Genomic DNA, 61981 nt, shown 5'->3' with positions numbered 1-61981 from the left:
TTCCTACAGTTTTAAAAAATAATTTGGTGTTGTTGCTCCAAACAAGGCCTCACCATTTATTTTTACACAGACTTTCATAATGAGACACTAAAAAACATTCTTTAATGAGATGAAATGGATCTTCATCTCAGGGCATGCGTGATGTAGACTGACCAATCAGGCTAACATGTAGCTGCAAAAACTGTGCATCTTTGGAACTGATTTTAAAGAAGAAACATAAATAAATGACTAAAAACACGAGTTGACATATTGCAAGATATTTCTAGCACTTGTAGCTGTGCTCTTATCAGAACAACGCAGAAACTGACTGTGGTGACACAGTGACTGTATGACAAACAATGAAAACCACGAGGACAGGAAGATGAAATTGTCTGGTTAGCTAATAATGCACTGGTTGCTTATGTTGGTGTGCAGCTTAAACAAAGTTGTTGTTTTTTTAAATGTATGTATTGTGCCCTACATAAAGAAGGCACAGCTTATAAGACTGCTTTGTGATTTTTTGATTGCTTTAATGCAGAATTACATTCTTTCAGGTCATCATACTGAGTCCCAAAATGGGTTTTTATTTTACAAAGGGAAATTCGTTCTTTCATTATTTCCCTTTGGCAGCTGAAATCCCAAAGTTGCTACACATTTGCAGAAATATTACAAGACCTTATTGTTTCTCTTTTTGATAGGTGGAGTGTGTATAAGTGCGTGTATGATACTTTTACTTCTTATCATTTTAAGCCAAAAAAGAGATCCTTGTTGGTTTGACTTTCAGGGTAAGTAGATTTTACACATTATCATATTATATGTGACAATGATATTCATCCTGTGGATAAATATAAATGCCTGAATATATCACTATGTATAAAATATGTAAAGCTAGGAATTTGTCGACCTGTTGACTGAGTTGTGTTTGCAACGTCAGATGATGAGTGTCATGGCAGCACTGTGTGTGAACATGTTGAGAACCAACATGTTACTGAGTATCTTCATTCTTTCAGGTGAGTTGTTTTTATTTCAGAGACATTACTCCAACATTTGAACATCTGCATGCATGCTAATATTTTCCACATTATTTTAATCTAGACACTAAATTCCTAAATTCACAGGCGCTCTGGCTGCTTGTCCTGAGGATTCAGCTTTACTCGTCACTACACCAGAGCAGATGGAAGCACTGAGTGGATCTTGTCTCCAAATCCCATGTAACTTTAGAGCTAAACCAGAAAAGGCTTTTAATGGGAGAAGAGCAGTTGCTGGAGTGTGGATTAAAAGTGACAGTAGACTTTTAATAGATCCAAACAATGTGATCTACAACAGTAGTGGAGCAGTTAGCATCTATCCAATGAGAATTACTGGGAACCTGAGTCAGAGAGACTGCACCACTCTGTTTTCTGATTTATCCACCAAGTACACAGACACATACTTCTTCAGAGTAGAGAGTGAACCATTCAAGGCGACAGCTTACTGTGATCATCTTCAAATTACAGTTAGAGGTAAGAGAGTTTATAATAAATAACAAATTATATTATTTATATTGTTATAGAAAACTTTAAATCATCATCATAAATCACAGGGCTGAAAGTTAGAGTAGAGAGAGGGAAAATGCTGTGCTGGAGTCATAACCAAGAAAAGAACTAGATATAAATGTGGAAATTCAGAACATATGTCTATTTATTTAGATGACACCACCTCGACTTCACAAAGAGTGTTTGTGTTTGTTGTACCCTGTCCCAATGTGCGTGATTGGCTGGAAAGAAATATGATCCACATTTTACAGCCCTAAAATGAGCCCAGAAATGTTATAATCATCAAATCTCAGTTGTATAAAAGAGGTTGCAGTTTAAAAGTAATAACTGTGGTGGTGTGACTGTATTCCAGCGTCAACAACTGATAGCAGAAATGTACTCGTGTGTTTCAGCACAGAACTTTCTCCAGAGCATGTGAGGTGCAATAATGAAGCTCGATTATATATTTAAGAGTAGATTTAATATGAAATGCAAAACTCTGTCATCTGGGACCAATCGGATTACTTTAGTGTGCCTAAATTGTTTTCACAGGGACTGAGCACAAGTACTTATTTGCTTCAATTCTAGGCGTATAAGATGTATCAATGCAGATGGCGTTCCTCATTGATAGGTTTGTATTTTCAAAAAATCCACAGGAAAATGAAGGTGGTTTGAGTACTTGAGTAAAACGTAGTTTTTGTCAGCACAATAACATCATCACTGCTGAAGATCCAATCACAAAGATTTACAGGGTGAGTTGAAAGAGTGGCGTGAACTGAACCACCATCACTGAGTAGCTTTAAAGTATTTTTCCTCAAATTTATCAGAATTGGTTTATTTTTCCACTGAGCACAATGCTATTTTTTGAGACATTATTGTTCCCAAGTATGTATTATTATTAAATAATGTAATGAGATTACACCTCTATGCCAATGAGTCCTCAAAGCGCAAAGCTTAAAAACTACACACTTGTAAGTACACAACTGTATTTGAATGGTTATCAGCCTTGTGTACTAAAATCCAAATAATACCTGTATTAATTTGATGTGTCTGTTGTGAAACCACAGATTCTCCTTGGAGGCCCAATATTACAATCTCAGGTGATCTGAAGGAGAAGGAGTCTGTCACTATAACCTGCTCAGCTCTCACTCCCTGTCCACACTCCCCTCCTCAACTCACCTGGAATCTCCAACAAGACTCTCCCAACAAAATAGAGGAAAACACAGATGGAAGCTTTACAACTAAAATCCAGCAGAACATCACTCTGTCAGACACACATGATGGAAAGAAGATCAGCTGCTCTGCCAGATATCCTGTGAACCAAGGAAAAGACACCAAGACAGCAGAGACAGAAGAAACTCTCAATGTTTCATGTAGGACTTGAAGGCCTTATCTTTTAGAGAAAACCTTAATAAAGAGCCTCTTCTCTCTTTGTGCACCTTTATTCACTCCAAAATCTCTTCCAGACCCTCCCAGGCTGATCAGTCCCACTGGTCCTGTATCAGTGGGCAGCATGGTGACTCTAACCTGTTCCTGCCAGGCAAACCCTCCTGTTGACAGCTATGTCTGGTTCATGACCAGTGGTGATAAACTGGAGATGATCAAAGCTGACACAAAGGTTTACAGCTTTGAGGTGACCAAACTCGATCGAGACAAATTGTTTTACTGCAGCTGCGGGAATCATCTGGACATCCAGATATCAGCAGGCAGTCAGCTGCTGTTTGAAGGTAAACACAGGAATTGCATTTGTGAGGAGTCATTTTCCATCAAGGAGTTGACTGTGCTGTCGCATTGCAGGTGATGAACAGACTGTGGGAATCATAATACTTGTCAGCACACTGGTCATCTTTGAGTGGTGAGGCATTTCAAATGTATTTACATGAGTTACAGCATTAATTATAATGTAACCAAAATCAAATGAGAAGCTTTCCTCCTTTCTAACTTGTTTCCACCTTTTTCTTTCAGCTGGTTTAGATCGAGACGTCCCAACAAACCAGAGGCAGAAAGATAAGCAGAGCTTATAGTCTAACAACTAAAGTGTCTGCAAGTCTCATGAGGAAGTATAACCTAAGGAAGTAAAAACTTAAAACATCCCTGCATTTACTGCCACGGTTAGCAAGAAACAAAAGCTTGTACAAGTTTCTAAAATTCTCTGTTGTTTTAATGGTAGTACAGAAGAAAGGTGTAAATACTAGTGTCCTCACCAAATGTAGAGCACACAGCATACCGAGCAGCCACATGATAGAAAGGCAGTTGTTGCTGGTTTTGAAAAGTGCCACAGTGCAGCATTTAAAAGCTAAAGAAATATATATTACCCAATACTGGGTGGCAGAATCCTAATTCCCAAAAAAAAGCATATCACTGATGTGTAAATGCACTTGTTTTTTCTACCATCATGATCAGTTTGATTCATCCACAAAACCACAGAATACACTTTAAGAGTTTCATGTAACACTTGAAACTCTTAAAGACAAATTCATATAATAAACAAAAGCACTGATGAAAACAACTGATCTAGCCAATTATATATATTTAGAAAAAGATTCATTACTATAGCTTTAACAATAGCAACAGAGAAACATTATCACCTTCATAGTACCAATGATGAATTAAGTAAATTCCGGACATTAGCAAACTTATGGATAAAGACTGTGACCTGGATGATTTTGGTTGTCATGTGTTTGTTCTGCTTTGTGTTTGTCCATGTCATCTTTCAAAAATAAAAACAATCTTTATTGATTTCATAATTTTCGACTGATTGCTGAAACCTTTTTTTCCTCTTTAAAGGTCCACTTTGTGAGTGAACTGGATGCATGTGTTTCACAACATGTAGTTTTAAAGAGAGGAAACTGGAGTAGGGATGGGTATTGTTTAGGTTTTATCGGATACCGGTGCCAAACCGGTACTTTTGAAACGGTGCAGGTGCTTAAACAGTGCTCAAACTGGTGCTTAAAGAATAGAAAACACAAACTTTGTCCTAAAACCTAGTTGCTAGTTGCTAGTTCATCTTACGTGCATTAATTTAATAACGTGGTTAGCCTACTCAACGTAAATTACGCACGAACAACATTAAGCCACTCACTCAGAGAAGAACGGCTGCTGCTGCCATCATCATCCTCATCATTTCTGCTACACTGGCAGGGCTAGGGGCCAGGACTCTCCTCTTCGGGTTTTTGGGGGATGTTGCTCCAGGTAAGATAACAGGCAACCCACCAGCACTCGGTTTGCGCAGTGGCGTGTCTAGAAAATTTTTGTTGGGGGGGCCAGGTAGGGGCACAGATTTGGAAAAGGGTGGCAGATATAATTGGCAGATGATGTTAAAAAAAATTTCTACCAACTGTTAGTATTTTTACTGACATATAATGCATATATGTTTTGGGCAAAAACATTTTTGAATATTAAAATATGAACATTTCTAACATACAATTGGCAAATTAGCCAATGCCAATGCAAAACTTTATCTGTCTGTTAAAAAAAGAAGATAATCTTCTCACAAACTGGTGTTTGATTTTGAAACAGGAAAAAAGTGGGGAAACAAATGAAAAGACTAACATTTGAATGAAACCTGAAAGCAAGTAAATACTTTCTATGCTGCTTTATGATAAACTTTGGTAATATTGATGTATAAAGAACAACACTCGCTGATGATGAAATACAGTCAGCTGGCATGGTAACACTGCCAGTATTAACCTGCAGGGCTGGACTGGGACAAAAAAAATCGGCCCGGGCATTTTGACTAGAGACCGGCCCACCAGGTATTAAAGCCATAAAGCCTTTGAATGAAAACAAACGCTGTTGTGACAGTGATGCACACTGTCTTGTTGGTATATGTATGATTTCTATGCATTTTAAGTCAGATAAAAACTTTGTTCGCAAGATTCAGATAATTATTTAATAAAAGCTAAATATTTTAAATGAGAATAAGAAAGAAAAGTATTTCTTTGTGCCCCCCTTTCCCTGTTAATGCCCCCCTGGCCCCCTGGCGAAACTTTGCTAGATCCGCCCCTGCACAGTTACCAGCTGTCAGCTACTTAAAAAAAGGATCCTGGTGTTATTTGTCTCTCAGAAACAGTTCATAACTTCCCTTCAACTCATTCATGTCACCTAAAAGGTAAACCTGTTTCTCCATCACCTGTTCAGCTCTGATGATTCAGTAAGGACATCTCCTGGTTTCATCTTCATGTTTCCCTCTCACCACATATCCAAACCGACATCATGACCAGCAGCTTTTACAGCTGTGGCTCCAGCAAACATCAGATGATACTAGAAATTAATATCAAATAAATTCTAAAAACAGCTTATCAAGCTTAAACCTGCTGCTGTTGTTTAGCGCGCCATCCGCTGGTTTCCTCTTTCTGGCGCAAAGTGGGCGATAAACAAACAAGAGAGAAAAGCCAATCAGCTGATCATTGATCAGTTTCATGATTGAAGTAGCAACAGGAGAGGGAGGGGGGAGAGAATGAGAGAAGAAGAGGCAGCTGTGCAGCGTAACGACAGAGTAAATCCAGCTTTGTGTCTTTTTCCATTCTAGCTAAAGTACGGGACAAACTGCGTCCCTTCTCAGCTCAACACGAAACACGTAATATTTTCTCTGAATGAGGGACCATTACATTTTTTAAGGAGCCGTTGGCAACTCTACTAACTAACCTTATGAATAAAATAAAGTTCACTATCAGTAACATCATAGCACCCACCCAGCTATAAATAAACTCCGTCATGCTAGCTAGTACACAGTACGTGTTATTGTAACTGACGGTAAAAAGTCAGCACAACGAAAATAAACTCCACCTAAACCTGGTTTATATCTGACCCAGATAGACTGCAGGACATAAGTTCTTACCTGTAGTTCAGTTCACCTGACACTCGGACCGGCGGCCACCTCGGGTCTCTCCTCCTCCTGCCTCCCCTTTCTCTCATCCACCTGCTGGCCTTTGTGGAAGCTCCGCCATAGCCACCACCAAACAACTGAGTTATTTTTACACATCTGCCAGCATCTGGCCAATCCACCACCTCTCATTGTTCATGCCGTTACAAAAAAAAAAAAAAAAAAGTCATCAGCCCACTGGGCAAATGCTTGGGATGTAGTGATGTGCGATGCCACTGATTTCCTTTCCGATCTGATACCAAGTAAAATTCAGGGTGTTATCGACGATACTGATCCGATACCGATACTTTGTACAATAACGTATTTTATTTATTGTATCTTTTATTGTAGCTTCATCATGACTACAGGACATGAGATTACTTATTCTTATCACTTAATAATGCAGAATTCATCATATAGAAATAAAATGTTGCCTGCCTGCAGCACTAAAGGACTCCATGAGAGACGTCTATCTCCCCCTAGCAGCACCTGTCCCTGTCCACTCCTCCTCTTCAGTTCCCCCTTAACATACGCTCGTTATATTCTGTGATATGATTTACTCTGAAGTGTTTGACGAGGTTAGTGTTGTTGCCACAACACCTCACTTTTTAACCACATGTATCGCAAACCACATCTCGGCTGTTTGTGGAGGTAAAATACTTCCGCACATGACTCCATTTACGCTCAGCCATTGTTGTGAGTGCGCACGCCATAGTGCTGCGACACATTTATACAGCTGTATTTTGCACATGACTATGGAAGGCGGAAGAGGAAGTAGTTCCTTCCACTGTAGACAATCCGAATGATATAGTTTCTTTCCACTGTGTTCCTGTTAATGATAAACTACAAATTTACCCTAAATTACTCAAATGTCGATATTTTAATGTGAGAATCGATTCTAGAACATAAATAACTGGTATTGGAGGAGTCGATATTTCAATATCGATCCGCACATCACTACCGGTATGCCTGATGGCCAGTCCAGCTATGTTAACCTGCAACCAAATCTGCAGCTCCATACAGCAATGTTACGACTTGGATTGTATCTTATAACTTATAACTCTTATGCTCAGGAAAAAAAATAAAGTACCGAAATGTGCGCTGCTTTTCGGTCTGGTTACTGTCTGGTTACTGTCTGGTTACTACCGTTTATGTCAGAACTGGTGCCATAATGGCACCGGATACCGGTACCCATCCCTAAACTGGAGGTTGAGATTAAAGCTTTCAGTTATAACCAGTTTTAATCATTTGTGCCCATACATCTTCAGAATACTTGTGTGTATAATTACTGTTGATATTGCAAGGATCCGAGATGGGTGGGGTTTGCTTTTCCTGTTTTCTTTAGGTGGGTGAGTGGGTGTGGCCGCAGTTCTCGGGGTGTTCAGCTTGTGGTGTTTGGCATCGTCAAGCTGGTGATGAACAGCGGTGTGCCAGCTGTGCTTCAGCTCTGTGGTAATGGGCTCATTCTGGGAATCTCCAGCTATAATCTTCGTCTTCTCCTCATCCCTCTGCAGAGCTACTCCTACTAAGATCGCTCGTCTGTTTACTCCGTTCGCCCCCTGGAGAACAGCGTTAGGCACGGATTCCTCACTTCGGACCTTCACGCTGGTGCTTCACCTGCTTACCTGGATTTCTCCTCATCACCTTCCTGCACCTTTCCCAAACGTCCAGCTGCCTGCTCCCATTAATCTAACGTTACTGTGTGTGCGCTTATCACCGGTCTTTGTCCTCTTCCTTTCTCCTCAGGTCCTTCCCGTTCCACTTGCTCACCAAGTGTTTCCATTTTTCTTCTTTAATTCACCATAAATCAACTTTTTCACGTGTTTGTACGACTGAGTTGGTTTGCCCCTTTGAATCCACTCTTAGTGAAACATGACAGATATAATTTCATTCATGTTATTAAATATATAATATAAAAGCAAAACCTTAGAAAAACTCAAGTTAGTAAAGAAGCTCTTTGATGGTTTGTAAGTACTTTGAGACTTTAACGATGTTGTAATCTTTGACTTTCTTTATCAGAGGATATTAACAGGAAGGACAGATAAGTGACTATTTTTCTGCTTCGGTCAGAGCATCATGTGATGCCATGCCCGTAGCAGCTTTGCAACCAAGCAGGCTGGCCTTAGGACACTTTCTTAAAGAGTGTGTTCTCCTTCTGAACTTCCTTCTTTTTAACAGCAGTCAGGCTACATGGTTCACTGTAACTGGGCTAAAACCCCCTCATTTCGTTGTGAAATCACTCGTTCACTTGGTAAGGAAACATTTCACTGTTACTCTCTAAAACTAATAATTATTTATTCTTTTACTTAAATGAAAGACGCATTAAGTAATTTTAAATGTAATATGTATTAAATTTTACTTAGTTTTGTTGTTGTTATAAATGAACTGTGTGATTATAGATTCAGAGAGATCACTGCTAAGAAAAAAAAATGTCGTTAAATAGGGGAAGTTCTCTGTGAAACAACTTTGTCGGGGCTGTTTTAAAACTTCATGTGTGGAATGATTAGATAAACAGATGTCTTTGTGTTTGTCTGTTAAAATGCAGGGAAGGAGTTTGTGAACATGGTGACAGTCGGCATGTTATCGGTTCTCCTCTTTGTTTCAGGTGAGCCGTTTGTTCACTTATATTGAAATCATTTAAAATTTGAATTTTATTTGGAAGAAAAAGTGACCCTACAGCTACTTTTTCCAACTGTTATTGTCCTAACTTGAAATTTAAATTCTTTAATTGGTAATTTCTCTTTGGTTTGTTTACAAAACAAGAATTTAAATGATTACAGAAGAAGAAGTGGCTGAAGCTACAGCTTGTAACACCTACAGCTTAAGAAAAAATAAAGAAAGTATATTAAATCAACTACACTTTTAATGTCTAATTTAAAAACTGAATCATGACAAAAGAAAAATAAATAATCAGTAACCCTTTATGTCTAATTCAGCTCTAGATGAGCTCTGTTAAAACCTGTGATTGTGTAATAAACACACAGATACAAAAATCAATGTAATTGAATCATTTAATCAAAGATTGTGTTTTAAGTCTTGGTGGGACTACAGTACAGTATTAATGTGTGAATAACTTAATCCATAAAATGTATTTACAGGTGCTTTGGCAGACTGTACAAAACAAGCAGACCTCTCCATAACGGCACCAGAGAAACTGGAAGCACTGAGTGGATCTTGTTTGCAAATCCCATGTAGCTTCAGACGCAAAGACGAACAGACATTTATCAGCACAAGAAAAACCTTTGGAGTGTGGATTAAAAATGATTCTAGATTTGGCGAAAATCCAAACAATGTGATCTACAACAGTAGTGGAGCAGTTAGCACCTATCCAATAAGTATTACTGGGAACCTGAGTCAGAGAGACTGCACCACTCTGTTTACTAATTTAAACACCACATACACAGACACATACTTCTTCAGAGTAGAGAGAGAAAGATTCAAGGCGACAGCTTCTTGTGATTCTCTTCAAATAACAGTCAGAGGTAAAGAAATGTGAGTTTATACTTTGTAACATGTTATTTTTAATTAATTTTAATTAAATTAACTGCTGAGGAAATGTTAGATGAAAGACATAATGATCATCATAACTAACATCCTGACACTAAAAGGATGTATGTATTTCTTTCTTTTAATTTCTGTGCTGCTTTGTTCAGGACTTGATTACATTTCTGAACTTCTATGGGACTTCAGGAAGATAGCATCACGTGATTAGTTTGAAAGATTTTGTCCTCTTCATTTTTAATATGTGTTTGATGTGAAACCACAGATTCTCCTTGGAGGCCCAGTATTGCAATCCCAGGTGATCTGAAGGAGAAGGAGTCTGTCACTATAACCTGCTCAGCTCTCACTCCCTGTCCACACTCCCCTCCTCAACTCACCTGGAATCTCCAACAAGACTCTCACAACAAAATAGAGGAAAACACAGATGGAAGCTTTACAACTAAAATCCAGCAGAACATCACTCTGTCAGACACACATGATGGAAAGAAGATCAGCTGCTCTGCCAGATATCCTGTGAACCAAGGAAAAGACACCAAGACAGCAGAGACAGAAGAGACTCTCAGTGTTTCATGTAAGACAATCAGAGTTTGTTGTTGGATCCTGTCAACATATCATGATTGATGGGATCCCCATTATTTATTATTCTGTTTATAATGAATAATGGGGATATGTGTTAATCTTTTTCTCCAGATGCTCCTAAAGACACCTCAGCATCCATCAGTCCATCAGGTTTGGTGTCAGCAGGCGACTGGGTGAACCTGACCTGCTCCAGCAGAGCCAAACCTCCAGTCAGCAACTTCACCTGGTTCAAGAAGAGCAGAGATGGAGCTGTGAAAGTATCTGAAGGAGAGATTTACAGCTTCAATGTAACAGATGGAGGAGTTTATTACTGTGTGGCCACTAATGATCTGGGTAATCAGACATCAGCAGAGACTCATCTTAATATTTCAGGTAAATGTAGAATGATAGATGAAAAGGCTCAATTCTAAACATTTTGTTTAACTTTAGTCATAACAGATTGATCAAAATAATCAGGAATGGGATAAATCTTTTCAGAAAAATGTAGGTAGTCAGCTGTTCATCACGGTTGAACATCTTCACAAAGTACAAGTGCAAACAGCAGGGGAAAGTAAAATAAGGAGGCTGGACATATATGAATGAACACTGAGTATACCGAGCAGAAAGACTCAACATGTGTTTCTTTAGGAACTGATACGTGGTGGGCTGCTGTTGGAGGGATCCTTGGGATCATCACACTTATTTGTTTGGTTTTCATCATTTGGTAAGTGTCTGTTTCTTAACCTATTTTAATAATTTTTTTAGCATTGTGAGTAGCTTGTTCATCACTTTGTTTATATATATATAATTATTTCTTTTTTTCCCTTTTACTTCTACAGTTAAGCTAAAAGTTGTCTTGTTCCTTTTAGGCGGCTGAAGTCAGTCAAACATGGAGCTTCCGATCAGACACAGGTGGGAAAACTGAACTTTATTGTGGTTTTAACATGACTGCACAATAGTGACTGCAGTCTTTTCAATTCAGTTTAATTTTTTTTATACAACGCCAAGCCAGCTTCATGAAGAGCTTTATAGTGTAAGGTAAAGACCCTACAATAACAGACAAAAAACCCCAACAATCATATGAGGCCCTATGAGCAAGCACTTGGTGACAGCAGGAAGGAAAAACTCCCTTTAAACCAGAAGAAACTTCCAGCAGAACCAGGCTCAGGGAGGGGCCACCATCTGCTGCACCTGGTTGGGTTGAGGGGAGGAAGACACGACAAAGACACCCTGTGGAAGAGAGACAGAGATTAAACATAATTAAATGGAGAGTGGCATATAAACGCACAGTGAGTGAAAAAGCAACATAATGGGAATCATCCAGCAGACTATACCAACTGCAGTGTAATAAGGGAGGATTCAGGGTCACTGATCCAGTCCTAACTATAGGCTTTATTAAAAAGAAAATCTTATCTTAAAAATCTTAGAAAAGTAGAGAGGGTGTGTGTCTCCTGCATCCAAACTGGAAGCTGGTTCCACAGAAGAGTGGCCTGAAAGCTGAATACTCTGCCTCCCAGTAAGTAAACCAGCAGTCTGAGGACAAAGTGCTCTAATGCGGTGAGACGGATTCCTCACTCACATGAAATGCGATTAAACGTCCTGTTTTGTTGTGTTTTACTTGCTTTCAAAGCATCAAGTTGCTACTCTGAAGGTATCAAATTATCACTGATTGAGTCAAACAGAGTTTTCTCCCAGTTCTTCATTACATCTCAAGTTTGGTGTGTTTGATTTCAGAGTCTGTCTCTCCAAGAAGCAGCCAGAACAGCAGAAAATGAAGACATCCATTATGGACAGATTGACTTCTCCAAGCAGAGACCCGGACCTTCTTTAGACCGATTGCAGGAGAGCACACAGCAGCAGGATTTGGTGTATTCACAGGTCAAAGTGTGCAAGACTCAAAGCAGAGACAGGCCATCACAGACAGCTGATGGCCCAGAGTGTATCTATGCTCAAGTGCAGAAGAAATGAGTGTGAAAGTGTCTGTTGGTGAAAAATGCTCTCTTCTAATTCATTACAAAGAACCCGTTCAGGATGTTCATATATATATATATATATATATATATTTGTAGAATAGCGCTTCCATACAATATTTCTTTTAAAAAGGTACTTTGAAGTGAAGTTTGATTAGCTGTTTATCTCCAGTAAAATATTTATTATTATATTTTATCATTTCGTGTATTTTTGTGTATTTATCATAAGTTTATCATATATATTTTATTTTTAATGTTCCTAAAATGAAGATGATGCACAGTTATCAAATTTTCTCTTTAATGGCTTGGCATTCAAGTGAAATATACTTTTGTATTTATTGAGCCAAAATATTGTGTTCTTGGAGGAGAAGCAAAACTGCAAAATGTTGCATGAAATTAGCTTCTTACATTTATTAACCTTCCCAAATTAATTTATCATGTTTTACTCTGAAGTTTTACTTATAACCCACAGTAAATATCACACTAACACCCTCACAATTCCTAATACACTGTTTATTTAAAAAATGGGGATGTGCAATGTTTACTTTATTAGGTACACATTGCTAGTATTGGGTTGGCCTCCCTTTTGCCAGTCTTAATTCTTTGTGGCAGAGATTTAACACGGTGTTGGAAACATTTTTCTTAATTTTGCAACATTTTGTATCACAGCTGCTGTGGAAGGCATTTGAGTAAAACTCATTCTATTATTAAAAAAACACAATCTGATATTATCTGAATATTTTGACATGGTTGCTTAGTCTGCTGAATATCCATTACACCACCAACAACCTGACCTGTTATTAGCAAGGATCACTCCATTCTTCCATGATGATCTTCATGTTGTGCTATCAGAGATGCTCTTCTGTGAGTGGTTATTTGCATAACTTTCAGCTTTCTGTAAGCTTGAAGTAGTTGACCAATTCTCCTCTAATGTCTGGCATCATCAACATGTTTTTTCCCCCATCACTCACTGGATGTTTTCCAGTGAGAACCTTACAGATGGCTGTGTGGGGAAATCCCAGTAGATCAGAAGTTTTGAAATACTTGGAGCAGACATTCAAAGTCACTTAAATCCCCTTTCTATCTATTTCTGATGTCTCCATGCATGAATGCTGCTACACAACTGGATGATTAGATATTTATGTTAACAAGTGAATGTAAACGGCAATAGAAGGGTTTGTTTGTTAGTGAAAATGAAACACGGTCAGTGAGCTGATGCAAATGTTTTGATGTATGGCTTAACTAGCCAGTACACCTGCAATATCATGATATTTCTGTATGTGACATCCGTACCCTAAACCTAATTTCAGGTACTGGATGTTAACATGCTGCCATTAGGCATACTCAACTAAGGTACTGTAATTGTAATGTTACAGTTTCATAAACAGAGGTGCGTTTTGTGCCTTCATTTAAACTTTCACAATTTTCATGATTGTTACAGTTTCTCTATTGACCTGGTCTTTTATACTCTGCTTTGACCTCTGGTGTGCCTTAACACCACACAGGCGGAAAACAGTTGGTAAGCAGGTTAACAGGTCTGTGTGCTTCATTCTTGTAGACGATTTGTCAGAATCAGAATCAGAATCAGAATCAGAATGGGTTTATTGCCAGATGTTGAGGTTTACAACATTAGGAAATTGCTGCGGTGCTTCAGTGCAAACAATAAGAATTAAAGTGCTATGTAGAAAGAAAGATATGTGCATGAGATATACATGAGATATATACATGAGAATAAGAATTATGAGTGCTACGTAGAAACATATATACATGAGTGCAGGTGGTGATCAGTGCCAGACATGAAATGATGCAGTGACACAGCGTAGGGTCATGTGTTAGTGGCGGGGACAATCATGTGGTTATTGTTCATGTGACCAACAGCAGAGGGGAAGAAACTGTTCTTATGGCGAGAGGTTCTGGTGCGAATGGACCGGAGCCTCCTGCCTGAGGGGAGCAGGTCAAACAGACTGTGTCCAGGGTGAGAAGGGTCAGCTGAGATCCGGGTTGCACGCCGCAATGTCCTGGAGGTGTACAGGTCCTGCAGAGATGGGAGTCTGCAGCCAATCACCTTCTCAGCAGAGCGCACAACACGCTGCAGTCTCTGTTTGTCCCTGATATTGGCTCCAGCGTACCACACGGTGATGGAGGAGGTGAGGATGGACTCGATGATTGCAGTGTAGAACTGCATCATCGTCCGTGTTGGCAGGTTGAATTTCTTCAGCTGCCTCAGGAAGTACATCCTCTGCTGGGCTTTCTTGATGACGGAGGTGATGGTGGGCTCCCACTTCAGGTCCTGGGTGATGGTGGTACCCAGGAAGCGGAATGAGTCCACAGAGGTGATGGGGGTGTCAGTCAGGATGATGGGGGGGAGTGGGGCTGTGTGCTTCCTGAAGTCCACAATAATCTCCACTGTCTTCTGGGCATTCAGCACCAGGTTGTTGTGGCTGCACCAGGACACCAGACGTTCAACCTCCCTCCTGTAGGCAGACTCATCCCCGTCAGAGATGAGTCCAATGACGGTGGTGTCATCTGCGAACTTGATTAGCTTGACAGACTGGTGGGTGGAGGTGCAGCAGTTGGTGTACAGGGAGAAGAGCAGAGGAGAAAGAACACAGCCCTGAGGGGAGCCGGTGCTGATGGTCCGGGAGTCCGAGACATTCTTCCCCAGCCTCACGTGCTGCTTCCTGTCCGTCAGGAAGTCAGTGATCCACCGGCAGATGGGATCAGGCACATTCATCTGGGAAAGCTTGCCTCGGAGATAGTAATCACATAGTAATCAAGAAGATGTGACAGATAATGATAAAAGTGAAGAGAGGAAATGAGAAAAAGTGAAAGATGATGAAAGGACAGACTGTTAGAAATGTGTTAGATGACGACAACAAGAGCAGCAAGGCACATATATCCTTAAAGGTGCAAGTGTTTAAGTATAAAGTAGTAGAAGACTGCTGTCCTGCATAAATGTTTAAGAGACTTTGTGAATCACAGTGCCGCTATCTGTCACGTGGTGTGACTACATCATATTATTCCTTTACCTTGTTGCCTTGGAAACACTTTGCCTGCCAGTACTGAAATTTAGTTTAAGTTGAATAACTGATACCTGGTCAGACGTAGAGTGACTATATTATATTTTCTGGACTGTCAAATACAAGAAACTAAACCAATAAACTGAACATGACACACACCAGACAGGAGACTATCAAAGTAAAACAAACGCATAAAAACAAACACACAGAGGGGGACACAGAGGACAGAGACACAAGGGGAACCTAATGGACAAGGAACCAAACAGAGAACAGAAGAACCTCAAAACAGACAAAACTAAAGACTACTAATGAGCCTAAGACATAAACCATAATACAAAAATGACACCAAAACACACAAAACTCAAAACACTGGGTCAAATGACCCAGATAAATGACAATTCCTTCATGACATTATGAACTGTATAAATTACACAATGCTAATATTGATATTTTCAATGTTTTCTGATGTTTTACAGAAAGAGGATTATTACTTATGAGAAGGTTCAATAAAGTCAAGATAAGTTACAACTTTTGTTTGGAAAAGTTCATAATGTAAGTCACCTGTCTGTCACCGGTAGGGAGAGGACTCAGGCGCAGACTGGAATTCAAAGTTCAATACGACAGTTAATTTACACAACACCAAGCGCACAATATATACATGTGGGGGGAAAGATCCAGGGGTCCAGGGAGGGAAGGGAAAGGTCCTCTCACATACTTGTGCTCCACCACATAAATCCACACACCAACAATCCAAAGCAGGAAAGTGGGCAGCAGGTTCAGGGAGACTATTCACTAGTGATGGGCAGATGAAGCTTCATGAAGCACTGAAGCTTTTCATCCAATTGGTTCACCCCAGCAAAAAGCGTCTTGAAGCTTCATTTGCTCTAGTAGGACACCTACTGGACGTAAAAATATTAGTTGGCATGAATTTGAAGAGTGTAGCATTTTGCACACAGCCTGTAAATGTCAACAACAAAAGGAGTGTGTAAAACATCTATATTGTAGGGATGGCAGTATACTGTGTATATTTATACTGGCAGTATGGAAAATGATTATTTGGAAATGCTTAAAATGGAAATGATCATTTACTGTGAGGTGAGGTGTGGTTGGGGTGTGGACAGTGGTTGTGCTTTTGTAACGTTGAGGTATGGACGTTAAGGCTAATAACGTTGAGGCTTTGAGCCTCAGTCCTGCCTGTTCACATTTTATTCTGTAAAAACTAAATTTGCACTGCTTTTATGACCTTTTTAGTGGGGAGAACATAGCTAGGATTTAATGATTTAACAAATCTTTTAAATCCTTTGTCCTCCACAATGCTAAATGGCTGGGAGTCCTCAATCACCATGCTAACCAGGTCTTCATCTTTTTGAGATTGCTCTGCTGAGGAAAGACAACAAAAACAAAGCACAAATATAAATATCACACACGTAACTTATTGCATTGTATGATATTGTTATATCATTTAGTAACATTACTGCATGCTATATTATCATGGCATTTGATGGCTCACCTGGTCTTGCTCCACAATCGGTGTTCCTCTTATTCTCATGCAAAGCTCTGTAGTGCCTAAGCATGGATGCGGTGTTGTTGTTATATCCCAGCTGCCTGGCACATAGTAAACACTTCACCTTGTACAAAAGTAAAGACAGCTTAACATAAATTGTATTGCACCATCAGTATTATGAAAATACATCTTCTGTAGAAATTTACATACCTTGTTGAGAGATATAAGATCAAAATGTTCCCACACAGGGGGGAGGACATCCTCCTCTTCTTAGCTGGCTCCATTCTCTTCTCACTCTCCTCAACCTCCAAACTCTCTCCAAACTCTCACTAACCGCAACTCTCCATCAAACACCTACATTTTGTCTGAGGGGTTTATATCGCTGTCATAGCTCGCGGCAAAGTTCGAACCACTTCATGAACCAGTCACGTGGTACAGCCGGGCAGCGAGGCTTCGGACATCATCATTTTCAGCTCCTCCCATAAATGAAGCAAGCCTCGATACGCGCATCGCGGAAACGCCCCCTCCATTACTCGACACAAGCTTTGAAGCCTCGATACAGAACGTCACATCACTACTATTCACAAAGAGAGATAAATCTCAAAAGGCAAACTCACTCATGAAATACAGAAACTAACACTAACGAGTCTCAAACAATCATCCAACGATGAGAAGATCCGAGCCCCAGCCATAAATAGCCATGGAGTAATCAACTGAGGAATTAGAGCCAGGTTCGTGGGCCAAAGGCAGGAGCCTGCAGTGAGCCCCGCCCGGGCAGAGAGACAGCATGTGGAGACATGAGATTTGAAATATGAGTGGATTTCAAACTGTGTAGACTGATGCACATAACAAACATTTTTATTAAATGTGGCGATTGAACATTTCTTACTGGCTACCCTAATTACTACAGATTACTGCTAATGACTTAATTATTTACTTAAAAAAAAAATCAGATGATGATTGAGCAGTATGGCTCAAGAAATGAAGGAGTTGAAAAGAGACCCCTTATGTGTATGTCCCAGTGGCTTGAGGCCCCAGTGGTGTTAAATGTGGTCTCTGTCCATGTGTTCAGCTGCTGTTGGGGTGAACAACTGGTTTTCTGCCTGTATAAAGCTGTGTGTCATCTGCAGGAGGAAAAGACAGCGCAGGTGGTTTTGATATTGTTGCAAATGAGTAATCACCAATTTAGTATTGATGATTCAGTATTGATCAGTATCTGAGGTTTTTTAGAGGAAAAAAGTCACACTGATGATGAAGAAGAATCAGAACTTACAAAGCCAAATATGACACTTGGCATTACAGCCAGCAATATCTCACTTCCTCTTTCAGCGGGTTATAAGCAGGAAGGCCAAACATAGTGCATCTCGTGGTTTAGTCAGTGAGTTTCTCAGTGCTTGCTTCTTTCTGATATGATGATGACTAGTTTACAGGGTTTATTGTAATTCTGCTTCATTTCACTCTAAAACTGTGAGACTAAACTGGGACTTGTTTTGGTAAAAAAAGAAACATTTGATGCTTTTGTAACCTGGACGTGTGTCCCTCTATCTATAAAGAGATGATCTATACTGCTCGCCCAAGTGCAATGTCTACAATATCCGAATCTAGGTTTGGGAAGGAGATTGGCAGTAGCAACTTTGTAAGAGCAATAAGACTTCCAACCCACATAACACGCACAACCACAGGTTTGTGAAACAAAGTTTGCTTTATATATATTTTCTTTGGATCAGTTCCCTTTGCTCATCCTCAATGTAGGGATACCTTCAAATGCAGTAACCATCTCAAATGCATCACAAAAATAATTGAAACAATCAAAATAGATGTAAGACAAGAAAGAACACACAATATTTCAACATCCCAAAGAAAAGGAAAAAGAAAAGAAAATAACATGTGAGTGTCCAGTTCCTTATGGTGTCAGTTTATTCAGTCACCCACTGTCTTGGGTTGAGAACTGAAAACGAGTTGAATCTCAGGCGGGGAAAAAGTAGCAAAAGAAAATGATAAGGTATCTCTCAGGTGGGCTTCCTTTTGTTTTTTCCCTACCGCCCTCCTGGTACGGCAGGCATCAACGTGTCGGCGTCCTGACACACAGAAGGCCTCCCCAGCAGCAACGGTGTCCAACTTTGTCTACAATAAAGTTACAGCGGGATACAAATAACATCAGGCTGATCCTGCCACGAGTTGTTCCCCGGTTCAAATCACAGACAAACATTATCCCACAGCTGTTTATGTTTTTAAACTCATTTTCCACAGAGAGACATTTTTTGAAAAATGTATTGACAGCAATCTTGAATATTATTACACAGGAAAAAAACAACTGAACGTAAAATAATTACACCTTGACGCCTCTGCCTTTCTAAATAGAGGGACAGTAACTGCGTGTGCATGTAAGCTTGTAAAACCTGAAGATAGAGACAAAATACTGTTAATCTGACTCTCTGCCATTCTGCAATTCCTCTCATGTAAGCAATAACGTGGCGCACAGCTGACGTGAAAAAAAGCACATAGGCTACCTTTAACTTTGCATGACGAACTCTGTATTCCTCGTCCACACGTAGACGCAACATTTCCGTGATTCGAAACGCCGTTTACGTGTGGACGAAACAGCTGCGTTTTCAAAAATACCGGTGTAGGTGCGCGGAAGTAGCATAAAAGAGTTAGTAGTTTATTTTATTACTACCTGCAGATTACTTGTATTTGCTTAATTGTTTACTAAATGTTTGAGGTGTGAAATAAACCACAATTGAGCAAAATATGGGTGTGTGTGGTTGGAGGATGTGTTAGTGCGTGCGTGCGTGTGTGAGTGCGCGAGCAAGGGGGAGGGGGCGAAGAACACTTTTCTGTAAAACAAAGGGGGGCCCAGCAAAAAAAGTTTGGGAACCACTGCCCTACACCACACCTTCACGCGCACCGAGCTGCAGATGATGCCTTCAGGGCAAGCCCGGAAATTAAGCTATCAGCCAAGAACTACGATGCATTCAAATAACCCTGTACTTCTGATTGCTATAAATCTTACCAGGGTTACACTTTTATTTAATGAAACGAAAGCTTTTATTTTGTGATTCTTATTTTAGTGCACTGACAGTTTTACTCACAAAAACAAACCCTGTTGTATTATTACTGTTTTTATATTTCATGCGGCAAATGCTGTTAACAATGGTTCCTTATGAAAAAACGACAGCTTCTACTGCACAGAGTCTGGATTATGAATATGTTTTAAAGAATAATGAAAAATCTCTTCAAAATCCATAATTCAAATTATTAAATATGTTATGTGTGTTTGTAAATCAGGGTTTCAACAAGTTCCTGTGTGTGAACACGGTGACAGTCGACATGTTGCTGATTGTCCCCTGTGTTCCAGGTGAGTTGTTTGTTCAGTCATTCACAGACATGGAGTCATTTTGCGTTCTGAACTTTAACAAAGAAAATCTTAAAGGTCAGTGAAGATAGAATCAACAGCTAATAATGACACTGTATTTAAGCCGCTTTGGTAGACTAAAAGAAGCATCACTGTCCATAACTGCACGATTTGTTTAAAAATGTGCAGTTGTGTGATTGGATTAATCATTATGTTGTATTTACAGGTGCGTTGGCTGGTTGTACTGTTAAAGCAACACTCTCCATAACTGCACCAAAGACTCTGGAAGCACTGAGTGGATCTTGTTTGCAAATAGCTTCAGACGCAAAGAAGGACAGAAATTTATCAGCATAAGAAAAATCTTTGGAGTGTGGATTAAAAATAGATTAGGCATTTATCCACACAATGTGATCTTCAACAGTAGTGGAGCAGTTAGCATCTATCCAATGAGTATTACTGGGAACCTGAGTCAGAGAGACTGCACCACTCTGTTTTCTAATTTAACCACCACATACACAGACACATACTTCTTCAGAGTAGAGAGTGAACCATTCAAGGCAACAGCTTCTTGTGATCCTCTTCAAATAACAGTCAGAGGTGAATGATTAAGTTTTAATGTTTAATAACAAAATGACAATAACCCACATTCAAATAGTTGTTCTCTGTTCTTTGCATACAATATCTCTTGAAGCTAAAAATAGCAATGTAGGATCAGTGATTGTCCTTACAGATTATTCATGTGTTACATAAAAGTCTTTCCAAAAGAGTCAGGGTGTAAAATGTAAGTAAATGAATGGATGCAGTTTTCACTATTTTCAAAAACAGGTTTGGTCAGTTAAAGCCGGTTTTAATCTCTGTCTCACTTCATGTTAAATAAGTTCGCAGAAATGGACTTTTCTGTTTCCAGCTCTACTGAGGTTTGATAGAACTGTCTATGTTCACTGCAGTTTGACCTGAAGGCATGAAGATCATTTTACAGATTTTTAAAGTGTGCTTAGATATTCCCCTACTTCTCCCATTCCCTTCTCCATTCCATTCACACGTTTACTGCTGACAGGCCTCACTCTTTTTAGGTCCATAAATGTTTATTATTAAACTTGTTATTTGTTAGATATGAAAAGATAACAAAACAAATTGTGGCAGGTGTGGTCTGCAGTGCCACTGCAGGGGAGGCAGATGCATCTGCAATCACGCCTCGCCGGCTTTAAAATCTGTACTGTGTCCTGAGAGTGGTTTTTGGTGATGTGTGTAGCTGGCAGCTGTAGAGCTGCAGCCAACTGTGTACAGCACCCGTGTGTGCAAATAAAGTAAACGCTAAAAAGCATAAACATGTGGACGAGTCTACTGTGTGATTGTTAGACAAATATCTTAATGAGGTAATCTGAAATCAAAATCAAGTAAAAAAAATGTTAACAATGAAATTCATTCCAAGTAAATTACAAATGATTATATAAAATATTTCAAAATTGATACCGAAGCGCTGCAACAGCAAACATGTGACAGCAGAGTGGTTCGTAATAACAAGTGTAGTGTGCAGTACATTGCAGTATACTGGATTAGTGTGTGTTAAGTGCAGAGTTTAAATAAATAAAAGACTAAATGATTCTACATTAGACAGATGTAGTGCATTATATACTGTATTTATTTGTATGTATTTGCAACATCTTTGAAACCACAGATTCTCCTTGGAGGCCCAATATTACAATCCAAGGTGATCTGAAGGAGGAGTCTGTCACTATAACCTGCTCAGCTCTCACTCCCTGTCCACACTCCCCCCCTCAACTCACCTGGAATCTCCAACAAGACTCTCACAACAAAATAGAGGAAAACACAGATGGAAGCTTTACAACTAAAATCCAGCAGAACATCACTCTGTCAGACACACATGATGGAAAGAAGATCAGCTGCTCTGCCAGATATCCTGTGAACCAAGGAAAAGACACCAAGACAGCAGAGACAGAAGAGACTCTCAGTGTTTCATGTAAGAAGATCAGAGTTTGTTGTTGGATCCTGTCAACATATCATCATTTATAGGAAGTCAGCTATTTATAATGAATAATAGGGATTTGTGTTAATATTCTTCTCCAGATGCTCCTAAAGACACCTCAGCATCCATCAGTCCATCAGGTTTGGTGTCAGCAGGCAGCTGGGTGAACCTGACCTGCTCCAGCAGAGCCAAACCTCCAGTCAGCAACTTCACCTGGTTCAAGAAGAGCAGAGATGGAGCTGTGAAAGTATTTGAAGGAGAGATTTACAGCTTCAATGTAACAGATGGAGGAGTTTATTACTGTGTGGCCACTAATGATCTGGGTAATCAGACATCAGCAGAGATTAATCTAACAGGTAAACACAGACAGCAGCACAAGAATCAACTATGTTAATAAAATGTATGCAGAATTATGATTAACAGGTTTGGATTTAACAAAGAAAGTTTGGTGAGAATAAACATATTCACAGAAATAAGAGCATTGCAAACAGGTTGTAAGAGCTTAATGGTGTCCTTCTAAAATTCCAGTGCAAACAGAGAAAGTAGAAATAAAGTGCTAATAATACATTATTGCACATGATCTTCTGCATATTTATTTTTTTGAAATCAGGAATTGATCTGACAGTGAAACCAACTTTGGTTAATGGTAAGTAGATTCAAACAGATACAGCACTCTGAACCTCATAAGTTACTTTAGATGAGCCTCAACACAGTGACAAACATGATATTTAATAAAAAAAAATAAATTCACTTGTAACATTTTTATATCTGTAGTAACAGAACAGCCTTCATCATGGTGGGCTTCTGTAGGTGGGATCAGTGGGCTCATCATACTCCTCTGTATGGTTTTTGTGTTTTGGTAAGACTCTCACATTAATGTGAAAATATTTAATTTCTTCTCAGTTTTCTTAATTTCGTGTGTTCCCCAGATGTGTCCTCTCTGCCTTGCTTGTGTAGATATTTTCAGATTCTTCAGCCTCTGTTCTTTGTCACATCTTCGTCGACTATTTTTTTACATGTTGCGTGCTTTGTGCTCAAGTTCCCTTGTCTAGTTTCTAGTTTTAGTTCCTGGTCCGAGCCATGCTGCATTATAGTTTTGTACTTTGTTCTCAGGTATATGAATTCCAGCAATAAAGGTGTCGTTCAGTTCACTTTATTCTCTGAAGTCCTGCATTTGGGTCCGTGTTCGTGCTTCCACACAGCTGCCACATGACAAGATGTTATGTTAATTCATTCTTCCTGAGTGTCTGAAAAGTTATCGTTTTTCCCCTGTGAGTGTCTAAGTTATGTAGTTAATTCCACACTTGTCAAATCAACATAACTAAACTTGTAGAAAATGTTTCAGGCAGATTCCTTTGGAGTTTTTTGTTATTATTACTTCTGAAAATTTAAGAGAGCGTCTATATTTTTTATAGGCAACAAAAATCAGCACGTTGACCTTCACATCAGACATGGGTAGGAAAACTAACTTTTTGTTGTGAACATGATTGTAGTTACTGCACTTGAAAAAAGAAAAAGGCTTGATGTGGCTGTTTTCAAAAGCATATTTGTTTCTTAGTGTCGTTTCATTATATCATCAGCAATTTTTCAAGAAACGTTTCTTCATTACATCTCAAGTTTGGTGTATTTGATTTCACAGAGTCTGTCTCTACAAGAAGCAGCCAGAACAGCAGAAAATAAAGACGTCCATTATGGAGAGATTGACTTCTCCAAGCAGAGACCTTCTTTAGACACAGTGCAGGAGAGCACACAGCAGCAGGATTTGGTGTATTCACAGGTCAAAGTGTGCAAGACTCCAAACAGCTTAACACAGACATGTGATGGGGCAGAGTGTGTCTACGCTCAAGTGCAGAAGAAATGAGTGAAACCAAAACATGACAAAGAAAATGGAGAAAATGGAGGACTGTTTTCCCTTTTTCTGAATATGTCAAATATGTGTTTTTAGCAGACACATAAATGATCTTTTGTAATGACATATCAATGTTCAACAGGAGAAATGTGACGTTCATGGGCATTGTTAACTGTATTATTGTAACTGTTCTAAAGATGGTCTCATTTTACTCAAACTTTTATTTAGTTATTTTTCTTTTACTGCACTGTGGAGATCTTATTTACCAGTGTTTAGATTTTGAGTTTTACGGTTTTAGTTTCATTCAGAAAAACCTGAACACCGTTGTGTTACCATAGTTTTTATACGTCAGGCGTTTTGAAAATTCACAGATGTTAATCACTTGCGTTAAAATAAATACAACTGTGCTCTCAAAGGCCAAGTTTTTATTGTGAATCTGTAATAAATGAATAGACCCAGATTAATGCCAGGTCAACTGTAAATGTGAAAAGACTGGATATTAAGTATGGAAGGTGCCAAATATATTAAATAAATGCAACAAACTGTCAAGAATGGATGAAAATGAAAAAAAGAGGAAATATTACTTCATCAATTATTATTTTAAAATTATTATTTCCAATTGAAATTCATTAATAATGACCCATTAAATTATTGTTTTAGTTATTTCCAGTCAAACCGATATGAAGTGGTCATGGTGTGGACTTTGGGCAGTAGGGTGTCCCAGAATGTTTTTCAAATCAAAAGTGTTAATGGTGGAGCAAGGGCCCCAATCTTTGAAATACTCAGTTTTTGTGTCACTAAATATGCTAATATATTTCTTTTGCTTAGAGTGTAGTGGTGTACGCTTAAAATATCTGATCAATTTGTGACAATAGAGCCTATTTTCAATAGTGCTTTGATATTTTTGGAGATGTCTGTTACTCCTGGTCTAACACCTCATCAGCTGTTATCTGACCTGGTTGTCAGAGCTCATGATAACGCCGACAACACCTGGTTCCCAGCCCACTGCCTTTTTCTCAATATGCACGCTTGTGTATCCTGCTCTCTTCAGTGTTGGGGAGTAACGGAATACATGTACCGCCGTTACGTATTTAGAATACAAAATATGAGTAACTGTATTCCGTTACAGTTACCGTTTAAAAAGGTGGTATTCAGAATACAGTTACTTTGTTGAAATAAATGGATTACACTGCGGTACTTTCCTGTTTCATTTTGTCGCGGGTCAGGACTGTTTGGGTTTTGTTTGACAGCTACGTTCTTTCGTTCCAGGCGGCAGCGTTACGGTTGCCATGGTTACAGGGCGACGCTCTCTCTCTCTCTCTCTGCGACTGTGTGTTTCCTGGGTGAGAGAGCGCCTTTTCGTTGTTGTTGTTGTTGTGCTAAGCTAACAGGCAGAATGCTACAAGCATAGCTCTAAAGAATGTAGCATCATGGGCAGTATAGTCCGTGTTGCAGGGAGAATGGACTGCCATACACGTTATGTGTCTGTGAGCGCGAGGAGGGAGAAAAAGGCGAGTGGAAAGGTACGAGTTGTCGTCGAGGAAAAACGGGAGCTGGAAGCATGTAAATATAATAATAACCACTGCAGCCAAGAAGAGTGCCTGACGAGCCCAGTTGTAAGTAAGCTATTAAGACTCGACTGTACACCGTGTTCGTGTTTTCCTCCGAAAACAATAAGTTCCGTTGGAGCAGTCTTTCAACGCCTCTCTCTGTCTCTGCTAGCAAAGTTGACCCAGACAACAAAGTAAAGCTATTTTTCGGCTACGAGCCGACAGGGACCCCGCCGTATTAGTCAGAGGTCCCTTTACTACAGTTCGGAGTCGCGGACCTTCAGTAATAGTAATAAATCACACAGCAATAGTACATTCACGTTGTTGTAAAAAGCACGATAATATATTAAGTAATCCAAAGTATTCAGAATACGTTACTGTCATTGAGTAACGTAACGGAATACGTTACAGAATACATTTTGGGGCATGTATTCTGTTACGGAATACATTTTAAAAGTAACCTTCCCAACACTGGCTCTCTTGTGGGCCCCTGAAATGTCATCAGCCAGAGATTAAGTGCTGTTCAGAGTAAGCATCAAGTATGTTGAAAATGCCAGGATGTGTTCCCTCTCTGCCCATTCCATCCATAATGGATTTTGCATCAGGATAATGGTGTCATGGTCCTGGGCCTGTGACCCAGCGTTTATGTGTTTTCAGGGTTAATTAATATTCTGTGATTTAGTGTCCATCATGGTTCTGGTTCTCTTAGTTTACTGTTATGTTATGTTATATTTATAGTTTCCGGTCTTTAATTTTCTGTTACTGTGCCTTCCCTGTGTTCCACGTTTCTCGTTAAGTTAAACTTGTCTCCATGATCCATGTTTCTTTTGTGTCTGTTGTGTCTCCATGTCTGTATCTCCCCTGGTCACAGTCTCAAGCTCGGGTGCTTCCTGTTTTGTTTTGTTTTTTGACAGTCTCTCATCCTGTGTTCATTGTGTTCAGTGTTGCTTCTCCTCCCCTGTTATGTCTAATTAGTTCCTTCAGTGTTTCCCAACTATCTCCACTTCCCTGATCTACACTGTGTATTTATAATGTGAGTTTCCCTTTGTCCTTTGTTGATTCATCTGTTTATCTTCTGTCATGCTTCATGTTTCAGGTCTTCACATTCCATGTACTTAGGGTTTAGTTGTTTTCACAGTTTAGGTATTGTAAGTTTAGTCTTTGTCTTCCTTATGCTTTTTCTTTTTAGTTCAGCCATAAATAAAGACTCACTTTTAGTTAAAGTTGCGTTTCTTCTCCAGTGTCTGCTTTTGGATCCACTCTCTCCACTCCACACGATCTACTAACACAGACCTGACAAAGTGTTTAGTCTTTAAACTTTGTCTTTAAATATTTGTTTTAGGCAGATGATAATATCCCTGATATTATATTCAGGGGAACACAAGGCATTCCCAAGCCAGCTGAGCGATATAATTTCTCCAGCATGTCCTGGGTCTGTCCCAAGGCCTCTTCCTGGTAGGACATGCCTGGAAAACCTCGCCCAGGAGGCATCCTTGTCAGATGCCCGAACCACCTCAATTAGCTCAATTCAATGTGGAGGAGCAGTGGCTCTACTCTGAGCCCATCCCGCATGGCTGAACTCATCACAAAAGCATTGTGACTTCAGATCCGTGTTTGTTATAGTTAGATATGAGTGCATATCTGTAGATGTATTCAGTAACACACTGACAACTCCTAGCTAGGGATGGGTATCGAAAACCGGTTCTTGTTGAGAACCGGTTCCCACTGTTTCAATTCCTTGGAATTGTTTTCCATTTTTGCAAACGATTCCCTTATCGATTCCAGTCGCCCCGAATGACGTCACCATGTTGCGGAGCGTCATTTACCTGGCAGGAAACATGGCGGCTCAAACGCTAAAAAAGTTTGGTCATACGTTACGAGAACGGATGACAACAGGGCAACTTGCAATACTTGCTAAGTAGATATTTCATTTAAGGGAGGAAACACTACGAATATGCAAAAGCATTTGCTCACAAAACACGCGATAACCTTAAATGAATGTCATGTTTTTAATTCCACTCCGGACTCGTGAATCTCAACCCAGCAGCAGCGGTAACGTTTGCACGTCCTCTCCCGTTAATGCGGCAGGTAAATAATCAACTAACAGTGCATATTATGTTAGCGCGATCTGCCTTATTACAAAACCTGCCATTACTGTGCATTTAGGTGACCATGATGAGAGAGACAGACAGAGTCTGGCTGGCTCAGATGCTGGCAGTTCTCACTGCAGTCTACCGGTAGTGTCTCCTTTCAGGCCAGGATAGACGAATGTCACCGAGCAGTGACTAAGTTTTTGGTCAAAGGCTTGCACCCATTTGCCACAGCAGATGCCCCCGATTTTTGGTAAGTGAATGTGTTTAATTGTAGGCAGGTTTCATTACTGGATATTCTTGTGTAATTGCTACAGAAAAATTTATGTTATACTTTGTTATTGCTACAGAAGAATATTTATTTTATTGTTTTACATTTACAATTTTTTTTCCCAGGGACCCTGTGACACCCCATTGAAGAGCCGTAGGCTGGATCTCTTAAGATCTCACTGTTGGGTTTGTAAGGCCATGTTACTCCTAAATTTCTATCTTGTTCAAAGAGAAGATATAAAATGGTAAATGGCCTGTATTTATATAGCGCTTTACTAGTCCCTAAGGACCCCAAAGCGCTTTACATATCCAGTCATCCACCCATTCACACACACATTCACACAAGATATAAAACAAAGTTCTAAGCTAATCGACCTTAGTGTTCTCCTTTTTTAAAAAGAATCGATAAGAGAATCGATAAAGAATCGAATCGTTAAACAGAATCGAAAATGGAATCGGAATCGTAAAAATCCTATCAATACCCATCCTTACTCCTAGCACACTGTAGTTGAAGCAAAGGTATTTTAAGAATGCTGTTCATTATTTTACACTTTTATATGGAAACATTTACATGAATAACATTTACCATTTAAAAGCAAAACATATGAAAGCAATCGTGTCTGCCCACCATAATGACAGTTTTCTTATTCTCTATACATCAAAGATGAGTAGATCATGTAATTCCCATCACTTCAAAGGTTTTTCCAGCAAAAACATTGATTAATTGGCACATCAGTGTGAGATAGGATAAATGTGACGTTCATACTGGGAGTTATTAAATATATTGTGTAAGGTTGAGTTTACCATGTTAGACTGTTAAAGACAGCAGCAGGATGTGATGTATTCACAGGTCAAAAGGTGCAAGGCTAAAAAAAACCCCAACACAGATGGGTGATGGCTCAGTGCAGGAGAAATGAGTGTGAAAGTGTCTTTGGTTGAACAAAGGTTGTTAGAAAAGCATTTCTCATGTGGAGTATCACAGCGAACCTGATCAACATGTTCAGGATGTTCATGTCTGATTTATGTATAGTTTGGTATCAGCACTGAGTCATGCTTCCACACAACTCTCAAAAAGCCATTAAAGTGATGCCACATTCAGTTCATTTCCAGTTTTCTTATGGAACGTGTTGCATGTTTATAATTCTGCTAAAATGAAGATGAAGCACACTTATTATTTTTAATAAGAACTTTGGCCTGCAACTTAAACATAACATGTCTTTTTGTATTTATTGACCTTAAATGTCGTGTGCTGGGCTAAGAGGCAACATCGAGTTCCTTTGTAACTGCTTTCATTACACGTCTCATTCTTTTAGAGATCCTTTGTCTTAACCCTTTAGAACCGGTAGGAGCGGACACGCTCCATTTTGCGTAACTATTTTTAAATCCCGGTAGCACTGCAACCACGTGAGCTAGCGCAATAATTTTTTTTGCATATGAAACCAGAGGAGTTGTACTTACATCTTATGCCATCAGCTTGTCCTCGGTCACAGTTTCCTTCCACATATAGCTTTGCAAAAACTGCATAAAAAGCGCTTGTAGCAACAAAAACATAATATTCCAGAAACACGCTTTGCCGATCCGATCAGCTGTTTGTAGCACTTCCTACATCCATCAGCGCAAACTATCACATGACCGCATGACCTGCCCGAAACCGGAAGTGACGCCATTTTGCGGAAATGTAGTTTTTTTTACCATCGTGGCCTCATGAGCTTATACTTGTGTTTTTAAAAGTTATGTTTGACTTCATGACTTTCTGTGTCGTTTCTGGGATGCTTAGGACTCATATTGCACTGCTGGAAATAGTTTATTTTGATGCATATGCTGTTATTTTGCAAAATAATATATTTTTTCGTTTTTCCTGTACTATATGAAAATTGGTGTATCTCAAAAATAAAACTATGAAAACACTCAAAATAAATTTCCTTTTGTGGGAAACTAGTTTGTGCAACTTTTTTGTATTTACAGTTTTGAGGGATAAGCCTCTTAAATTTCTCTAACTAGAAATATATGTTAAAAAGACAAAAACGATTTTAAATTTTTTTGTAGTTTATTGCACTTTTTTGCAATTTATGTAATTACTATGCACTTAATGCAGACATATTATTAACATTTGGGCTATAATGGTTGTATTGATGTATAGCAACTTGAAATGCTCCAAAAAATGGCTCCACAGCATGTAAAAATATAATATAAGCTCTGGCGGACTTGGTTCTATGGTAGGTCTTAAAGCTTCACAATACCTGTGCACCTAAAGTTTACAAGATATAGTGTGATATTCATACTGAGTGATATGAGAGAGATACTCCCTACAGCTTATGACAAAATTTGATTTGATTTGATTGATGACCCTAATCATGACCTTTTGACCTCCCCCCTCCCCCCCGGAAGTGTGTAATTTGATCCCCTAAGCGTGACGAATTGCATCCGGAGAAGGGAGGGGGAAACCCCGGAAGCGCGCCACCTGCCCCTAAGCGTGACGAATTGCATCCGGCGAAGGGAGGTTGAACACCCGGAAGTGTGTAATTTGATCCCCTAAGCGCGCCACGTGTTGTTGGAAAAAAAAGAAAAAAGTTTTTAGAGGGAGGGAGGGGTCTGCGGCAGGGGAGGGGAATAAAAGCAGAGAGGAGGCCGTCACAATTTCTAGGCACAGACGCAAGATGGATCCTTTCATTCTGCAGCCCAGCAGCGTTCCTGTGTACTTGGACGGCGAAGAGATCTGCTCTCCCGAGGCCGCTAGCATGGGAGGCAGCAGCAGCGAGTGGTCCTCGTCGATTATCAGCGACACCCCCGTCACTGTATACAGTAACAGATCCGAAGCAACCGCCGCTCCGCGGAAAGAAGGGAAAAATAAGAGTGTCTTTATGTTCCGCAGCCAGATACCGGCACCGAGGAACTTGCGGGGAGAATGGACTCTGCCTTTTGAGGGCTGTGGAAAGTGGGGCTACATATTCAAATACGAGCTGGGAGAGCTTTGGCTCTATCAGCTTAATGAAGGAGAGAGCTTGATGGAATCGAGCAGCCTTGTGAAGCTGACTTCCGGTGACTGGGCCGTGCTGAAGCTGCTGATTGCGCTGGTTATCGGAGAGGCTAACGAGGATTTTCCCATTCCAGAAGAGGAAGATGTTGCCCCTAAAAGACGCCGGAGAGAGGTAGATCCCCCTCCTCCTCCTCCCTCTCCTTCTGACTCCTCTGATGAAAAAGAGTATGATGATCCTCCTGCTGCTGCTGAGAATGATGAAAAACAGCATGATGATCCTCCTCCTGCTGCTGAGAATGATGCAAAAGAGCATGTTGATCCTCCTGCTGCTGAGAATGTTGAGGATAAAGAAAATGTCCCCCCTGTAGAGGATGAATCATCTGATGAGGATGATGATGATCATCTCTACACCGTTACAGAAGAAGAAGATAATGATGAGCCCCTGGCTGAAAAACTTCCAGAAGATGACGATGTTCCCCCGGCTCCAGAAAAAAAAGAGGAGAAAGCAGCCCCTGCTTCAGCCGCTGAGAATAAAGAAAACATTCCCCCGGCTCCAGAAAAAGCTTCGGAAGAAGAAGAAGAAGCTATTCCCCCTCCTCCTCCACGGAACGGGGGCATACGCTTCAGGGACGAGGAACTGATCAAGACTAAAACAATCTTGTCAACCGTCTTGTCTTCAGGAACCACAGCCACGGGAAGATGGAGAATGCGGGCCAGCCTGCGCTCGACGGATGAGTCTGATGCGCCTGACATTTTTGTCATGGAGAAATTCAACCCCGACTGCGGTTTATTTCGCAGCATGATGGTTTTACCCGCCAAAGAGTGGGTCGTAAGAATGCTGGAAGTGAGGAAGGATATTACGATTCTTTTTCAAACTTGCCGCTGCTGGAGAGACGCCGTAGGGGTGAGAAAATCTCTCAGCTTTTGAAAATCCCCGCCCCTCCCGGACCACGCCCCCCTTCCTTCTGTTTTAAAAAGGAAGCCCGTTCAAAAAGCCTTTTTTTTTTAGCTCAGAGAGAGATGGACTCTGCACCCCTGCTTCGCGATGAGGAGGTCAGTTCCTCGGACGAGGGCGAGCTGGTACCCGACACTCCCGGCTACTACGGACCTCTGAAGCGGCGGCGGCGGCAGCAGCAGCATGCCGACGAGATGGACGGCTGGGCGTCTTCTTTATTCATCGACACTGTGAAAACGGCCGTGTATCATCTGGTCAACTTGGTGATCAACAAGTACCGCACCGAGGAATGCAACGGCTGTAAGATCGATCATCCCAGCCAGAGACAACACGAGTGTCTGCAAGTCCTGGAGGATGATTTTTACTCCGACAACTATTACAACATCAGAAAGAAACTGCTCACCCCTCGCTTCATTCCTTCCATTCAACGTCTTCTGATTGCTCAAGACTGATGACGTCAAAGTCGGAACGGTGGCGGAGACTCTGTTTCATGAGCTGAAATCAGTGAGGAAAGTCTTTGACGCCATCACCGAGGCTTATGACAATTTGGTGGGTCAGGATGTAGTTAAAATCGGGGAGCTGCGCTTGGTCACAGAGTGCTACAAAGGATACTGATTCTTATCCTGCATGCATGTATCCTATATTTAACCTTGTTTTTTTTTTATCATGTATTCTGTTTCTTAAAAAAAAAAAAAAAAAAAAAAACTACCTCGTTTTTTATTCCTGCTTTATTTTTGAAAACAAAACAAAACAAAAAACCATGTATGCTGCTTTTTTTAATCATGTATTCTGTTTCTTAAAATCCTACCTCATTTTTTAATCATGTATGCTGCTTTTTTAAAAAAAAAAGTATCCTGTTTGTTTGTAACCTTTTAGCATGTTTACCTCAGGTTTTTTAAAAAAAAGAGTTTTTGTATCTTAAATGTATTCCTGTTTGATTCTATAAGTGTGTTTTATCTCAGGGTTTTGAATAAAAATGTATTCCTGGTTTTTTTTGCATGTTAAACCCTCTGGTTTTGAATAAAAAATATTTTAAAAGCATTCATCTCTGGTTTTTGAATAATGTATTCCTGTTTTCTGCACGTTAAGCCCTCTGGTTTTGAATAAAAAATATTTTAAAAAAAAAAGCATTCATCTCTGGTTTTTGAATAAATAATAAAAGCCGACTCCTGCGACGCTATAACGCAGACGGGCTTTTTATCAGAAGACGGGATGGCTGAGAAAAGAGAGATGAAAAAAGTGTATTACGACCCCCTTCACCCCGGTAGTTTTGGAGGAGTAGATAGACTCCGGCGGGCTGTGGAAGAGGAGACTGGTAAAAAAGTAGATGTCCGCAAGGTGCAAGATTTTTTATCCGAGCAGGACGCTTATACCCTGCACAAACCGGTGCGAGTAAGATTTAAGAGAAATAGAGTGTTTGTGACCAAACCCCTGAAGCAGCTTCAGGCCGACCTGTGCGACATGAGACACCTGTCTGAATACAACAACGGATTTAATTATTTATTGACCGTCATAGACGTTTTTTCAAAAAAGGCTTACGCCCGCCCCCTGAAAAAGAAGACGGGTTCGGAAGTGACTGAAGCTTTCGAGTCTGTGTTGAGAGAGAGTGAAATACCGGAAAATTTACAGACCGATGCGGGAAAAGAGTTTTTCAACAAGAGTTTAAGCTCTGATGAAAAATCACGGCATCTCCCATTTTGCGACCGCCAGCGACCTAAAGGCCTCGGTGGTGGAGAGATTTAACCGCACCCTGAAAACGAGAATGTGGAGATATTTCACGGCGCGCAATACCAGACGCTATCTGGAGGTGTTGCCCGATCTGTTAGAAGGTTATAACCGCAGTTATCACAGCAGCATTAAAATGACACCTGCCGAGGTGCGCCCTGAGAACGCGGATCGAGTGTTTCGCAACTTGTACGGAACGACCCCCGCCGTCCTAAAATAAAGATGAAATTTAAGAGGGGAGATCTGGTGAGAATATCCAAATTGAGAGGAGTATTTGATAAAAAAATACGAAAAGAGTTTCACGGACGAAACCTTTACTGTGATCCGGGTCCTTCGGCGCTCGCCCCCCATGTATAAGCTAGAAGATTATGACGGGGAACCTATCGAAGGATCTTTTTACGAGCCCGAGCTGCAGAAAGTGAAACTGACCGAGGACAAAGCGTTTCATGTGGAGAAGATTTTAAAGCGGCGCGCAGTCAGAGGCGAAAAACAGGTTTTTGTCAAGTGGAAAAACTGGCCAGATAAATTCAACAGTTGGGTGAAAGCCTCGGAAGTGGTCGGCGTATAAAAAAGAGACCCCTCGGATCATTCGGCTCATTTCTTTTAATTTTCTCATGGAGTCCGAAGGGTTTTACGTGACCCTGCCTTCCAACGCCAGCAAGGACTTATTTAAAGATAACACCAGCGGCTGCTCTACACGGTGGATCTGGCCAAACCCCTCGAGCTGACCAGAGAATGGACCGTGGGCCTCTGCGAATTTATTTATCCGCGCACCTGGTACAATCTACCGCCGGACGCCTCCTACTTGGAGCTGATGCGAACGACGGAGGAGGAAGCTCAGCCCGTGGTGATTTTAAAATTCGGCAGGGGAGGTCATTACGGACGCGTTAAAGATCTATTGGATCACCTGGTGCCGGCGATCCAAAAGTACGACCCCTCCTTCGAGGCCTCTTTCAACAACATCACCAAACGTCTGGACGTTAAAGGAGACGGGAGTCATAAAATAAAGGTCTTCCCTCCTCTGGCTTACATGCTGGGATTGAAAACGAACGAGTGGTGGACTCTGTCGAAGCGCTCTACCCCCTATCTGTGCGATATGAGCGCGGGCGTATATAACCTGTTTCTCTACACCGACATCGTTCAGTATCAACCGGTAGGTGACAGTTACTCACCGCTACTGAGTGTGCTGAACGTGAAAGGCGATTACGGAGACGTGGGTCAGACATAACACAGTGCATTACCTGCGCGTATCTAAAAAATACATTAAAACCATACGCGTAGAAATTAAAACGGACCGCGACAGATTCGTGGATTTTGTTTACGGGAAAACAATAGTCAAGCTGCACTTTAAACCGGCTTGAGAATGGCGGCGCGTCTCCCACAGGACCCTCACCATTTTGTGAGGTATTACGAGGGGCAGGTGGGCAGATCCCTTCCGGGTTTTTACGGAGCCCCCGTGATGTACGGCAGAGGGATAGGGTCCATCTTCTCCAGGCTGGTTCGTTTCGTGTCTCCTCTCTTCAAAACGGGGTTCGTTTTGATACGCAACAGCGACGCCTTCAGTCTGATGGGAACTCGGGATTCGCAGTTTGCCCTGAAAATAACTTCGGCCTCTCTGTTCGTTAAAAAGGTCACGGCCTCGCCGGCCGTCAGGCTGGGGCACGCCGCGGCCCTGATGAAAGGAAACGCCCTCTATCCTCTTTCGCGCGTTTCTGTGAAAACCTACTCCATCCCTGAAAATTCCAGGATCTGCAACCAAGAGAATCTCTTTCTGGGAGCCATGCCCAAATACGTGGTCCTGGGCATGGTTCATCACGACGCCTTCACCGGGAGGAGGGACCTGTCGCCTTTCAACTTTAGACACAACGACGTGGAGTATCTGGCGTTGTGTCAGGACGGCAGGCAGGTGCCCGCCAAAGCTTTCCAGCCACAGTTTGACCGCGGAAATTCGGTCAGGGAGTTTTACAACATGTTTTCCGCCACGGGGAGACACCTCAAAGATTTGCCTCTGAGCATCGACCGCCGGGAATTTAACGAGGGGTACGCCCTGTTTGCCTTTAATCTGGAGCCCAGCGAGGATGCGGACGCCCTGTCTCCCGTCTCCAACGGGAATTTGAGGCTAGAGATGAGATTCAGAGTTCCTCTGCCTCAGACCACCACTCTCATCGTGTACGCCTGCTACGACTCCATTTTGCAGATTGACTCTAAAAGGCAGATGCTGGTGGATTATTACAACGCCCCCCAGCTGATGAGGCAAGAAGCTGGACGGGCTCCTCGGACCCTCCAGCGGAAACAGGAGACAAAGGCCGGAGCAGTCCCTCGGACCCTCCAACGGAGACACTAGACGAAGGCCGGAGCGGTCCCTCGGACCCTCCAGTGGAGACAGGAGACGAAGGTCGGAGCGGTCCCTCGGAACCTCCAGCGGAAACAGGAGACGAGGGCCGGAGCGGTCCCTCGGACCCTCCAGCGGAGACATGGGACGAAGGCCGGAGCGGTCCCTCGGACCCTCCAGTGGAGACACGAGATGAAGGCTGGACGGGCCCCTTGGACCCTCCAGCAGAAGCCATCAGACACGAAGGCAATGGGTACTGTGCTGAGCACTGGCCCTGCTCAGACAGCACTGACACGGAGTCTTTCTCTGAGGGCTGCTTAATCTTCAGGGGTCCAGAATCAGCTGGGGACTGAGACCTAGCCTCTGGGGAAGCCCTGGAGTGCAGAACGGTGCCTGAAGCAGCTAAAGCGCGAGAAACTCCCTGACTGGACCTTAAATTCTCTCCCTGCAAAAAGTGAATGTGTGAGACCGCTATTACTGGAGCCAGAGCTACGGGTAGCGGGGGTACTGGAGCTACTGGGGCCTGCGCTACAGGGGGCACTGGAGCTACGGGGGCCTGAGCTACGGGTGAGGCTGCGGGGCGGCTAACCGAGCTGAGGGAGGCTGCGGGGCAGGTGACACTGGGAGCTGAGCTACTGGAGACACAAGTGACACTGGTGTACTGGAGTGAAGGCAGCGAGGATGCAGTTTCTCTCTTAAGGGAGGATCGAATGATTTAGTGATAAATCTTGATGGGAAAGGATGCTGATGCTGAGAATACCAGGCAGCGAGGGCTTCCAGGAGGGTAGCTGACCCTTCCTTGCCTGGACCGCCCATGCCAAACAGTTCGAAGCAAATCCTGGCCCTCAGAGCTGTTATTAGTTGTTTTAATCTGTTAATGTCCAAAAAAACCAGCTGTGCAGAGGGTGGAAGACAAAAAGTCGTCGAAAAAGACCACCTGAAGGAGTCTCTTGGGGGTGTCCTCAGCATGGATTACGCCCCGGCAGTAATTCCACAACTGCGCAAGATACTGAGACCGTGAGTCCGCAGGATCCATTTGATGGTTGCGTCGTTCTGTCATGGTTGGCTGTGTGGCAGGCGGGCAAGCAGGAGTGGTGGATCCAAAATGCAGGACTCAGACACAGAAGTTCAACTTAAAGCGCAGCTTTATTGCTGGAAACCCTCTTACTAACTAAAGGCATCAAAAGACAAACAAAAACGCTGGTGGACTAAAACACTGAAGCAGAAAACACTGAACTGGAAACAAAACACTGAACTGGAACTGGAACTGGAAACAAAACACTGGCAACACGGAGGCAAAACACACACAGCTTGTTGAGGGTACGACGCAACACTGACTCAGAGAAACACAGGGTCTAAATACACTGGGAAGTAACGAGGAGAATGAGACACAGAAGGAGAGCACAGCTGGGGGAAATTAGAACTGACGAGACAAGCAAAGCAGGACACATTCACATAAGACACGGACCTTCAAAGTAAAACAGGAAGGATCACACAGAGACGCGAACTTGACACAGTGGAGACAGCAACTAAGAAACACAGCGACATAAACCATAAGGCAGAGGACTCAAGAACCGAGAGACACAGAGGGGAACTCAAACAAGCAGACATAGACTTACACAGAACAGAGGGGACACAGAGAAACATGAAGGGCAAGGGATCGCAACTAGAAACCATAGAATAACTCACACCAAGTACAATAATACAAAAATCACAAAGAACTAAAACGCTGGGTCAGGAGACCCAGGACCCTGACAAAATCTCCAAGTGTGAGTTTACAGTGTTAAACCTGTAAAGCCTGAAACATGAAACAACTGCCAAAAATGCATTTTTTAATGGAGTTAATTAAAAATAAATCTATATTCATTTGCAAACATGAGTTTTAATTTGTATCATATTTGCTACATTGTTGTTTTGGGCAACTTAATTACAGAAAAAAAAATCGCTTTGATGATGAAGAAGTCTCACAACTCACAAAATCTCATCTCAAATATGACACACTTGGTGTTACAGGTTTAAGAAATAATACTAATCCACTTCCTCTTTTAGCAGGTTAGAAGCAGGAAGGACACAAATGAGTATGCAGACGTTAATCAGTGGATATCTCAGTTCTTGCTTCTTTCTGATATGATGACCACTAGTTTACATCGATTATTGTAATTTTGCTTCATCCATCCATCCATCCATTTTCAACCGCTTATCCGAGGCCGGGTCGCGGGGGCAGCAGCCTAAGCAAAGAGGCCCAGACCTCCCTCTCCCCAGCCACCTCCTCCAGCTTATCCGGGGGAATACCAAGGCGTTCCCAGGCCAGCCGAGAGATATAATCTCTCCAGCGTGTCCTGGGTCTTCCCCGGGGCCTCCTCCCGGTGGGACATGCCTGGAACACCTCGCCCAGGAGGCGCCCAGGGGGCATCCTTGTCAGATGCCCGAACCACCTCAGCTGACTCCTTTCGATGTGGAGCAGCAGCGGCTCTACTCTGAGCCCCTCCCGGATGGCCGAACTTCTCACCCTATCTCTAAGGGAGAGACCAGCCACCCTTCGGAGGAAGCTCATTTCCACCGCTTGTATCCGCGATCTCGTTCTTTCGGTCACTACCCACAGCTCGTGGCCATAGGTGAGGGTAGGGACGTAGATCGACCGGTAAATTGAGAGCTTCGCTTTTACACTCAGCTCCCTCTTCACCACGACGGACCGGTGCAGCGTCCGCATTACAGCAGCTGCAGCCCCAATCCGTCTGTCAATCTCCGGCTCCCTTCTCCCATCACTCGCGAACAAGACCCCGAGATACTTGAACTCCTCCACTTGGGGCAGGAACTCATCCCCGACCCGGAGAGGGCACTCCACCCTTTTCCGGCTGAGAACCATGGCCTCAGATTTGGAGGTGCTGATCCTCATTCCCGCTGCTTCACACTCGGCTGCGAACCGTTCCAGTGCAAGCTGGAGGCCCTCACCTGATGAAGCCAACAGAACCACATCATCCGCAAAAATCAGAGATGAGATTCTGAGGCCACCAAAGCGAAAGCCCTCCGCCACTTGGCTGCGCCTAGAAATCCTGTCCATAAAAATTATGAACAGAACCGGAGACAAAGGGCAGCCCTGGCGGAGCCCATCACCCACCGGGAACGAGTCCGACTTATTGCCGGCAATGCGAACCAAGCTCCTGCAACGGTTGTATAGGGATCGAATGGCCCGTAGTAATGGGCCAGACACCCCATACTCCCGCAGCACCTCCCACAGGACACCCCGAGGGACACGGTCGAATGCCTTCTCCAAGTCCACAAAACACACGTAGACTGGTTGGGCAAACTCCCATGCGCCCTCAAGTACCCTCGAGAGGATAAAGAGCTGGTCCAGTGTTCCGCGACCAGGACGAAAACCGCATTGTTCCCCCTGTATCCGAGGTTCGACTAGCGGACAAACTCTCCTTTCCAGCACCCTGGCATAGACTTTCCCAGGGAGGCTGAGGAGTGTGATCCCCCTGTAGTTGGAACACACCCTCCGGTCCCCCTTCTTAAAGATGGGGACCACCACCCCGGTCTGCCAGTCCACAGGTACTGCCCCTGATCTCCACGCAACATTGCAAAGGCGTGTCAACCAGGACAGCCCTACAACGTCCAGAGCCTTCAGGAACTCGGGGCGGACCTCGTCAACACCAAGGGCTCTGCCACCAAGGAGTTGTTTAACTGCCTTTGCTTCATTTCACTCTAAAACTGTGAGACTAAACGGGGACTTGTTTGATAAGGAAACATTTTATGCTTTTATTTAATGAAACTAAAGCTTTCATTTTGTGATTCTTCTTTTAGTGCACTGACAGACACATTTATGTCATTTTCTTTCCTGGTGATTTAGTTTTACTCACAAAAACAAACTCTGTTGTATTATTACTGTTTTTATATTTCACATTTCAGTTGTTAACAATGGTTCCTTATGAAAGAATGACAGCTCGTATTGCAAAGAGGAAGTTTGGATTATGAATTTGTTTTAAAGAATAATGAACAATCTCTTCAAAATCCATAATTCAAGTAATTAAATATCTGATGTGTGTTTGTAATTCAGGTTTCAACAAGTTCCTGTGTGTGAACACGGTGACAGTCGACATGTTGCTGATTGTCCTCTTTGTTCCAGGTGAGCTGTTTGTTCACTCATTCACAGACATGGAGTCATTTTACAATCTGAATTTTTTTGACATACAAAATCTGAAAGGCCAGTGAAGATAGAGTCAACAATTTATTAATCATGACAGTGTATTTACAGGTGTTTTGACTGATTGTCCTGATGAAGCAGACCTCTCCATAACTGCACCAAAGAAGCTGGAAGCACTGAGTGGATCTTATTTGCAAATCCCATGTAGCTTCAGACCCAAAGACGAACAGACATTTATCAGCACAAGAAAAACCTTTGGAGTGTGGATTAAAAACAATTCTGATATTACCAAAATCAAAAACAATGTGATCTTTAACAGTAGTGGAGCAGTTAGCATCTATCCAATGAGTATTACTGGGAACCTGAGTCAGAGAGACTGCACCACTCTGTTTTCTGATTTAACCACCACCTACACAGACACATACTTCTTCAGAGTAGAGAGTGAACCATTCAAGGCAACAGCTTCTTGTGATCCTCTTAAAATAACAGTCAGAGGTAACGAATTCTTGCTTTTTCATAAGATAAGATAAGATAAGATAACCTTTATTAGTCCCACACGTGGGAAATTTGTTTTGTCACAGCAGGAAGTGGACAGTGCAAAAGTTATGACGCAAAAATTAGAATACAATAAGAATAAATACAGTACACAGCTGTACAGAATAGAATAAAATAATATACTATATACAGTAGAATAAAATAGAATAAAATATACAATAAGATAAAAATAGAATACGAATGCTATATACAACTGAGTAAAAATACAACGATGCCAGAAAAGATTATTGCACTTAGTGTTATTGCACATGTGTGGATGTGATTCATAGTTAAAGCAAACAATAATTTTGTAGTTTTGTTCTTGATTGTTAGATTTTTTTTCTCTGTCTCTGTCTTTGATGGTTTTTAAGTACTTTGAGACTTTAACGATGTTGTAATCTCTGACTTTCTTTATCAGAGGATATTAACAGGAAGGACAGATAAGTGACCATTTTCCTGCTTCGGTCAGAGCATCATGTGATGCCATGCCCGTAGCAGCTTTGCAACCAAGCAGGCTGGCCTTAGGACACTTTCTTAAAGAGTGTGTTCTCCTTCTGAACTTCCTTCTTTTTAACAGCAGTCAGACTACATGGTTCACTGTAACTGGGCTAAAACCCCCTCATTTCGTTGTGAAATCACTTGTTCACTTGGTAAGGAAACATTTCACTGTTACTCTCTAAAACTAATAATTATTTATTCTTTTACTTAAATGAAAGACGCATTAAGTAATTTTAAATGTAATATGTATTAAATTTTACTTAGTTGTGTTGCTGTTTTAAATGAACTGTGTGATTATAGATTCAGAGAGATCACTGCTAAGAAAAACAAATGTCGTTAAATAGGGGAAGTTCTCTTGTGAAACAACTTTGTCGGGGCTGTTTTAAAACTTCATGTGTGGAATGATTAGATAAACAGATGTCTTTGTGTTTGTCTGTTAAAATGCAGGGAAGGAGTTTGTGAACATGGTGACAGTCGGCATGTTATCGGTTCTCCTCTTTGTTTCAGGTGAGCCGTTTGTTCACTTATATTGAAATCATTTAAAATGTGAATTTTATTTGGAAGAAAAAGTGACCCTACAGCTACTTTTTCCAACTGTTATTGTCCTAACTTGAAATTGAAATTCTTTAATTGGTAATTTCTCTTTGGTTTGTTTACAAAACAAGAATTTAAATGATTACAGAAGAAGAAGTGGCTGAAGCTACAGCTTGTAACACCTACAGCTTAAGAAAAAATAAAGAAAGTATATTAAATCAACTACACTTTTAATGTCTAATTTAAAAACTGAATCATGACAAAAGAAAAAGAAATAATCAGTAACCCTTTATGTCTAATTCAGCTCTAGATGAGCTCTGTTAAAACCTGTGATTTTGTAATAAACACACAGATACAAAAATCAATGTAATTGAATCATTTAATCAAAGATTATGCTTTAAGTCTTGGTGGGACTACAGTACAGTATTAATGTGTGAATAACTTAATCCATAAAATGTATTTACAGGTGCTTTGGCAGACTGTACAAAACAAGCAGCACTCTCCATAACGGCACCAGAGAAACTGGAAGCACTGAGTGGATCTTGTTTGCAAATCCCATGTAGCTTCAGACCCAAAGACGAACAGACATTTATCAGCACAAGAAAAATCTTTGGAGTGTGGATTAAAAATTATTCTAGATTTGGCGAAAATCCAAACAATGTGATCTACAACAGTAGTGGAGCAGTTAGCACCTATCCAATAAGTATTACTGGGAACCTGAGTCAGAGAGACTGCACCACTCTGTTTTCTAATTTAACCACCACATACACAGACACATACTTCTTCAGAGTAGAGAGAGAAAGATTCAAGGCGACAGCAGACTGTAACTCACTTCAAATAACAGTCAGAGGTGAGTTATTTTTAATACTTTCATAATAAAACAACAATTCACATTCAGACAGTTGTTCTCTATTCTTTGTCTAAAATATCTCTTAAACTGTAAGTCGGGACAATCACTGTGACTGTAGTGTTCCTTTTAGCTTCATTTCTTTAATGTACAGAAGCCTTCTGTTAGGATGCCTGGGTCGTTGACCCAGGGTTTTTGAGTTTATGATATTATTTATACTTTCTAGTTTTGGTTTCTTTGAGTTCTGTCTTATGGTTTATGTCTCTGTCTTCTTTAGTTGCTCTGTCTCCCCTATCACCTGCATCCCCTTGTCTAGTTCGCGTCTATGTGTATCCTAAGTTCCTATATCCCCGTGTTCAGTCAGTGTTTGTGTCTGCCCTGGTCCCACATCTCTGTTCCCTCTGTAGTGCCTGCATGTGAGTCTGTGTTATGTTTCCTGTTTTACTTTGAAAGTCCATGTCTGATGTTAATGTGTCTGGTTTTGCTTCCCCTTGTCTCGTTAGGCCTGATTTGTCCCAGCTGTGTTTCCCTCCTGTTACCCATTCTCTGATTGCTCCCTCTGTGTATTTAAGCCCTGTGTTTCTTAGTGTCTGCGTCGTGATCTACCGTTTATTTTGCTGTGTGTTTTGCCAGGCCACCGGTGTTAGTTTATTTTGAGATTTTCCAGTTATGTTATGTTTTGAGTATCACATTAAAGCCATTTTGAGTTCACGACTGTCTCCGGAGTCTGCACCTTGGGTCCTATTCCTGTCTGCACACAGCCTCACCTAACACCTTCCAGAAAAGTCAGGATGTAAAATGTAAATAAAAACAAAATGAAGTGTTTTTCAAATCATTTACCATCTCAGTTCATTTCCGTTCAGGTCAAAAATATCATACAAAAGATTAAAACTAAGAACTTTGATTGTTTTTTGTGTGTCAGGCTCTCGTTTATGTTATAACAAGACTAACAGATCACTGTTTCATGATGTAGTACTATTGATTTCATTGTGTAACAGGTCTGTACTACAGACAGGCCAGTTTAGCACCTGGACTCTTATACCAAACATAAAAAGCCAGATAGATGCAGTTTTTCACTATTTTCAAAAACATTTTTACTTTTGATCAGTCAGATTAAAACCAGTTTTCATCTTTGTCTCACTTCATGTTAAATAAGTTCACACAGAGGAAGCATCAATGTTTGTTTTCATGTTTTCATTTTCATTGTAGAGTTTTAACTTCAATTTGTGCATCTAGTCATACCAGTGGTTTTCAAATGTGTCCCTGAGCTCATGAAATGAGTCTCTTGGTGAACATCAAATACAATCCAAATTTTGACTTCATTTATTTGTATAAAAACTGTGTTTAATGCAAAACCACAGATTCTCCTTGGAGGCCCAGTATTGCAATCCCAGGTGATCTGAAGGAGAAGGAGTCTGTCACTATAACCTGCTCAGCTCTCACTCCCTGTCCACACTCCCCTCCTCAACTCACCTGGAATCTCCAACAAGACTCTCACAACAAAACAGAGGAAAACACAGATGGAAGCTTTACAACTAAAATCCAGCAGAACATCACTCTGTCAGACACACATGATGGAAAGAAGATCAGCTGCTCTGCCAGATATCCTGTGAACCAAGGAAACGACACCAAGACAGCAGAGACAGAAGAGACTCTCAGTGTTTCATGTAAGACAATCAGAGTTTGTTTTTTCATCCTGCAAACATATCATGATTTATAGGATATAATTTATTTCTCCAGATGCTCCTAAAGACACCTCAGCATCCATCAGTCCATCAGGTTTGGTGTCAGCAGGCAGCTGGGTGAAGCTGACCTGCTCCAGCAGAGCCAAACCTCCAGTCAGCAGCTTCACCTGGTTCAAGAAGAGCAGAGATGGAGCTGTGAAAGTATCTGAAGGAGAGATTTACAGCTTCAATGTAACAGATGGAGGAGTTTATTACTGTGTGGCAACTAATGATCTGGGTAATCAGACATCAGCAGAGCTTGATTTGACTGAAGGTAACATTACTCAGCAGATTTTTTTTTCATTTCAAAATGTTTTTGATTAGATCCAACAAATGAAGTGTTAAAAGCATTTTTTTTCCATTATTCTATTTTTTGTAATATATGTCAGAAGAAAGCAGAAAGAGAGGTGTGTTTTATGTGAGACTGAATTGTGTTTTATGAACTTCTAAGATTTTACTTCATCCTTCATCAAGACTAAGACCTGAACCTGTGGTTGTTCAGGTCTTATTTGTTAAAGTTATGGTTTTCTTGGATCTTGTTTCACCTTAAACGGTTCTATTTACTGTTAAATGTTCATTCTGTCACATATTGTTTTAATCACTCTAAAATCTTGTTGCATTAAAGGTGGAAACCAGGTTGGTGTCTACACTATAGTGAAGACTGTGTTAATCATAATGCTCGTGAGCACACTGATGGTTTTTGTTTGGTGAGACAAATGTTTCTGTGACACACTCATGTAAAGCCACAAAGAAACTCATCTGTTGTAAAACAAAATGATTTTGTCTTTTTTTCCTTCAGCTGGTTCAGATCAAGACTCTCCAACAATCCAGAAACTGAAAGCTGTCAGATGAGCAGAGTCACATCACAACACATCAACTAAAGTTTCTTCAGGAGGACAAAATCCACCTGAAAATATCAGTAAATTCACTGCAGTGATGTTCAACAGTTTTGCTTTTTGTGTAGAGATGGTGTTGCAGGAATGGAGACATTTTCTTTGTGGACAAGTTCATGCCGGTCCTCAACTGGACTGAAATTTTTTAATAGGACCTGCTTCACTCTAAGGTCAAGCATTTTATCCATGAACACTGATCTAACCCTACACTTATGTAAGACTGCTGCAGCATGATGCTTGGACAATCCTGGCAGTTTCCACTCTGTTACAGTTTCAGCTGTTTTCCTAACATTAGTGTTAGATTCAGAATCAGACTTTATTTGGCCAAGTTTGTGCACACAAACAAAAAACAAGGAGCAAGTTACACAAAGTATTAAGAAACTATACAAAGTATTGGTACCAAACTGAGTGGTGTAATATGCATATGTGTTATGACCTGAATGATGTAAGAGTGGGTCATTTCACAGTGTTCATCAGAGTGACACCTGGGGGAGGAAACTGTCTCCGTGGGTTTTGTAAACAGTGGTTTGTAGCGCCTGCCTGAAGGCTGAAGTTTGAACAGTTATTTCTGGGATGTGAGGCCCTTGTGGATCTTTGCCAAAACAATTACAAATATTTGAATGCCCCGAGGTGCTCAGGCTGAGGTGGGGGAATATCAGTGATTTACAAGTGCAAATTAAGTTGTCATCCATTTACTCTGAGCTCATATCATCCCTTCAAATCGAAGTATGAAAATCTATTTTGTTGTATTATTATCCACCAACCTCCTAAGTCCTGCGATGACTTCTTGAATTAATTCTCTCATCTATTTTCATATATTGCCAAATCTCACCAATTCCCTTTGGTCAGTAATTTTGATTTAAACACTGATGATAGTGCAGCATGGTAATGGTCCCACACATAAAAGCGAGCACCCCTGGATCATGTTTTTACTCCCATCTTATCTACAACCTCCCTGCATATGTTGTCACGGTCCTGGGCCATTGACCCAGTGTTTATTGTTGTCTGTGCCTCCCTTATGTTTGGTCTCTGTGTGTCTTAGTTGCTCTGTTTCCCCTGTCATGTGTATCCCTTAATCAAGTCCGCGTCTCAGTGTTACGTTTCCTGCTTTACTTTGAAAGTCTGTGTCCTTGGTGAATGTATTGAGTTTTGCTTCCCTTTGGTCTCGTCATGTCAAGCCCTGTGTTTTTCTGCCTCATGCTGTGTGTTTCCTTGTGTGCCTCTTGGTGAAGTTTAGGTTTTATTCTCCAGTTTACTTTAGTCCTGTATGATTTCTGTGTGTCAGCAATAAAGCTGCATTTTGAGTTATTCCCATGTGTTGAGATTTCTGCATTTTGGGTCCTCATCCTGTCTGCACACAGCCGAATCATGACATATGTCTGATCTACTGGCCACACATTTGTATTTTTTGACAGAGTTTTTCACTTACTGTTGTTCCCAGGAACAAACTGTTCAGTCTTGTATCTTTAAGGAGAATTCAAGAGCTGTATCAACACATCATTTTTCAGATGTCAGTGATTCACTTCATGGGTCTAATAGTCTATGTTAATCATCTATATTAAGTTTTAATATAGATGAGTAATGCAATTTGTAGGATTCTTCTCTGTCTCAAGCTGACTTTACAGAATGAAATTCTCTAAATGATCTTATTGTGTCTCCATGTAATCTTTAAAGCAATTGTTGCCGAGTTTTCTGTTGTATACAATGTTCTAAATGTACTCTGTGATCATGGCAGGTAGATGCCTTCTCTCTGTAAATATTCTAGACTTACAATCCCTCTGTGTCAGAGGGCATGCAGACTGTGGTCATGCTGTCTGTACTGTTGTTGATTTCTTTGCAAAGGTAAATAAACTGGTAAAGAGTTTCAGAGTTTATTACTAATCAGTTTTTTTAGTATTAATTAGTACTTGAATATTAATTTTTACGATGACCCTAACAGCTTGTAATAGATAACGCCTGATCAGTGGCGGTCCTAGCCTGTTTGGCACCCCGTACCACACATAAAAGATATTAAGGATTGTACATTAATATAAAACTGTTGTCGGAACCATACTGAATTTCACCAGAGAAACACACACACACGTATATGAAGAGAGAGAGAGAGAGTATGCATAGTATGCAAACAGCTACTAAACAGCCATCATAATTTGTCATACAATGAGAACAGGACAGATCATCAATTGATAATGACTAATTAATATTGTGCTGAACACAGTCCAAAAGATTCAGTAAGCGACATCAGTGTCTACTGTTTACTATCATAGCCGAGTGACACGTCACTATCCCTACTAATTGATGTTATGATGTTATTATCTCTGTTGTGGTCAGTGCGCTCCTCTATGCTGTTGCATGCTGGGGCAGCAGGTTGAGGGTCACAGATGACAACAGACTAAATAAACTGATCCACAAGGCCAGTAATGTTGTGGGGATGGAGCTGGACTCCGTTAGGGTGGTGTCTGAGAGGCAGATGTTGTCCAAGATAAAGACAATGTTGGATAACACCTCCCACCCACTCCATGACATGCTGGCTAGTCACAGGAACACGTTCAGTGAGAGACTGAGATTATCGAAAAGCAGCACTGAACGATACAAGAAATCATTCCTGCTCGTGACCATCTCCCTGTACACCTCCTCCATCTAACACACTGTAAACACTGCTATAGTTACAGCCATTTTACACACGCTCTTCTCTACTCTGGAATATTCTTGTCAACTTTCTTGATATTTATTTATAATCCCCTCTGTTTATCATTGATATTTTTAATTTAGTGGTCTGTGTATATTAGTGCTATTTCTTAAATGTGTAAAATCTGTAACATAATGTATTGTTTGGAGTTTAGTCTGTTACTGTTACTATTTTTACCATTTCTTCTTGGAGCAACTGTAACCCACATAATTTTCTTAGGGATTAATGAAGTATTCTGAATATGATTCTGATTGTTTCAGGATGACCTGCCATTATCCAGTGACACATCTGCTTACCTGCATCTTTTCCTCGTTTCTCCTTCTCTTCTTTTCTCTTTTTTCTAAACTGAGGACCTGATGGCTTTGAACTTTTCTTGTTCACCTTCCATTGGTTTTCATTTTGCACTCCAGTATGAACACCCATCCCCCAACTCAGGGATCACCACAACATAACCTAATAGACCTACACCCTAGTTCACAGATTTGCTTTGTCTAAGGTTTATTTCTGGGATTTCAAATCAAGAATACATAATGGGCTTGGATTTACAACATTATGAATGAAATGTGCTCTATTTGCAAGCAGCAGGTCTCTCCTCCCCTGTCGACAGGTTGTGTGTGAGACTTTAAATCATCAAACTGTAAATTATACATTTTAAATTGTTATTGATCCCTTCACTCCTAGTCCTAAAGTGTATATTTATTTTCTTACTCTTCTTATATTTGTTGTTCGTTTACTTGCACTGCTGTAACTGGAGCCTCGTCGTCTCGTCTCTCTACATACTGGACTGTATAGCGGAGATGACAATGAAGTTTACTTTGACTTCAGCACAGCAGCAAGCAGGCGCACTTTTCGCATACAGAATTTCGAAAAAAAACATCGGTGCAAATTATAAGTCTGTATCATGATGTCTGGTGTTTTCGTGTTTGTTGGTTTGTTTTTATTTTGTTTTATTTTGCGAGTTGGTTATTAGATGCTGCTCCAGCCAGCCAGAGAATCCCTCACTGCCCCGCCCTCTCCTCCCTGAGCCGCAAGCAGCAGGCGCACCTCGCAAACAGAGGGCACCCTTACTCCCAGCAAATGGGCGATAGAAAACCGATGCCATTCCCAATATGCGCTGGCTGATGTCAGGGCAGCATGAGTATGAGCAATTTTTTATATTTTTTTTGCCGATGCCCCTGATGCCGCCCCGGGCAACTGCCCGTGTCGCCCGTATCAAAAACCGCTACTGCTCCTGATGATCAGTGACGTTCATATTGGGATTTTTTAAAAAATATTTTAACTAAGGTTAAGTTTGCAGGCTCTGAAGGAGTGACGTTAAAAAAATCTTTTAGGTTGTGAATGTGAGTTCAGAGTGGACGTTAAAAATAGATTGACATGTCATATCCCCTGTTTCAGCTTTTAAGCAGGAAGGACACAGTTGATTGTATCGTGTGGTTTAGTCAGTGGATATCTCAGTGCTTGCTTCTTTCTCAAATGATGACCACTAGTTTACATCGATTATTGTAATTTTGCTTCATTTCACTCTAAAACTGTGAGACTAAACGGGGACTTGTTTGGTAAGGAAACATTTTATGCTTTTATTTAACGCAACTGAAGTTTTTATTTTGTGATTGTTCTTTTAGTGCACTGACAGACACATTTATGTCATTTTCTTTCCTGGTGATTTAGTTTCACTCATTTCACATGTCAGATGTTGTTAACAATGGTTCCTTATGATGACAGCTCGTATTGCACAGAGGAAGTTTGGATTAAGAATTTGTTTTAAAGAAATATGAATAATCTCTTCAAAATCCATAATTCAAGTGATTAAATGTCTGATTTGTGTTTTTAATTCAGGGTTTCAACAACAGCATCAACAAGTTCCTGTGTGTGAACATGGTGACAGTCAGCATGTTGCTGATTGTCCTCTTTGTTCCAGGTGAACTGTTAGTTCAGTCATTCACAGACATGTGTCATTTTACAATCTGAACTTTATTGACAAACAAAATCTGAAAGGCCAGTGAAGATAGAGTCAACAATTTATTAATCATGACACTGTATTTACAGGTGTTTTGGCTGATTGTGCTGATCAACCAGCACTCTTCATAACTGCACCAAAGAAGCTGGAAGCACTGAGTGGATCTTGTTTGCAAATCCCATGTAGCTTCAGACCCAAAGACGAACCAAAATTTATCAGCACAAGTGAAACTTTTGGAGTGTGGATTAAAAACAATTCTTATATTACCAAAATCAAAAACAATGTGATCTTCAACAGTAGTGGAGCAGTTAGCATCTATCCAATGAGTATTACTGGGAACCTGAGTCAGAGAGACTGCACCACTCTGTTTTCTAATTTAAACACCACATACACAAACACATACTTCTTCAGAGTAGAGAGTGAACCATTCAAGGCAACAGCTCAGTGTGATCCTCTTCAAATAACAGTCAGAGGTGAGTTATTTTTAAAATAAATGAATGTTTAATAACAAAATGACAACAAAACACATTCAAATAGATTTCTGTATTCTAAAATATAATTTTTTCAGCCTAAAAGTTTCAATACAGTCACAGTGATTTTCCTGATTTACATTTTATTTCTTAACTGTACAGGATTCTTTCTGAAGCAGTCAATATATATCAATATACTGTTTTTATTGTGTCATAACATTTTGAAAACAGTTTCAGAGTGTGACAGGTCTGTACAGAACACAGTATCGTTTAAAGCCAGTTCTAATCTCCGTCTCACTTCATGTAAAATAATTCCAACTAGACGAAGCAAGAATGGACTTTTAACTTCCATTTCTGCATCCAGCTCTACTGATGGCTTTCAGAAGTGTTCCTGAGCTCACGCACTGATTCTTTTGACAGAACTGTGTGTGTTCAGTGCAGTTTGACCTGAGGCCATGAAGATCACAGTCATTCAGTAATGATTTTGGGATTTTTACAACTTCTGCCAATTTGGTTTAAACTGTCCATTCCCTTAACATATTTACTACTGACAGGCTTCACTCCTTTTATGTCCATGCATGTTAACCCTATAATGCCCTTTGTATCATAACCTCTATCTCATCAACATGATCAATATTTGCCATAATTTCAAAATGTTATGGACAAAACTGTTTTTTTTTTAAAAATGAACATTGTTTTTAACAAACAGTTGCCACGTATCTTATGCAATACAAAAAATATAATAAATATTTAATAAAAAATATATCATGATATAGCAAACAAAACGTGGATTTTGTTATAAGGGTTTATAAACATCTCATTTCTAAAAAAATCTGAATTTTCTGGCTATTTTTTGATGGGTTGGGTCTTACAGGGTTAATAATAACAATTATTTGTAAGATATGAAAAGATGACAAAACAAATATCTTAATGAGATAAAAAGTAATCTGAAATCAAAATAAATTGAATAAAGTAAAATAGAAATGATAATACACATCATAAAAATATTTGAAAATCAAAACAAAAACAATGCACCAGCAAACATGTGACAGTGGAGTGGTTCATAATCACCGTGTAAAGTGTAGTGTGCAGTGCAATGCAGTACACTGGATTAGAGTGTGTTAAGTGTAGAGTTTAAATAAATTGATAACAGAACAAATGATTCTACATTAGAAAGATATAGTGTATTATATACTGTATTTATTTGTATGTATTTGCAACATATTTGAAACCACAGATTCTCCTTGGAGGCCCAATATTACAATCCCAGGTGATCTGAAGGAGAAGGAGTCTGTCACTATAACCTGCTCAGCTCTCACTCCCTGTCCACACTCCCCTCCTCAACTCACCTGGAATCTCCAACAAGACTCTCACAACAAAATAGAGGAAAACACAGATGGAAGCTTTACAACTAAAATCCAGCAGACCATCACTCTGTCAGACACACATGATGGAAAGAAGATCAGCTGCTCTGCCAGATACCCTGTGAACCAAGGAAAAGACACCAAGACAGCAGAGACAGAAGAGACTCTCAGTGTTTCATGTAAGACAATCAGAGTTTATTGTTGAACTGGATCCTATAGGACAACATGATTTGTGTGATATGTCTTTGTTTGTTTGTTTCTCCAGATGCTCCTAAAGACACCTCAGCATCCAGCAGTCCATCAGGTTTGATGTCAGCAGGCAGCTGGGTGAACCTGACCTGCTCCAGCAGAGCCAAACCTCCAGTCAGCAGCTTCACCTGGTTCAAGAAGAGCAGAGATGGAGCTGTGAAAGTATCTGAAGGAGAGATTTACAGCTTCAATGTAACAGATGGAGGAGTTTATTACTGTGTGGCCACTAATGATCTGGGTAATCAGACATCAGCAGAGCTTCATCCAACAGGTAAATGCAGACAGCAGCACAAGAATCAATCATTTATTAATATTAATAAACTGTATGCAGAATTGTGATTAACAGGTTTGAATTTATTGAAGAAAGTTTGGTGAGAATAATGGGAACACATCCATATTTACAGAAATGAAAGCACTGTCAACAGGATCCAAGAGCTTTAAGTCATCCTCAGAAAATTCAAGCCCAAATAGAAGAAACAGAAGTGCCCATAATACATTAGTATCAACTGCTTGCTTGTCTTCTTCTGGTCAGATTCATTGCCCTAATGCACAGAATGCTTTATTGTCTATTGAACTGAATGAAGTGACTTGATATCAATTAGGCCACGCAGAGGATGAAGTAGGGAGAACTGCTTTGCTGACTCATTCTTAAATAGACCAGCAAACAATCCAGCTTCCATTCATTTTCCATTGAGCATTTATTCCATATTTCAGTCATCCATCCACTTTGCAGTCAAGCGCAAGCACATGCAAGCTACTTGAGGGCAATCTAAAGAAGGCAAGGCATTTGACATGCACAAACGAACACAGTCAGCAAAAGAAATACAGTCTATTAAATCTATCATTCATTAAAACCTCCCACATGAACCCAAATCCCTGGAATAGACATACAACACCATGCAGACACAACCTTATCACCACAAAGTTTGTGGCCCCAACATTGAATATGATGCTGTTTTAAATAAGACATGAAATTATTGATTGAGATCATTAAGTTAATAGGAAAGCTTTCACTCTCTTAACATTTGATTGAATGTAAATAGATTAAACCATTCACAGCAACTTGAACATTTAAGTTACCTTCAGATAAGCCTGAACACTCAGTGACAAACATGATATTTATCAAAGTGCATTTGTCACTAACCTTTTTATATCTGCAGGAACACATCAGCCTTTATCATGGTCTGCTGTAGGAGGGATCACTGGGATCATCGTACTCATCTGTATGGTTTTTGTGTTTTGGTAAGACTCTAAGATCAACATCCAGTCCAGATTTATTCCATCCGTGGAATATCGAATTTTGTCTCACTTTTCTTTATCTTGTGATATTGCTTGAAACTGTCAATGGTTTCATTTTGACTGAACTTTTAACTAAAACCAGTGGAAGTGTTGAGGTATATCTTTAAGTTTATAGCTTCAGTATTTCAGTTTTTGTATCACTGAGAAAACAAAGCTACAGATGTGAAGTTTCTTCAGATTGTATCATAAGATGCTGAAATATTCCACAAAATAGAAATATTTTTTCATGCAAATGATGATAGGATGCATTTTATCGTTCCTGTGTGTCTGAAGTTCCCTTTGTGAGTTTCTAAGTTATGTAATTAATTAATTGCACAAGATTCATAAACATATTTTGAAGAGTGTAAACACGTAACCATTTATTTTGCAATGAATGTGTTGCTGTGATGGATTCTGGACTGACCTGTTCAATTAAGCTGGTAGGAAATGTTTCAGGTAGATTGCTCAAGACATCATCATCATTATTATTATTATTATTATTATTTCTGATGATTACATCTCTGTAACTTCTAGGCGACTAAAATCAACACGTCAAGCTTCACATCAGGCACAGGTAGGAAACTGACTCTGATGATTGTAGTTTTTACATGTGCACTCATAAAATGAAGGCTTAGCGTGACTGTGCTCAAAAACAGATTTTAGATGTTAGTATCACCTTATTGTATCCTCAAGCTCTTCATAGCATTTCAAATTTGGTGCGTTTTATTTCACAGAGTTTGTGTCAAGAAAATGAGGACGGCCATTATGAAGAGATTTTCTTCTCCAACCAGAGACCTTCTTTAGACTGAATGTAGACAGCAAGTAGGCAACAGTGTAACACAGACAGGTAATCGGGGTGCTTCAGTACCTATGTAATTAGCAGGCTGCACATCTGGAAAGGCACCATCACTGCTGATGCATATTACAGCAAGATGAATCACATAATGTATCTATTACACCTGCTTGAACTCATAGTAGAAGAATCTGGGCGATGCACTGGTCTGCCTGCAGTCCAGGCCTGGAAACATTTGGCACATTTTGGAACCAAAAATATGACAAACTGAACACTGTTGAACCCTATGACACAAGAAAGGGACAACAATCTTTTCCAAAAAGTTTCACAAATGCTCTCCTCTGTTCCCCGAGTTTTACTGACTGCTGTTAAAAGAACAGGAAATGCTGAATGTGTCTGTTTTTTGGGGGGAACAATCAAACTCAGTATGACCTTTTTCTGTCTCTGAAAATAGTATATTTCCTCTCTTTAACCATTTGATATGTGTTCTATGTTCTGCTGTGAATAAAATATAAACTTATGAGATTTTGTTACGCCCCAGTCTAGGGGTACAGGAACGTAACATAAGAGTTAAAAAAAAGAAGTGATCCCGCCCTGGGCCCCAAAGCCACACAGAGAAAAAACAATTTCTTAGTGAACAGTGGTTTATTGTGCCTAAACTGAAGCGTGACTTCTGGGGTGAACAAAGGGCAAAATAACAAACAAAACCAGCTTAATCAGTCAAGAAGGTGCTACCTGAACCTTACATGATGAAAAGAACAAACAAAACACAAATGCTACGCCTAACTCCCTAACTGAATAAACAGAAGGAAATAATACAGAAAACAACAAGGCAGCTCACCACTTCGGCTTCAGTGACTATTTACAAGTGCTATTTACAAGTGAAGGCTAATTTACACACTATATTCAAAGCTCTGTAAGTCACGGGAATCACAAATATTACAGCGTTTGGAGGCCAGGGTCAGGTCTGCTGCTGCTGTCAGTGGCTGCCCCAACTGCTAGTGAGGGATTTTGAAAGCAACCACATGATCAGGGGACCAATCGGCAGCCGTCAGCTTATCCAATCAGGGACCTGCAGAGACTTAAAGACACAGACAGAACAAGAAACGGCTACCAAGACACATTATGGCCAGGGCCGTAACAGATTTGCAAATCATTTAATTCTGTTTTCAATTTACATCTTACAGCATCCCCAGAGTTTTTTTTTAGAACTGGGTTTGTAGAAAATTGCTACATTGTATAAATTGCACCCATGAATTTAGATTATTATATATTGTTTCAAAAAGATCCTGACTTCAGTACCATATTTGTTATAGTTTACTTTTATTTATTATTGCATATCTGTAGATGTTGTCAATAAGACACTGACAAATCCTAGCAAACTGTAGCTGAAGCAAAGGTAGTTTTAGGAACTGAAATGCTCACTTTTATATGAAAACATGATTTACATGAAAAACACTTACCGTATAAAAGAAAAAAAAATGGAACATTGACTGACATGTAACATATAACAACTTATGTAATGTAGAGTTAAATATACGAGTGGCAGAAGGTGCACTCTGATGAACTATGCAGAAGGACAATCTGAAAAAGACAGGAGACTGCAAGTTGGTGGCAGGTGAGAATGCAGCTAGGCAGCATCAGTAGTCTGTAGGATGACTTTTACATGAAGAAAAGAAATCAGGTGAAGGCAAAATTTAAATAGTGTAAGTTCAAAAAAGAATAATGTTGCACAGAGTTCAGGCGTTTTAGTTGACTGAGCTAAATCTGGTAAATTACTTAAGAAACATAAAATGCAATTAAACTTCCTGTTTTTCAATTTTACTCTATTGGCAAAGCATTGAGGATTTCTGTGACTGTCTTCAGTAAGAACTGTTTGTTCTAATATTATCAAAATCAAGTGAATGAGCCTTTTCCTCCAGTTTTTTTTTTTCATTTCACGATAGGTGTGAGTCTGTCTCTTCAGGAAGCAGCCAAAACAGCAGAAAATGAAGATGCTCATTATGATGAAACTGAGTTTTTGAAGCAGAAACCTGGACCTTGTTTAGACTGAGTGCAGGACAGCACGCAGCAGCAGGATGTGATGTTTTAACAGTTCAAAATGTGCAAGGCTAAAAAAAGCCAGTGCAGAAGAAATGAGTGTGGACATGTATTGCACAGATGTTGTACAGAGAAATGTTGTTTTGTAGTTCATCTCAGGTAACCTGATAAGAATCAGGATGTTTGTGTCCGATCCATATATAGTTAGATAATGGCAGTGAACTAAAAAAACAAAACAAAAAAACCCTCTTTTAAATGAGGCATTAAAGTGATGTCACACTAGCAGTTTACTTCCTGTGAAATATTTTTGTTGTGTGCTTCCTATCTGTGTGTATTTTTGTTATGGAACATATTACATGTTTTAAATTCTGCTAAAATGAAGATGAAGCACACTTGTTATTTTTAATAACAAGCTTTGCACGTAATTGAAACATAAAATTCTCTTTTTGCATTTATTGACCTAAAATGTTGTGTGTTGGGCTGAGAGGCAACAGTAGTGACAACTTCACAATACTTGTGCATCCAAAGCTTACAGATACAATGTGATACTCGTACTGAGTGATGTGTATTCTGTAAAATGTTATGCACATTTCGAATAACCAACGTTAATAAAAAAGTGCTTGGGCTTGAGTAATTGCAGACTTAAGACCTTTCTGACTTCATCTATCACAGGACAGTATTATTCTTGCATTTTTTTATAATTAGCCCATAATTTCATGTCTATAGCAGCTTTGCAACTAAAACTAATTGACCTAAAGCACCTGTACTATGTATTCTCCCTGCATCTTGTGGTGGTGTAGCTTGTAAATATTAACTGATGATACAATGTGACATTCATACTTGAAGTTAGTAATTATATTCTGTAACCTTAGGTTTTGAATGAGGGAAGTTAGAAAACTTATTCTCAGAGTGACGGAGTCATTTTAGACTTTCAAGAAACAGTATTGACTGACTTCCTCTTTTACAGGATATAAACAGAAAGAACAAAATGCGAATTTCTGAGGTCAGATGGCCCAGGATGTGAGTGGTCGTTAAGGCGTCTGGGGAGGGAACTCAAAACTGGATTATAGATGGCAGACAGTTGGTGTCATAAACCACCGCCTCTTTCTTTGCAAGCTCCTTTGACTACGATGACCTGGATGACTGAGAACCTTCACAGACATTCTGGACATTAGTTTTGTAAATAAACTTGTGAACTCTTTCTCCAAAGAGCTCGAGTCTGTGCCTGAATCCATTCACACAATTCACAAATGTACATAAAGGAAAAAAAACAAAACAAAACATAACATACTTACAGCCATGAAATAACACATAAGGATAGAGTTGGGTTCAAAGAGACTGTTCAATCAAGACGGCACATGTGAGAATTACTTTCTGATCCTGGCTCTGCCAAGTCCTGATTGGTTACTGCAACTATGACCCGAAAAATACAATAGCACCACCTGCTGGTGAGTTTTAATCTCTGGCAGCACACAGCTGGTTAGGTAATATTAAGAAATATTTTATTTCTTAGCTTTGCTGTATGTTCAGTTCTACAAAGATAGAATCTTAACTTAATTTAGAAAGAAAACCAAAAACCCGAGGACAGAGCCAGCTCTTCATGCAGTTTTTTTGTATACCTGATATCCCTATGTTGGTTTTGTCCCTGCATTATAATGTGATTGGTCAGTGGAATGTTGATTTAACTGATTAGTTCTGGAAAGTGAGTTAAGAAACACAAATTGTGGCAAAGCATTAAAGTTTTGGTTAGTCTTCAGTAAAAGCATGTTATTTTTATAGTATCATAATGAAGTGGATAAAGGTATTCCTCCAAATCTTCATTATACTTTAAATTTGGTCTGTTTGATTTAATAGAATCTTCAATATTTTAGGATTTGGGGGTAAATTTATAGTTTATCATTAACAGTGGAAAGTAACTATATTATTTGGATTGTTGAAGTGATTGTTAGGAAAAACTTCTTCTTTTGCCTGTTACACTGATATACCAAATTTGCCTGCATAAATACATCATGGCGCATGTGTGGTCATTCAGTCAGTTGAGAATTGATGATCGTAAACTGAGTTATATGTGAAGCTGTTTCAACTCACACAAACTGACACATTTATTCTTAATGACAAAAAATATCCCGTTGAAAATCACTGAAAATGCCATTTTTGATCACACATTTATCTTAATCTCATCTAATATATTCCTTTATATTAAAATTTTATTTTGGTATACTTGCTCTTAATTTTTATATTCGTCCACGAGGAGGAGCGTTTACCATTCAAGCATGCAAATGTTGACACTTTTTACTGTGATGTTGAATAATGGTGTGTGTGTGTGTGCTCATCCTACTTCTCCCTCCTACAATAGACTGGGGAGCACTGGCTTGACCTGAGATACATGTAGGATGAATTCACATGGACATAGGGAACTTTAATCTGACTGCTTATTACGGCCCCAAGTTCATAGGGACCAATGTAGCGTGGGGATAGCCTGTGGAAGAGAGATTTTAGGGGAATGTCCTTGACAGATAGCCATTCATGTTGTCCTGCAGTGTGCCTGGGAGCTAATGTATGTAATCAGTGTGCATAAAAACACTAATGGTCAACTGCTTTTGGCAGTGCCTCCCAAGTCATTCAAAAGGAGAGAGACCAATGGAGGATGAGGTGACACAAGAATTTCACTCACATGTGCTGTACCAATGTACCTGCACATGTGATGTGACAATAAAAGTGATTTGATTTGATTTGAGTGAACTGTGATGTCAGAGATTTACAGTTAACAAACAGTCAGGTGAATAAACAACAATGAGACACTTGTGTAGGTTAACGTGCTGCACGGGTGAAAAGCTCAGAGCAAATCACACCGAACTGCAGTATTCGTTTATTTTTATAGGTTACATCGTCAATATGCAAATATAATCACATTTCCTGTCACGCAGGTCCTGATGTCTGTCTGCATGCAAGCTGTGTGTGTGTGTGTGTGTCACAGAGTATGTGTGTTGCAGGTCAATTTCTAAGAATAATATAATGCAAGTCAACTTCTGCGGATATGTATTTCTGTGCTGGTCTCTTGTCAGTGTCACAGGCTCAGCTTCCTGTTTTAACAGAAAACTGTGTCTGGTGAAATATGTATAACATAACTTTTGAAGCATAAGCAAATAAAACAATAAAAACTCCCTGACATGTGAGCATACTCTACCCAGGGGAGATATCAGGGCCAGGTTGCCAGTGTGACAAAGTGGTCAATGAGGTTATTTGAAAAAGTAAAACATGACAACGCAACCTCGGGGAATTTCACCCCCATGAAATACAGTGTTTTTAAAACCAGAAAACGATTACACACGTTCAAAGATGCACAACAGAGGCAGACTGGCTCTATTATTAATATATCTTCAATTATATTTGTAAAAATAAAAACAAGGAATAAAACAACAAAAGTTGACTGTGGTACAGCCCATTCTGTGATAGTTTGCTAAATTAAATAAAACTATATATTGAACTGGACTTACCAGGAGCTGAGGACCAAACGAAACTCACATGTAAAATCAAGTCTACACCCCAGGTGCTGTACAACAACGGAAGTGTGGAAAACGATTCACCACTGGAGGTCCCACAGCTACTGGTATGTCCTCAGTTCACTGCAATAAAAACAAAAACAAAACTCATTAAAGGTCACAAAAACCTTAAAGTACACCGAACACCAGCATTGCACACACTGACAAAGGACTATGTATATTTCAAAATTTAATTAAAAAAAGAAACCACTTAAACGCACGCACACAAACAGACACACACACACACACACACAACCAGCACAATCCACGGGCAAAGGATCACTCCAGACAGGCTACGTGGGCACAAGTATGAACAATATTACAAAGTAAAACTGTAGATAAAACAGTTTTACTGTCTTGTCTGGAGAAGACCAGACAAGACAGGAGTTCTTCTAGGAGCTCAGTTAGGATTTTTTGTTTAGAAGGTTAGGTAAGTGAATTGTCTTTTGGTTGGTTTTCATTTGACAATGACAGAAAGGATCACAGATTTACCAGAGGAGACAGGTAAGGCAGTGACGAAATCAAAGGCAATATGCAACCACGGCTTGAACCCCAAGCAATCACACCAAAATGTGATTTGTGCTAGAGAAGTGTAGTTGGATGATAACAAAGAGAAAGTAGTCAGAACTGAGGGGATTGCACTACTAGAAGGAAAAATTGCACACAAATGAATCCAGGCGATCGATACCTATAACCTACCACTCATCAAAAACCAGGTGGCCAAACGAGGAGACATAAGCCACTGGTATCAAGACAAGAAAGCTCCTTATAATGCATGCAGGGTTTCACCAAGTCCAGCACCCTGAGACTGTACACTAAGTGGAAGGAAGGGGTCTGAGGACTGGTGAGTGTCAGAACCACCATCCAGGATGAATATACAAACATCCATGAATACATCAGGAAGATGGCCACAGCTGACCTACTTAGTGAATACCTCAGGCAGCAGAAACCTGCGAAAGAAATGGTGCAGGAAGAGGAACCATCATGAAAGGCACCTGCCTTTCCAAGTATTCATATTTACATATATAGATCTCATTCATAGTTAATCTCTTTTTTACTCTAAAGTTGTATTTTTTGTCTCCCATTTTAAACTTCAGCATGTTTATATAATTCCAGACACCACCCACAAAGCAGCAAAAAGAGACCGCATTAGAAAAACATTTTGAAGATGACGACAGCAAGCCTTTGTCCTTACAGCAACAGCAACACCAGCCCCTCATCTGTAGCACATAGAATGGATCAAGAATCCAACTGTATAGAAGGCTTCTTCCTATTCCAACCAAGGACAGCACCACCCTCTGGTAGAGGATGAAGAAGGCCACATATTAATAATAATATTAATGCAGTGAGGTGTATAGACAGAAAGTGAAAGAGAAAGATCACTGAAGTAGAAATACTCAATGCATCATGGGAATGCCACAGCAGCCTACACCTATTGTATCAAAGTTAGAGGAGGATTCAGGGTCACCTGATCCAGCCCTAACTATATGCTTTAGCACAAAGAGAAGTTTTAAGCCTAATATTAAAAGTAGAGATAATGTCTGTCTCCTGAATCCAAACTGGGAGCTGGTTCCACAAAAGAGGGGGCTGAAAGCTGAAGGACAAATAAAATGTGATGTCATCTGGATACCAGTTAAAATGTATCAAGTTTCAAGTTTTATTGTCATATACAAATAAACAGTGTAGCCACATTTACCCGTAATGAAATTCTTTGGTTCGTGCTCCTCAGCTTTACGTGAACATATAGAAGTGTGCAGTTATAGAAAAAAATCCGGATCGGCTACATCTTCCTCATGCAGCGCTGTCTGTCTGCTGATCCTGCATCGCTGGCAATTCAGACCTGGTGATGCGCTGTGCTGATCTCCCCACTCTTTGCAGAGCTTTGCAGTGCGGAGCGTTACAGCTGCACACCTGGTGGTGATGCAGCCAGTCAGAATACTTTCAATGGTGCATCAGTAGAAGTTTTTAAGTATTCTGGAGTTCATGCCGAATCTTCTCAGGCGCCGCAGGAAGAAGAACTGCTGTCTTGCTGCTTTTGTGATAACACCAACATGGTGTGACCAACTCAGATTCTCGCTGTTGTTGATACCTAGGAATCTAAAGCAGCTGACTCTCTCCACCTCTGCTCTTTCGATGTGGATGGAGGTGTGACCTCCTCTCTGAAGTCTCCTGTAATCCTCGATGCGCTCCTTGGTTTTGTTGTCGCAGCACCATGGTATCAGGGCTGTAGCAGAATTCCATCTTTTCTTTGTTTTCTTTCTTTGTTTTCTTTGTTTTCTTTCTTTTCACCTGTCCCCTGCATTGCTTTCCTGAGTGCATACTGGGATGTTTTGTATTCACCTGGGTCTCTGGGTTTAAAGGCGGTAGTTCACGCTCTGAGTGCTGCACGGACCTCTCCTTTAACCCACGGCTTCTGGTTGGGGTAAGT

The 61981-nt window shown here is 40.4% G+C and overlaps 3 protein-coding genes and 1 pseudogene across 4 annotated transcripts; all 4 read left to right on the top strand.

The window, feature by feature from the left end:
- Window positions 1-688: 688 nt before the first annotated feature.
- LOC113029888 (vascular cell adhesion protein 1-like) lies at window positions 689-12582 on the top strand. The gene is made up of 13 exons (XM_026180909.1): window positions 689-764; window positions 914-989; window positions 1098-1481; window positions 2561-2866; window positions 2960-3291; window positions 8536-8608; window positions 8903-8962; window positions 9456-9839; window positions 10124-10429; window positions 10549-10809; window positions 11065-11140; window positions 11286-11328; window positions 12151-12582. Exons 2-13 carry the CDS (start codon window positions 914-916, stop codon window positions 12382-12384), a joined length of 2535 nt encoding a protein of 844 aa, XP_026036694.1. The 5' UTR covers window positions 689-764; the 3' UTR covers window positions 12385-12582.
- A 7658-nt stretch (window positions 12583-20240) lies between these two features.
- On the top strand, window positions 20241-23115 carry LOC113029887 (B-cell receptor CD22-like; annotated as a pseudogene).
- An 18143-nt stretch (window positions 23116-41258) lies between these two features.
- On the top strand, window positions 41259-46314 carry LOC113028802 (sialoadhesin-like). 2 transcript variants are annotated; one of them, XM_026179255.1, is made up of 7 exons: window positions 41259-41328; window positions 41624-41683; window positions 42177-42560; window positions 43919-44224; window positions 44298-44555; window positions 44907-44988; window positions 45081-46314. In XM_026179255.1, exons 1-7 carry the CDS (start codon window positions 41268-41270, stop codon window positions 45160-45162), a joined length of 1233 nt encoding a protein of 410 aa, XP_026035040.1. In that variant the 5' UTR covers window positions 41259-41267; the 3' UTR covers window positions 45163-46314. The 2 variants fall into 2 exon arrangements, with proteins under 2 accessions (XP_026035040.1, XP_026035041.1); XM_026179256.1 differs by lacking the exon at window positions 44907-44988.
- Window positions 46315-49735: 3421 nt separating this feature from the next.
- LOC113029886 (myelin-associated glycoprotein-like) lies at window positions 49736-61613 on the top strand. Its single transcript, XM_026180907.1, has 5 exons — window positions 49736-49778; window positions 49907-50290; window positions 51525-51830; window positions 51917-52171; window positions 61432-61613. Exons 1-5 carry the CDS (start codon window positions 49736-49738, stop codon window positions 61611-61613), a joined length of 1170 nt encoding a protein of 389 aa, XP_026036692.1.
- The last annotated feature ends 368 nt before the right edge of the window (window positions 61614-61981 follow it).

This window comes from Astatotilapia calliptera, chromosome 9 (assembly GCF_900246225.1).
Source record: "Astatotilapia calliptera chromosome 9, fAstCal1.2, whole genome shotgun sequence".
NCBI classification, from domain to species: domain Eukaryota; kingdom Metazoa; phylum Chordata; class Actinopteri; order Cichliformes; family Cichlidae; genus Astatotilapia; species Astatotilapia calliptera.
The sequence above is the reverse complement of the archived record's forward strand: the minus strand, read 5'-3'. Positions and strand labels throughout refer to the sequence as shown.

What these genes read in the sequence shown, in the direction of transcription:
- LOC113029888 (XM_026180909.1), top strand. Translation starts at nt 914, where the DNA reads ATGATGAGTGTCATGGCAGCACTGTGTGTGAACATGTTGAGAACCAAC. An exon ending in GGTTCTCCTCTTTGTTTCAG is followed by an intron (nt 8,963 to 9,455) that starts GTGAGCCGTTTG and finishes ATGTATTTACAG; the next exon opens with GTGCTTTGGCAGACTGTACA. An exon ending in GACTCATCTTAATATTTCAG is followed by an intron (nt 10,810 to 11,064) that starts GTAAATGTAGAA and finishes GTGTTTCTTTAG; the next exon opens with GAACTGATACGTGGTGGGCT.
- LOC113028802 (XM_026179255.1), top strand. Translation starts at nt 41,268, where the DNA reads ATGGTTCACTGTAACTGGGCTAAAACCCCCTCATTTCGTTGTGAAATC. An exon ending in TGAAATCACTTGTTCACTTG is followed by an intron (nt 41,329 to 41,623) that starts GTAAGGAAACAT and finishes GTTAAAATGCAG; the next exon opens with GGAAGGAGTTTGTGAACATG. An exon ending in AGAGCTTGATTTGACTGAAG is followed by an intron (nt 44,556 to 44,906) that starts GTAACATTACTC and finishes GTTGCATTAAAG; the next exon opens with GTGGAAACCAGGTTGGTGTC.
- LOC113029886 (XM_026180907.1), top strand. Translation starts at nt 49,736, where the DNA reads ATGGTGACAGTCAGCATGTTGCTGATTGTCCTCTTTGTTCCAG. An exon ending in GATTGTCCTCTTTGTTCCAG is followed by an intron (nt 49,779 to 49,906) that starts GTGAACTGTTAG and finishes CTGTATTTACAG; the next exon opens with GTGTTTTGGCTGATTGTGCT. An exon ending in AGCAGAGCTTCATCCAACAG is followed by an intron (nt 52,172 to 61,431) that starts GTAAATGCAGAC and finishes CACTCTTTGCAG; the next exon opens with AGCTTTGCAGTGCGGAGCGT.